At 55.0% G+C, this 63540-nt stretch overlaps 1 protein-coding gene and 2 long non-coding RNA genes across 3 annotated transcripts; 1 reads left to right on the top strand and 2 right to left on the bottom strand.

The window, feature by feature from the left end:
- Positions 1-13848: 13848 nt before the first annotated feature.
- LOC121105772 lies at positions 13849-16237 on the bottom strand. The gene is made up of 2 exons (XR_005838429.1): positions 15138-16237; positions 13849-14359 (listed from the first exon to the last, which is right to left on the bottom strand). It is a non-coding gene; the product is annotated as an uncharacterized LOC121105772 (long non-coding RNA).
- Positions 16238-39892: 23655 nt separating this feature from the next.
- On the bottom strand, positions 39893-44301 carry LOC103660929. Its single transcript, XR_005838428.1, has 3 exons — positions 44218-44301; positions 41321-41437; positions 39893-40100 (listed from the first exon to the last, which is right to left on the bottom strand). It is a non-coding gene; the product is annotated as an uncharacterized LOC103660929 (long non-coding RNA).
- Positions 43322-54512, top strand: INSIG1 (insulin induced gene 1). The gene is made up of 6 exons (XM_040643762.1): positions 43322-43398; positions 43952-44380; positions 46562-46686; positions 47896-48062; positions 48412-48511; positions 52596-54512. The coding sequence occupies exons 2-6, from the start codon at positions 43978-43980 to the stop codon at positions 52623-52625; spliced, it is 825 nt and encodes a 274-aa protein (XP_040499696.1). The 5' UTR covers positions 43322-43398; positions 43952-43977; the 3' UTR covers positions 52626-54512.
- Positions 54513-63540: the final 9028 nt, after the last annotated feature.

Raw genomic sequence — 63540 nt, 5'->3', positions numbered from 1 at the left:
AGGGGGGGGGAGGTCCAGGCCTGAACCCCAGCCCCATGCTTTTTGGCACTCGGGCTGCTGAGTGCCCTGCCCACGGCTAAGGCAGAGGGAGAAGAGGAAGGTGCTGGGGGTCCAGAAGCAGGGGTGCTTTCTCGCTGAACGCGTCATGGGGAGCAGCTCAGACTGTCCTCGAGGATGACAAAGAGAGGCCACATGTGCCGAGTAGGTACTGGTGCGGCTCTGGACAGCCTGGCCGATCTGGCCCAGTGTAGACGCCTGCCACATGCCAGGCACTGCCTGGAACATCGTGGGCGGGGGCGGGGGGCTCTGGCTCTGACGACCCCATCCTGGGCAGCCGCCCTGCAGCAGGTCGCAGCCAAGCTGGAGCGGGTCTGCTCGGAGGGAGTCAGACAAAGACACAGAGGAGAGCAGAGACAGAGAGACCCAGAAAGAGAACACAGAGAAAGACACAGACGGAGACGGCTTCATGGCCTAGGTTTCTAAGGAATTCCCTTCCTTACGCCCGACTGTCTGCTTACACCACCCAGGGAGAGCATCGGTTCTTTTTAAACAAAGGCACCTCGATTAAACCCTAAATTAGAACTGAGGAATCTGACCAGTGACGTGGAGTCAGGGTGGGGGTCACTGGGGCATCCCCGTGTGGTGGGAAGCCTGGGCACTCGGGGCGGCGGGGGGTGGGGGGGCGCTGGGGTTTGTTCCGAAGAGCGAGTATGAGGTTTCACACACCTCCAACTACAGGAGCCTAATCACGGGGCCCCGGGCCGCACTCTGGAGCCATCTCTCCCCCCACCCCCGCCAGGCCAGTCCAGGCGTCCCTCGCTGCTCCCAGCCAGTGACCAAGCACAGAGGGGACACTGAGGGAGGGGGATGGGTGCAGGGGCTCAAAAGGTTAGACGATAAAGCTCCCGGTTTGAAGATAAATGAAAGTCCTGGGGATGCCACGTACAGCACGGAACCGTAGTTAACAATACTGTATTGTACCCTTGAAAGTGGCTGGAAGAGATCTGTGACCATGTATGGTAAAGAATGTTAACTCACTGTGGTGACCATTTTCCAAAAGATACACGTACCACATATTATGCTGTTACACATCAATTACATCTCCATTTAAAGAATTAGAAATAAAGCACTACTATTACTACTAGAGAACAGTGAGGTGCGACCCCCGGCGGTGGACCGCTGACCTCTCGCAGGAGGTGAAGCTGGGCTGAACCACCAGGCCCCAGGCGGCCCTGAGGCTCTGATCCTGTCCTGGTAAGAAATCAAAAAAAGCCTTGAGCTCTGGCCCTTCGCAGAAGTGTGCCCCCCCCACCCCCACCCCAAACCATCCGAACCGCGGCTCTCAGTCCACAGAGCCGCCTCCCCAGGAGTCAGGCTGGCCGGACGCCCCGTCCATTCCCCTCCTCCCCTCAGTAAGTCTTGCGGTGATTGGACATGGGAATGTCGTCCAACCACTAAGCCGTGTGTCTCGCCCACACACTGTCTTACCACCTACTCATGGAGGAATCCTTTGTCAAGACCAGCATCCCTGATCTTCATAAAAACAGTTAAATTCTGGTTATCTCAGCAATACTCCGGTGACCTATGTCATAAACAATGTGAGCCTAGAATGTTTTCCCACGGACGACACAGAAGGTACCACTCGTTAGATAACTCAGCACAGCCTGCTCTGGACCATTGTGTCCACGTGTGGCCACCGAACAGCCTTGCTCACGGAGAATACGTAATTCCACCCAAAGACCCCACGAGAGGGAGGAGCTCAGGTCAAGCATGGCACAGTCATACGACGGTGTACCGCACGGGCGTCATGATTATGTGGAGGACAGGTTTTTATTGACAGGGGAAATGCCCAGGTCACTCTCCCTTAAGTGGGAAGGTTAGGAAAAATCCCGTCTCTTAACAAAAGAACACATGCGGACTCTGTAAGGGTATTGGGGTGAGAGGAGGGACTCCTTGCATCTGGTCAACCCTCTAAGGGCTCCAAAAACAGCTAAGTCCACCCTAAACCCTCAGTATAAACACCGCGTGGAGGGCCCATTGCTTACCACCCAGCAGTGTTTCCCAGCCTGGCTCCTGATAAGCTTCAGCCCGAGGCTCAGAACTGGGAGGCCCACCCTCATACCCCCTCATCCCGGGTCCATGCTGTGGCGGGAGGAGGAGACATGACTGTGTAACTGGAGTCGCCTTTCGAAGGAGTGGGACCAACACGGCTTCCGTGTTTCCCTGGCTGGGCTGGGAAGCTGGGATCTGCCCGTTGACCACGCACCCCCGGGGTTCCGATGCTACTGGCCTAGCACACACCCCACCAGCAGTGTGGGAGAACCCAGATGGCCCCCCGCCACGGCTCGCCGGCTTTAGGACAGGTGACCGAGCAGAGAAGTGTCCCTGAGGGGCGGGGGCGTCCATGGCGGGTTTCTTCTCCTGTAACGCCCCATGTTTGGGTGTTCCCTCTTTATTCCGATTCCTGGCCAACTATTTGTTTCTTGCCAGGTTTGTATCAACTCAGCACAATAAACACCAGTAATCTCACTGATGGCATAAATTAGGAATGTCCTTCCATGCCGCCTCCCCAGAGCAGACAGACAATTCTGGGGGGGAGTGGGCGCCGAGGCAGCATCTGTAAACATTTACGGGGCACCTCTGTGCAGTTCAGTCCTGAGAAGCGTGTGAGCTGACGCCCCCGCCCCTGCAGGTGCGTAAACAGCTCCAGGCAGCCGCGAGAGGCGTCCCGGCATGGCAAACTCCGGCACTGCCCACGGCTCTCAGGCTTTGTCACCTTTAACAATTAACATCTCATTTTGGACACTTAACATTCGCCTTTCAAGGGCTGGAAAACGTGTTATCTGCCAGATGATTTAGGTAGTCGCCTGGCAAACTTGACGTCTTCAAAAGTGATAAAGTCCGCGTCAGATCAAGTGGTGTCTGAATTATCGCAAATTCTGAAACTAGCCCAGCATCAGGAGATTGGCCTGGCAAGAATCATCCCCGATGTGTAACCCAGAAGCCGTGTCTAGGAGATTCTGGTAGGAGGACTTGGCTGCTCCTGGACACATTATGCCCTTCTGGCAACCAAACGTTTTCCTGATGTTTCACCCAACGGAAAGCAAAAGGGCATTCTCCAAGTAGCTTTCAACTTTACACCAGACAGATCCAAGTTCCTTCGCTTCTACGGCCAAAACCAGCTCAGAGGGGCGCCTGGGGCTCAGTCCGTTAAGTGTCTGCCTTCGGCTCAGGTCATGACTCCGGGTCCTGGGATCGAGCCCCGCATCGGGCTCCCTGCTCAGAGGGGAGCCTGCTTCTCCCTCTCCCACTCCCTCTGCTTGAGTTCTCTCTCTGTCAAATAAATAAATAAAATATTTTTTAAAGATAAAAAATAAAACAGGCTCAGGAATGCCGCCGCCATTTACATGCAGAGACTGAACCGCCAATAGCATTTATGCTCGTTCCGTGACCAAGGAATTAGGAGAGGTTAGCAGGGACTTCACTGGGGCAGGCAAGCAGGCAGGTTTCAAGCCAAGGTCACAAAACAACAGGCTTGGGTGGGCCTCTGAGATGTGGGCCCGTGCGTCCAGATTGGCTCCTGCGAAGAGTCTGGGTGGTGTCAGGTCGGGATAATTAGAGGGAATGTCCAACCCAGTCTCCAGGCCAGGAAAGGCAGGTGTCGGCAGACTGGTTTCCCAGCCGCCTCGGCCTTTCGGCCTGTTATTTGGCCCGGAGTCATCGGCCCCCACCTGCACCACGTGCTCAACCTCTTACTCATCACAGAAACGCACAGGAAGCCAAACAGCAGCACCTGGACACACCCGCCGGGACGCCCATGAAAGAGCACTTCACATGGGCGAACACACACCGAAGCGGCAGGCACGGGGGTGAGCCCTCACCGGAGACGGCCCCTACCTGAGCGAGTCCTTTTGCAGTTCACACCCCATCTCATTCCATGGGGGCTCCGAGGAGGAGCGTCTTCAGCTCTGAGGGGCCTGGGCCGCAACGCTCCTGCACTCGAGCCTAGGTCTTTCCGGCAACGCCGCTGCACGGAGAAAACACCAGGATAAGTGGCAGGAAAACGGCCGTTCTCTCCCTGAACCCCTGGACTTCACTTCTCTTTGTAAAATACTTGTGTGATCTCTAGTTGTGTCTGTGCCCCCTCCCCAGACGTGGCCGTCTGGAACACTGCTATTTCGTTAAAATGTAACATCCCAGGGGCGCCTGGGTGTCTCAGTCTGTGAAGCAGCCGGCTCTTGGTCTCGGCTCAGGTCATGGTCTCGGGGTCGTGGGATCAAACTCCCGCCTTGGGTTCTGTGCTCAGCATGAGATGAGATGCAGCACAGAGATGCATGTTTTCAGAGACTCCCAGACACTTCCGAAGCAGGTCATCATCACGCCAGGACAATCTGGGGAGTGAAGGCATGGGATTAAGGGTTAAGCCGGGACACAGCTCACGGAGGGACCAACGTGCCCAAGCTGAGATGTCGGGTCACCCTGTGGCAGATCACACTGCTGGAGACACTCGGGAGAAGCGTCAGAGGACCGGCCTCGGCTGACCCCCAGCATGGTGACTCACACCCATCGTAAACATCGGGAGACAGTTTATGGCAGGCTGAGCATGAAGACGCGAAGACCAGACATCAGAGTACCGTCCTCGCTCCCATGCACGCAGTCATCACCCGGTGCACAAGCCGCCTCCTCCCACAGCCTTATTCTCTGAAGGGTCAGCATCTGTCACCATCCTTTTTATCATAAAACTGTTTCTACAAAGAATCGGAAGCAGCCACAAATGTTAGTCATCTTTCATCCCTGTAAGCTGGCACTCTTCCGGGCCCTCTTGTCGGCCACGTGTCTACTCTCCATTCTGCCTGTCTTCCTCCGTAAGGGGGGGCCTGGTGTGGCCCACCTGGAATAAAGCCCCTCCCAGCCTCTACGTCCAGGTTCAGGTCAATGCGATGAAGGCAGAGCTCCTGTGCTCCTGCCAGGAGATGTTCTTCGAGGCCTAGTTTTCCTCGTGGCTGGAACGTGAACCTCAGAGCCAGCCCTCCAGGAGCCCTCACGGGCGTGAAGTGGCCTTGGGCATGGAAGCCACGCCTGGCCAACAGTGGGCTAAGAAGGAACCGAGTTCCCCGAACCGAGAGGCGCCATTTCTCCGTGGACGTGAGCTTTCCAGGCTTCTTGACTCTGAGGGAGAGAACCGTGCTGCTGAGTTGGAGCTCTTCTCCTGCGGGGAAGGTAGTTCTAACAGACTTGGAAGTTTGCCTTCCCCCCTCCTCTCTCAGCCGACGTTGGGGAGAAATACAGAAGATCAGGGGGTGGTCAGGGGAGGAGATCGGGGAGGGTGACGTGCCTTAGGAAGTCTTCCTGTATTTCCTTTTGGTTGGAGGCATCCGTCATTTATCATTTTTTGGGCATCTTTTATGCAAGAGTGACAACTAGAGACGGAAGCACTTGACAACCGTAAGGCTTTCCCAAATACGCCTCACTCGTTTTTCTTCACGGCTTAGCAAATTCCCTGTGCAGGGCAGTTACCATTAGCATGCAAATGGGGAAGGGAACACAGGCCAGAGACGCAACTCGTCCAACCTCACTGGGGTCGGCATGCATGGCAACCCCCCCGCCATCCGCCCTGGAGCACACGAGACGCCCCTGTTTGAAGGAGACAGTGTCCAGCGTCTCCTTCTCCCCCATCTCCAGCGATGCCCGCCCATGGCCATGTCCCCCAGGGGGTGGCTGGCGTGGTCACACCAAGCGTGTCATCCCCTCAGACGACCCCACCCCTGAAGCTGCAACTCTGACTGCACGTTGTCGGAATGGCCTCTCTGGGCACAGGCTCCCAGCGGGCCCCTCCCCACGCTCACTCAACAGTGTGGCAGTTCCTCAAAATATTGCAGATGGAACCGCCATTCGACCCGCCTCTGGGTGCATAGCCGAGAGCATGGAAAGCGAGGTCCCGAGGAGTGACGTGGCCACCTGTGCTCACATGGCATCACTGACAGCCGCCAAGGGGGGAGCAAGTGAGTGTCCGCTGCTGGACGAGGGGACCTGCACAACGTGGTCAGGCACAACTTCCAAAGAAGGCCGTCCTGCCGCCTCCGACATGAATGAATCTTGAGAGCATTGCACGATGCGAAAGAGTCCAGACACAAAGTGGCAAAGGGTCCAGGAGTCCACTTACAGGAATTTGTCCCATTTAGAGACAGAGGGTACAGGGTGGGCAACGGGGGCCGAGGGACGGAGAAGGGAAGTTAGTGTCTCCTGGGGAAACTTAGGGAGTTTCAGTTTGGGAAGTTGAGAAAGTTCTGGAGAGGGTGCTGGTGATGGCTGCACACGGTGTGAACGTCCTTGCTGTGCTGAATTGCACACTTAAAAGTGGCTAAGTTGGTAAATTTTATATTACATGTATTTTACCACAATAAAAAACAACAACCCTAAACTCATGTCTTCCCCGTCCAGTCTTGCTCCGTGCTGACATTTCTGATGCTGCTGGAGGGCACCGCCGTGCTCCTGGTGGCTCAGGCCAGAGGTCAGCTATCCCAGACTCGCCCTCACTCTCCCGTATCAAGCGGGTCACCAGGCCCCCACGTGGCACCTTGCCACGCCGTGGCCGCCATCACTATCCGTCTCTCCTGGGTCCGGCTTCCGTTGCTCCTCACCCAGACCACACGAGACCCTCCTCTGGTCTCCGGCCCCTGTGTGGCTCCAGCCCATCGGCCACACGCACGTCTGTGAGGAGCTCCCCAACGCTGACCGTATTCTCCCAGCTCACAGTCCCCCGCAGCTGGGGGGTGCCCTGGGGCTCCGGCCCCCGCAGCTCTCCCTCTCAATGCACCGCCCTCGGCCATCTCCACGCCCAGCACCTGCTCTGCCTTCTTCCAGAATGTCATTTCTCTCCCATCGTCTCCCTACCTCCTGAAAGCATCATTGATCCAGAGACCGTCCCGGGGGCTCCGTGTTACCCTCCCTAATGGGAGAGCCCGCTGAGCCATCCTGCCCGCCTCCCTTGGCGTGTGATCTCCACTGCCCTCTGCGGAGCGAGGCTTCCGGGGTGGGGGCCGAGTCTTGCCTCTCGGGTCCCCCCCACCTGGAACATAAGCTGTTGAAGAAGCAGGGGGTGGAGACCGGAGGGCAGCCGACCCTCGTTGCTATTCTCTTGCTTGTAGGTTATAGACCAACTCTGCAAACCTAAGGGCCACAGCGTGGGCCGGAGTTCCCTCACAAGGATGACTCTCTCTTGTGTGACTTTAAAGAAATTTACTAGCTTCAGAGACCTAACATCTTAAAACTTAAAAGCCAATCTTGATAATAGTGTTAAGAAAGCACATTAATTTATAAGCCACGGGTGGTGGTTGGACGACAAGAATCAAACTTAAAAGACCTCTGGGCCGTGCTCGTCTGGAAAAGTTAAAAGTGGATGATGTCGTCGGTATATTTGCGAGCATTTAAGAAGCCTCTGTTGAGCGGCTGGTGAGGGCAGCGGCCCAGGCTGCAGAGCACAGGCTCCTCACTCGTGCGCGGAAGGCCCCAGGGAAGGAAAACGGCCTTTGCTCTTCCTGCAAGTGTCTGCTGGGTCCCCAGCGTCCTTCTAGGAGTCTGGGCGTCACTTGCCGGCGGGGAAGGGGAGGTCCTTGCTCACCAGCAAGGTGTTCATGGAGGCAGTAGGACAGTTAGAATGAGGTTCCTTAAACCTCTGGGGACGAGCACAGGGGGTACTGGTGACGTGAAGGACAACCGAAGCCAGGGGAGCGCGTAGAGGGGCAGGGAGGAGGCCCCGCGGAGGGCAGACGGGGGCTCTGGAAGGAGCAGGGAGGGAGGCTGCGGCAGAATGGCGGGACGGTGTTGGGACACAACCCAGGGCAGGACAGCGTGGGGTCTGACCAGTGCTTCCAAAGCGCCCCCTGCCTGCTTTGTGCAAAATAGAGGGTCAAGGAGAGCTCAGGAGGGCTGACGGTGACCAGGGAGAATCTGGAAGAAAGAGCCGGCCTTGTTGACTGGTTTGACCGGCGTGGTGAGGGAAAGGCGCCACGAAGGCTGGTCTCCAGGCGAGCCACTGCGCACAGGGGTGTGGAAACCTAGGGAAGGTGCGGATCTGGGGAGAACTGCAGCCTGGGAAGAGGTCTGGGCGCTTGAGGTGCAGACGGCCCGGCCTAGTGAGGGGAGGCTGGAGTCCAGGCCGGGTGTGGGCGACACGACCGGGCTGCAGGGGAGAGCAGACCCTGCGCAGGAAGGGAGTGTGGCCGTGCTGGTGGTCCTGCTGGTGAGGCACTCCCCCAGGGACTGGGGCAAAGAGTCACAAAGGCCACAGGGAAGATGAGGCATTCCAGGGGACGGGAGCCGGCCCACACGGTGAGGCGGGAAGACCCTCCGTGGCACGAACAAGAGGAATTCTGGCAGGGCCAGCGGAGGGCAGGGTGGGGAGCAAGGTCGCAGAGACCCAGGCAGCCGGAGCCCCCGCTGCACCCAAGTCCTTGCTGCTTGTTTTTTATGTGACCCTAGAAAATGGTGCATCTGTTTCCTTCTTATTCAAAGATCTCTCCTCCTCTGTTCGACTCCTAAAGGACTCAAGGCGACGGCACACAGACACGCAGACACGCACCCCCAGGAGCTCCGGTGCGTGTGAGGCTGGAGAGCTCCGTGAGGACGCCTGCCCATGCTGGGGGGACGGCCGAGGCCCGGCTCTGCGCTTGGAGCTCCCACTTCTGGTCCCGGCTCCGCCACACGCCGTGGGCCCGTGCTTCAGAGTCCCCTCTGTGGATGGGGGAACGGTGGCCTACACCCCAGACTCCAGATGGAGTGAAAGGGTCCACAGAAGCATGCGACACTGCCGGGAGCACAGCGTGGAACTCATTTCAGCAATTTTCGTGACCCTGAGGAATCACTTCTTTTCTAACCAATAATCTATGTTCTCTCTTTGTGCACTTTCCACCACCTGCACACGTCGGTGGGTGTGACATTAAGATTCTGAAAGGAACCGGAACCGGGTGTCTCCCCGGTTCCGGAAGACAGGCCGTGTCCCTGCGCGCCCCACACCGCCGGGCATGAGTCCAGGGACCCGACGCGGGCAGCCGGTGCGGGATGGTGAAGGCCTGGTCTCCCTCAGCTTCCAGCTGGGGCCTCCCATCCACACACCGCCCCCAAGACGGGCGAGCCCTTGCCTTCCTCCTCCCTAGAGTCTGATCCCCGAGAGCTGCTCCTTTCAGGCAGAGCAAGAACAATGGGATGAAGAGTGAAGGACCCTTCCAGCCACCGCAGCCGGCTTTCGCTCTGCAGAGGGCTCCCATCCCTCCGCCAGCCCGTCATGCTCTGTCGCTGCCGTCCACACAGCGCAGGAAGACTGTGTGGTTCTCGGTCTGGAAGGGTATGCGGCCCCTTGGCGATACTTTGCGGGAACGAGGCCACTGCCGCTGTGAAGGTTGTGAGCTGTTCTCACTCAGGACTCCTCACCATGTGCCAAGTCAACTTATACCAACGGTTTCATCAAGAAGCAGGCAGGAGAGTTCAGGGGCCTCGGGGGCTCTGCAAAGCCCAATGCGGACCCTTTTGCATGTCCAGGCGACCCCTCCACCAGGGACTCAATTACCCCAGAGACAGGTGAGGAAACAGAGGGGTCCTGGAAGCTCTGTCCCACCCTCTGGCTTCTGAGCCCTGGGCTCTCTCTGCCTCTCTCCCTCCTCAACTCAAGATGGAAAATGATGAATTTCCTCCTGAGATGCTGCGTCTGTCCCAGCCACCTGGGACCAGCCTCCCTGGGCAACTGTGCCCCTGTGGCTTGGATCACTTCCTCCCAACCGAGGCCAAGCACGCCCTGTGTCCTCGGGCCTCGTGCTTACCGACCTGAGGGACAAGCCCAGGTGGGTGGTGAGGAGGAAGGCCTGGCTTCCGTCCCTGTGCAGCAAAAGCCATTTCTGTCCTCTAGCCTGTCTCCCCATCTGCAGAGTGTCTCTTCCAAATGTTGTGTTCTGGGCTGTCATGATCTGAACGACAGTAACGCCAGGCCCCAGGAGAGGCTGATGGGGACAGTCCCTGTGGCCCAGCGATGACTCAGCTGGACACTGGTCAACGGCTCAATGCCCATCCTACTCTCACTGCTGTCTTTTCACATTTGGGGACGGACCCCACGTCTAGGGTTGAGTCCCTTCTTTGTCACTCATGATTGGTCAGGGATTCCAGATTAGACCCGTAGGCACGGGTATCGTCTAACAGCGATCCCGGCCGAGTCACTGAACGCATGAGAAGCTTGCAGAGGCCTCTAAGGACAGAAGGTGACGGAGAGACCCTGACAGGTATCCTCCAACGACAGGGATCCAGGCTGCGGGAGATGCCGCACTGGACGGCCAGTGGGGAGCAGACAGACTGGGTTCTGGGTGACAAGATGTGGCTTAGCTGCTTGAGAAGCCAACCCTGGACCCACTTGTGTCTGAACCCCGAGTTCTGCAGGCCCCCAAACTTCTGCCTGTTTAAGCCCGTCAAGCTCCTGTTCTGATGGGGCCTATAGTTTTATCTTCCTTCGAACTTCCCCCAGAGCTCGGCGCAGACGCCGCCGGATGCTCACACGCGAGGACGCTGAGCGTGCTCTTGCCACGTGAGTGGGCCCCCGTCAGCGCCCGTGGCGTGCCCGACGTGAGGCTGAGGCCTTCCGCCGCTGCTTCAGTTTGCCAGCGCGCCGTCCCCAAGCACCGCAGACCAGGGGGCCTTAAACCACAGAAATTCATCCTCTCACGTCTCACAGGAAGGGAGTCCGAGATCCAGGCGTGGGCAGGGCCGGCTCCTCCCGGGGCCGCTCTCCCCGGTGGGTGGACGCCATCTTCTCCCCGTGTCCTCACACGAGCGTCTCCCTGTGTGTCTGTGTCCCAATCTCTTCTTACAAGAACACCCGTCATATTGGAACAGGCCCACCCTCCTGACCTCACTTTACCTGCATTACCTCTCTAAAGGCCCTGTCCCAACACGGTCACAGTCTGAGGTCCTGGGTTAGGACTCAATATGTTCGGTTTGGAGGGACACATTCTGGCCCAGAGCAAGTGCTATGTCGTTTCAACCTGCCCAGAAACCCTGCAGAACCTTCAAGTTGGACTCCACAGGGCTCCAAGGGGATGCCTCTTGCCCAAATTCCCACAGCCAGGAGTGGCCAAGCCAGGATTCCCAGACGCACCTCTTCCCTCCAAGTCCACAGCTGCCAAAGGCCACGTCCCAGAAGAACCCCAAAACCCGCCGAGTAAAGCGCTCTATGAGTTCTGTGTGCTCTGCCCCTTTTAAGGCGCAAAGGAAAACACGGCGAAACCCGGGAGTGGCCCTTCCCCCCGGACGGTCACAGTGCTGTTGGGGTGTTGATCTAATGCTCAGGGAATCACAGAAGCGTTCTTGGTCCTGTCCTGAAGCACATGCCTCTTCGTCGGGGAGATAATCCAACTGCTTCCCTCAAGAGAGCTTACGGACCCCACTCCACCTCTGGTGACAGCTGCTTGGCCAGGGCTGGACCTCTGTCCCAACTGCCACCTGCTGCCCCTCATGCTCTGGGAATAAGTCCCTGGCCTGACACCCGCTGGACACACCAGAGCCCTCCCCCAGCATGAAACTTCATCATAGGGAGAGCCAGTTGTGACTACTCCCTCATGGCAAGGCAGGGACGTGGGAGGGGCAGGGGCAGCCAGTGGCCTCGTTTCCTGCCCCCACTTAAAGCAGGCAGTCTGAGTCAGGCCGAGCATAGGGAGAGGCGTAGTGAAGCCAGAGATGTGGGTGGAGAGAGAGCTCTTGCAATTCTGGACTTTACTCCTGTTGTCCCTGAAGGCACCTGTCCTCTACCTTTCTCGGAGTCGCACTTCCACAAACTCATCAAAAGTGCGGATCCTGACAGTGACGATGTTCTCCAGCAAGGGGACTGCCGTCTGCGGGATGCAGGACCTGGGTACCCAGCCCACGCTCAGAGGGGTTCATTCCAGGCTACCCGCTGGGCCGGGCCGTGGGCTGTCACGGTTAGAGACGGTGGGGCTCCCGGTACCAGGTCTTTCCCCGAGTATGGTCTTTGCTCCTGTTAAGGGGTTAGCTTGTGTCCCCCACAAAAAAAAAAAAATTCATATGTCAAAGTCCAAACTCCCAAAACCTCAGAGTGTGACCTTATTTGGAAATGGGGCCATTGAAGACATGATTAGTCACCATGAGGTCATACCAGAGTGGGGGATTCCTAATGCAAAGTGACTGGTTGCTTACAAAAAGAATGCTGTATGAAGAGAAAGGGTCCACACAGAGGGAAGGCCATGTGAAGACGTAGGGAGAACGCCATCTACGAGCCCAGGAGCGCCGGGAGCCGGGAGCGAAGCCTGCCACCACCTGCTCACGGACTTCCAGCTTCCAGAACTGGGAGGCCGTTTTAGGGTTTAGGGTTGATTTAGGGTGTTTCAGGCACTCTGCCTGTGGCAGTTTCTCAAGGTGGCCCTGGCAGACGTATGGCGCCCGTGCCCGGCCTCCCAGGTCTGGGGCCTGGGGTCTCGTTTAGGCTATGCCCTAAGAGGCCAGGGAGAATCTCTCCCACCGCTGCGGCGGGCGTCGGGGGGGAAGTAGCGCAGGACTGATAGATTTGAAGGAGCAGCAGGGGGGATGCTCCCAGGAAAGGAGGGAGCGTGAGTATCAACACAGGTGGGATGTCACAGACTGAGGCCCGAGGCTCTGGACACCTCAGGGGAAGGACAGCAGAAGTCACAAAAAGTATCAAAGAGGACAAAGTGAGGGAGTCCAGGCGGCTCAGCGAACTCTGCCCGTGTCATTCCCCTGCCTCCCGCGGCCTTGAGGCAGCGCCGGGGCGAAGCCTTCGAGTTCATAGCCAACAGTTGCAAGAAGGTCCCCCCGGCAGCCGACGCCCTCCCCCCACCCCCTGCACTCACTGTCGACTTGCAGGGCGGGGAGAGCAGAGCCGACTGTTTCTTTTCTCAGGGTCAGCCAAGTCTCATGACAAAAGGTGGTGTGACTTAGCAGGCTTTCCAGAGTGGCACAACCTTCCAGAGGGGGTGTTCCTGCTGTGCACCGGGTGACCGCCACGTTTCCAAAAACATTCTGTTTCCACACTTGGCTCACCAGAGGGGGGAGCATTGCACAACGGAAGCAGATAAGAACAAGCCGGTCTCTCTGAACACAGGGGCCACTGTGTGCCCACGAGGACTAACGACAGGGCAGTACCGGGAGATGTGGGCACGGGACACGCATTTTTTTTTTTTAAGATTTTATTTATTTGACAGACAGAGAGACAGCCAGCAGGAGAGGGAACACAAGCAGGGGGAGTGGGACAGGAAGAAGCAGGCTCCCAGCAGAGCAGGGAGCCCAATGCGGGGCTCGATCCCAGGACTCTGGCATCACGCCCTGAGCCGAAGGCAGATGCTTAACGACTGAGCCACCCAGGCGCCCAGGGCACGCTTTTAAATTATCTGTACGTGTCCGGCGTCATGAAGACAGACGCCCACAGCCTGCAAGTCACGAGAAGGGGCACTTGCTGAGGAAGAATGATTCACTGTTAGCTCTGCAAATAGCACTCAGAAAACAAGAAGCCTGGGACTCAGGAATCGCAGAGGGCCAGCACACCGGTGCGCTGGGCTGGCGTTTGTGGGCTTCGCGAGGAGACACTGGGAGACGGAGAAACTGCCACAGTGGGAAGAAAGGGGAATTTTGCAATATGGTCCAAAAAGGGTGCGCTCTCAAATAAATAACGTGCTTTCAACACCAACCCTGAGGAGGAAAGCTGCCTCCGTGCTTCGGTCCCCAACCTTTACCCCGCATGTAATGTGTCAATTTGCAGCAGCCGCGAGGAGTCACTGGCGCTATTAGCAAGGAATGGGCATTAACAAAGCTGTCACAGCAAACCCAGAAGCAGTAGCAGAATTAATTTTTCCTTTATTAATAATATCCTAATTTGCATGATTAATATGTCATGGTCGATAAACACAGGCAGCTACGAATAAAGTCACTGAACACAAATGCCACCTTCTGAGCAAAAAGAAAAAGACAAATAAATGAGTTGACACAGCTAGATGAGCAGGAGACTGTCGTTCCCCCCAAACAATGTTCGAAATGCTTGAAATGTCACCATTATGGGAGAACTGGTTGAGGAACACAGAGACAATCATTCCAGATGCTTCCGTGGAAGGATGAGCTCCAGGGTATTCTTGACTCTGGCAGGTTGCCACAGGACAAGGCTGATCCCTGCCAGCTCACTGGGCTCCTGCCTCACCTTGCCCTGCTTCCTGTGCCAGGCTCAGGCCATGGGGCAGAACATTCCAGGCCAAAGTGGTGCCACCATCAGCCCAGATCCACGTCTTCCTCCAGCTGCAAGCCTCAGCAATTTTTGGCCGGAACTGGGGAGCAGGGCTGTTGCCAAGGGCTGGAGTGGCTGCAGGGAGCAGAAGGGAAAGAGAAACCGAAATGACCCTAAAAGGGCCTCAGATGGGTTAGCCAGACCCTCTGTAGACACTGTCCCAGTGCCGGATGCACTGCGGGGAGCTCGGGAGAAAGTCAGACGTGGGTGCAGACGATGCGCTGAAATCCTGGAGGGCAGAGCAGCCTCAGTGGGGAGCAGCCTGTGCAACAGAACTTTCTGCAACGATGGGAATGTTCTAGATCCGCAGTGTCCAGCCACTGACCACCCCCACATGGACTGAGCACCCGAGCAGTGGCTAGGGCGATTCAGGGTCCATGGGGGCTGCACTGTCCATTTCACTCCATTTCAACGAACGTAAATCCAAAGTCACGTGTGGCCAATTGCCCCCATTCCCAACAGGGTCTGGACGGGCGCTCCTGAGCCAGGAATGAAGGCAGCCAGGGTCCCACAGCCCTTTCCCGGCCGCGACCTTGAGAGCGCGGTTCAGCTCTGGCCTTTGTCTGTGGCACGAGGGGAGGGGCTTAGCTGATCCCCGGCATCCACGTTCTGCACCCTCACTTCAACGGCTGAATGGACTGATCTGTTCGTATTCTGGCATTGCTCAAAATCTTCGAGGGGCCTCCACTACTCACCAGAAACTGCCCCCCGTGGGACTTGGGTCTTCGCAACCTGCCCCCCTTTTCCCCTGCGTCCCCTGCATCCACCACGAGATGCTGGCCACACCGGTGCCTCCTCTCACACCACATCCCCGTTGCCCCTCGTCACCCCCCCGTCCTGCTGGGAGACCCACCTGGAGTTGCAGCCGTGGCCTCCTCTAACCCACAGCGAGCCTGGCTCAGCCCCTGGCAGCGGCCTGTAACCCTGGCTTAGTTGTCCCTCGTTACTATTTATATGCCGTCCTGTTGCCACATCATGGCAGCGGTGAGATGGCATGGCCAGGCTCCGGTGCAGGGGTGACCACAGGCAGCAACGGGAGACAGGGTTCGGGGGACCTGTCCTCCCCTCCGAGCAGACGTGGGGCCTCAGGAAGCTACCGGACCTCTTCGGCTCTGGGCTCCTCATCGGGACGTGAGGGTAGCCATGCCTTCCACTTGGGTTTGACGGGGGCCTCCTGCAAGCGGGGCCGGAGCTCCTTGCGCGGATCAGTGCTCCGCAGATCCTCAGCCCGGGGGGCCTCCGCCTCACCCCCAAAGGATGGTCCCGCTCCTCTGCTCTCTGCCGGCTCACAGCAGAGGATGAAAAACTATTGCTGGTTATGGGGGCGGGGACCCACAAGAAATAATACCACACACGGTTTTTATCTCAGCCGTATTTAGTGAACGGGAACGGGAACGAGCTCTGTGTGGAATGGCCTCTGCCTAACCAACTTCCTTTGCTCTTGTCAGCTTCCTCCTCAAAGAAAGAGGACAAGGAGGAGGAGGAAGAGAAGACGCACGGTGGAGTGAGACGTGCTGGAATCGTTCACATGTGCTCAAACCCACAGGACAGTGATGGGACAAGTGTGGTCCCCGATCCCTTCCCCAGCCCCCAGGCTCAAAACAGGGGTGTAATTTCTGCCACCTGTCGGAGCGAGCCGGCCACGGTCACAGCTCAGACACTGGCTGTCCGTAGCATCAGCCCTGCACCCCACAGGGGTCCCGTCCCTCTTTGAGTTCTCTTGCTTCGTTTCTGTGAGCTGACCTGCAGGTGGCTTCCACTGACTCAGGGAGAGAAGTCCGCTCCTAGAGGGACTGAATCTACCATCACCGCGCGTCTCACTTCAACGGTGTCTGCTGCTGTCTCACGCAGCCCCGCGCGCCCCGCACCTGGGATCTGGGGCACACGATGCTGACTGAGGACCTTCACACGCGTCCTGCAGAAACCGGGGAGAGGCGGGTCCGGGTCGCTCGTTCTCTGCCTACATCGGAAGACATGAAGTCCAGAAACGAAACATAATGAGATGAAATTCTCCTATTTTCCTTATACCTCTCACAGGCTGGGTTTCTTTCTCATCGACGGCAGCTTTTCTTTGCCTTCACGATTCAGCCATGGGCTTGGTGTGCTGGCCATGGAGACGCCCACAGCCTCGCCCCAGCCCCATCTCCCGCTCCCCCGCCTCTCCCTTTTCCCAGCACCATCTTATAGAAACACATCACCAGCCACATATATGAGCTTATATTTGCTCATAGACATGTTTCATGAAGTTTTTTAAAAAAATAAGTGAAATCAATTTTATGTGTTATTTAACCCAGTACTTTCCAAAATAGTATCCTCTCAACATATAATAAGAAATCATATATTTGGATTACTTACAGGGTATTTTACATTATTTTTTTTCATGCTAAGTTTTTGAGATTCAGTGTGCACACTGGTTTGGGCTGGCCACATTTCAAGTGCCCAAAAGCCATATATGGCTCCTGGCTACCATATTAGACACACAGCTCTAGTCCATTCGACTTGTTATGGACTGAATGTGTGTGTCCCCCCAGCACCAAATTCATATGTTGAAGCCCTAACCCCAGTGTGATGCTACTAGAAGGTGGGGCCATTGGGAGGCAGCCACGTTTAGGTGAGGTCATGAGGGTGGGGCCTCATGATGGCATCAGTGTCCTTTTAACAAGAGCCACCAGAGAGCCCCCATGCTCTCCCTCTCTCCCTCCTCCCTCTCTCTTCCACATGAGGACACAGCAAGAAGGCAGCCATCTGCAGGCCAGGAGAGAGCCCTCGCCAGAACCCCAGTGTGCTGGCACTGTAATCTCAGGCCTCCAGTCCCCAGAACTGGGAGGAACAAACACGTGTCCTGTAAGCAGCCCCATCGATGCTGTTCTGCGAGGGAGCCTGAGCTGACTGGGACACAGACACGGGGTCTGCAGGACCAATGCCCCCAGATGATGGGCAAAACAGAGATCTCCGTGGGGGGCCGGGGCAAGAGTTGCAAGAACGAGCACCGTGGGGAGCGTGCTACTCATCATCGGGGCTCACGGCGCTCCTGAGTGAGTTCCCACATGTGTGTGGGCCATCGTGGGCAGAGAATAACATTCCCGGCTTCTATCATGCTCGAGGCTCACTGTTTAGGGGGGAAGACAGGACAATAACTCTACTTCACATCCTGCGTACTGTTTCACCCACTATGATTTGGGTGAAAAGTGACCAGAGGTCAACCAAGCACTACGTGAGTCACAGAGATGGCAATGGGCCCAGGGAAACCCAGTGGAAATGGAATGATCAAGGGACCCGGCAGAAGGAGCCCATTGCTTCTCTCCCCTACTATCGACAACCTAGGAGGCTGGATGTGATGTTGCCCTTGGAAGGATTTACTGAGTCTGTGGTCACAGGTCATTCTGGGATCTGACGCTTCCTCCGACGGACGACCTCTACCACTGTCTCAGGCTGTCCCCGAGCCACATATCAATTCCTTCCCTGTATCTTCTGATGCCATGTGTTCCCCCCAATAAAACATAAAATAATTAAAGAAAAAATAAAGATGCAAGGCCCTGGAACCATCAAAAAATTAATTGCTCGGTTTTGACCTACGTGACAGAAAAGCCCCAAACTTCCTCAAGGTCAGCTTTAAGTGTGAAAAGGAAATCTAGAGAATTTAGAGAACATTTGCCTCAAATTATCATCAACAGCCATCACAGCAGTGGCTCCTACAGACCAGGTTAAGTCACGTCAAGGGACTCCCATGCTTCCAGATTCATAAAAATATAAGAAAATTATTAACCAGAATAATTAGAAATGCCTGGCAGGGTCAAGGGCACCAGGAAACATCCTTGAGTAAAAAAATAGGACCCTGGGATTAATCTGAACACGATCTGAAATATCTGGTATCCAGTGTCTGTGTTTTTATTGTCTCGAGCACATGCACCCCCCCGGGAACAAGAGGAGTGAAATCGAGACACCCGGGCTAACCCTTACCTCCCTGGCAGGACTGGAAACCGTTCCTGACACCACGGAGGAAGCAGGCCTAAGCCCGTTTGAGCACCAACACAAGAGTAAGTTGAGAGGAGGAAAAATATTGTCAATTGTGCAAAAGGTCTCCTGGAGACTCAGCCGACTACGACGGAGAAACGGCACTGAGGGTGTGAAACCAGCCAGGAGTGCCAGCCAAGAGGCTAAGCACAGAGGAATAATCTGGCACAGGACCGGGTGGGGCTGGAAGGACAAGCCAGGGTGTCCAGGGACGGCGCAGTCCCAGAAAACGCCAGCTGTGCTTGTCCGAGCAAAGCCCCCGCTGTCCCCAGCTGACAGCTGGACTGAGCTCCAGGGTCCAGCTCCAGCGCTTGGCCCGCGGCTGTGGGGCGGACCATCTGCCTGCAGGTGGTGGGAAGCGTGTCCTGTGCCCTCATCGCCTGTTTCCGGATGTGAAGTGTCCTCTCCCTGCCCGAACCGCACGGTCTGTGGCTGTCTGTCTCCACAGCCCCTGGAGATTGACGCCCACCACGGGGCTCTGTGTGTGGTGCAGCTGCTCGCAGCTCGCAGCTCACGGAACCTCCCTTCAGCAGCACGGTGACGTGGGGAAGCCGGTGGGAAGGGCTTCGCTGGACCGTTGCTCTGCTCAGACCGCTCCCTGGCTGCATACTCCAGGGTCACTTCCAGGAACACGGGGAAAACCTCTCATTCCTGACTTGACCGAGCGCCTGCACACCAGTGAGTCCGCAGCGCCTCCCGGACGACGGGAGAGTGTCACTGCTATCACGCACATTTGTCCTTCTCTGTTTGGCCACCCAACACGTGAAACCCTCCTCAGCGTCTGGGAAATCCCCGGACTTGTGAGACCATCTCTAAAGGCAGCCACAGGGGTGGGGGTGTCCCACGCTCCCTTCCCAGCCCCCGTGCTGACAGGACGCACAACGCCAGCCAAGATGCATGCCCCCCTACTCGAAAGCCAGCGACTGCCAAGAGTGGGGACAGCTCGGACCCTTGGGGATGGACAGCAACACCCACTCCCTGTGGGCAGAGGGGGCGGCGGTGCTGTTGGTGGCCCCTGCTGCGGTTGGTGGTCCAGGCAGTGGGTGTGGGTCAGCTGCATGGGTGGTGGAGACCTCCTGGGGTCCATCCAAAGGTGCCCTGTCCCCTTGCATCATTCCCTCCAGGAAGCCCCGTGCCACCTGCGTTCTGTGAACTGGACATAGGACTTTAAGAAGTTCCTTCTCTGCTTTGATGAACCAGAGTTGTTTTCTGTTGCTTACAGCGGGGAACCGTAATTGGTAAATCTGTCCTCCGTCGGCTCCAACACACGCTGTTTGCACATGACCATTGTTCTGTGCAGCCTAAAGGATGGGGGCCGTCCCTGCACAAATGAGGGCACACGCTCACTTTACGTCTTACCCATTCGGGGGTGAGAGCAGAGCTGACCATCTGACATGTGATCAGTTACCATGAAGGCAGCATGTCACCGTCACCGTTGTGCTCTCATTCAAGATCCTCTTTTCTCCCAAAGGGGAAAGTGTTAGATACAAACGTCTCCTTGTAACCTCAGATACCCCAATGTCGCCGTCACATCTGTGACCGTTGGACAGACACTGGGAGGCCCCCGAAGCCACCTGCCAGCACCATTTTGTCCATGGCTGTGTCCCTCCTTTCCCTTCCTGTTAACCTTAGCCCAGACCACCTCCAAAACCAGTGACGTCTCGGGGCACCTGGGTGGCTCAGTCATTAAGCGTCTGCCTTTGGCTCAGGACGTGATCCCGGAGTTCTGGGATCGAGCCCCATGTCGGGCTCTTCCGCTGGGAGCCTGTTTCTTCCTCTCCCACTCCCCCTGCTTGTGTTCCCTCTCTCGCTGGCTGTCTGTTTCTATCTCTGTCAAATAAATAAATAAAATCTTAAAAAAAAGTGACTTCTCAAACTTAAACAAATGTCCTTATATTTAAAATATTTTACTCTTGGCCTCCCTTCTCTGCAGACTTCCAGATGAAGGAAATGATAAATCCCATGGTGCCCCGTGTAAGGTGTCCTGGCACCAACCCCGCACTCTGCTGCCTTCCACCGGCTGTGGGCACAGGCGCGAGCAGCCACCCAGCCTCCCTACCCTTTGCAGGCTGCCTCGTCTTTGCCAAGCTCACCTGCCTGTGTGTGGGAGCACACTCTTCGGGGCTCAGGCACCCGTCACCCGCCAACGTCCTCTAGTTTGTCTTGTGCATTGAAGTGAGCTCAGGACAGAGACAGGGGAGGGGGTTGGATGGCCCCATCACCAACCGAGCCCATTCTTGGGATTGAAGCCAAGCTGACAGAGGGAAGAAGATGAACCTTGCAAGGGGACCAAGACCCCATTCAAGTCCAGAAAGCTGACGATGTGGACTGGCTTGCCCGCCGGGGAAGCAGAGCCGGTATCAGCGTCGGAGTGCTCCAGACACACGCACAGAAGTCTCTTTGGCCTCTCCTGGCAAAGGTGGGCTCTCCCACAACCCCTTGCACGTACTGATGTAGCCTTCCTCCCCACTGGACCATGAGCTGTTTGCTGTGAATCAGTCCTCTCGGCTGAAAGTCTGAGTAAGCATTGTAGCTGCTCCTTGTGGACCCTGGAACAGGGGTTTGCAGGTGGGGTGCACCTGGGGTCTTGGAAGAGTCACCCCGTTCCCCCTGCTCAGTGCTGTTCCATCGCAGTCCTCAACCACATGCCGACCAGCCCACATACCCTAAGTAAGACTAGATGCAGCCCCAGGGAGCTTCTCGGGGCGAGAGGAGCCCATGGAACAAGCATTGTGGAAACTTCCCAGATCTTGAAACAATGCCAAAGGTGGTTTAAAAACAGAAGGAAGGTGCTTTTTTCTAAAAATATGATGTTGAGAAAGACACAAAGCTTGTAAAATGATGAAATCTGTAAATAGGGCAGGCCCGGGGCTCCAGGAAACAGAGAACTGGACGATGGGAACCACAGGAGGTCCACCCGCACTCCCAGCCCGTGGACCCTAACGAGTCACCCTGCGTGCCTGTGGGTCACTCCCCAGCTTCTGGAATGGACATCGTGGAGGGCAAGCAAAGTCTCCTGGAGTCCTGCTCGGCATCGTGACCGGCAAAACCAGCAAAGTAATAGAACGAGCCCCAAAGCAGGGTGGGAAAATCTTGATTCAAGTCCTGCTGCGCAGCCTTGGGCAAATCCCTCCGCCTGTATCTTCAGCTCCATGTGCCTGTTTCCCAAGGTCAGTGTGTGGTTTAGCCAAGGAGGCTAAAGGGCTGAGCACCCTGCTGGGGGCGCTCGAGTAAAGCCGGGTGTGAGCCATCGCCCGTGCCTCACGCCAACGTGAGCGGCGCAGCTGATGTGGCCTGAGGACCGGGCCGGGTGGAGTGGCCGGTCGGGTGAGAATGCGGTGTGTGCATGGGTGGGAGGACAGGAAGCGGCGGGCAGTGCGCTGGGGGTGCTGCTTGCTGAGCTCCCGGGACGGAGCGGGTTAGTGTCTGCGTCGTGGGAACATCAGAAGTCAGCCGCCTCAAGTCCCTCTGCGCGCAGGTGAGGTTCTTGCCCAGGCCAGAGAGTCTCGGTCCAGGAACGTGTGCACTCACATGCGTGTTGTGTGTGCGCACACATCAGTGTGTGCCCTCGCACACAAACACTCGCGTGTGCGACGCATTCATACCTGTGCACACATGTTTGCATCTCCATGTGTGGACACGTGTGTACGTGTGCACGTGTGTACGGATACACACTCGTGCGCATGTGTGACATGCATGTATTCCCACGTGCAATGATGCACCTGTGCGGACACACAATACACACGCACATGCATACACACATGTGCACAGACACGTGTCTTAGGACTCGCTGCAGATGGGAGACATCGCTGGTTTGGGGAGTAACACTGTGCATGCAAGTGGGGCAGAGAAAGAGAGTCACGGGCCCCCTGCCTGACCTGGAGTCAGTGGCCGCCGGGAGAAGGTATTTCGAGATCGGTAACGGAGAGTCAGTAATGACTGAGGTGGCGTGATTCACCCAGCACTCAGGCCCGTCGCTCACAAGTCCTCGTCCAAGCGCAAGGCAGCCTGAGCCCGGCTGCCGTCCTGTTGTCCTGGCTACCTGCCCGCCCTGCGCCCTTTGCTCTCCGCTGACCCCGCAGGAGGCTGCAGGCACAGCTCCTCTTCCGGGGCCTGACCCCAGCTCCACCCCGCCGAGCACGTGCTGGTTTCCTGCTGCTCCTCACACTTGGTCGTGGAGGCTAGCTCAGCTGTTGGTGTGAACAGGTTGTGAGCTCCCTGCAGGCCAAGGCAACAGCTTGTCTCGTGAGCCTCTCCCCCAGGGCACGGGGCCCAAGGAGCATAGGGCAAACCCATGCTAACTCAATTAACAAAGAAAAGCAAAAGGTCGCACACAGGTTTCGCTCCAAGTCCTTCTGTATTAGAGTAAAACCTTTGTTTCGTGCCACTTCAAGTGTTGCTTTTTAAAATATTGTCCTTTTGATAGATGTGAATGCAAGTAGTGTCCCCCGCAGATGATCCAGGATAAGGATAGGATGATACAGTACAACTTCCTCTTTGTAAAATCCAGTTTAGATTGTCAGTTTCGGATCATAAACTGTTTTCCATTTTGCAAATCTTCGCAGTGTCGGATAGAGTAACCGTAAGCACAAACACGATTTCTTGAGTTTACTCATTGACTTATAGTTCCCTAACTACCCACTTCCTTCAGGCACGCTTGATGGGTTTTCCAATACTTAGAGCCCCGATGCTCGGCCTCACACTGGGGGCTGCTCTGGGGGTTGATGGGCTCCCACACTTTTGCCTTCAGAGGAAAACTATGGACCCATTTCTGGCCTGTGAGCTGTGACTGGAAGACGGAAGGGAGTTTCCAGAAGATCTTCTGCTCTCCTGGTATAAAGGGCCCAACGCAGTTCACACGGCCTTTGTCTCCTTGCTTTATCACCTGAACACACGCGTGATGCGCAGAGTTCTGCAGCCCCGCCGAAACCAGCATCCGGTGGACGGCGCGCTGTAATGACAGCAGAGGGCCGGATGCCCTCCACTGCCCCCGAGAGCCACCGTCCACTTACCTGCACTCCACTCATGCCCAAGACGCTGGCCCTTACAGACTGAGTCGGGGGCTTCCTTACCCTCTGGCTTCCAGTTAGGCCCCCCAAAGAGGAAAGTGGGAGGCCCCAGCGGGAGAGTGGAGGGAGGGAGGGAGGGAAATGAGGTCAGTCTCCCGTGCTTCCTCTTCTGAAAGCCGCAGCCCCTTTCCAGTGCCCCCCCCCCCAACAGCTGCTGCTACAGCCCTCTTCCAATTCTGCTAACTGCCTCCACCTCGCCCCCCAGGCCGGGGTGGGACAGCTCCAAGAGGTTCCTCCCCTCGGGATGGTTTCCCTTCATTCAACTCTCCTCCACCACCCACTCCAGGGAGCCACCCTTCCCCTCCTGGGTCCGAAAGCAGCTTGGGAAGAAAGAGCTGCAGCCCCGGTGGGGTGCGGAGTGTCTGGACCGACCCCGGACCACCTCCGTGTGGACCTCCTGTCTGGTGATCAGTAAATTTGCTGCACGGATTCCACCTCTGGAGTGTGGTTTGCTCGCACCTCTCACTGAACTCAGTCCCCTCGGAGCCACCCCCACCCACACATTAATAAAATGGAATTCGCGTCCTCAAAGGGACAGCCTATCGGGGCGTGGAGCTATTGACAAGAAATGCGCTACTAGAGAGTCAACGAGGGAGCTGAGGACAGAAATGCCATAAAGAGACGCCAGCTCAGGGGCGGGTTCCGCGAGGGGCATTCTGGGCAGGCCGGAGGGGGCGCAGGAAGACCCGGGTAGGCATACCTGAGCACCTGCAGGGAGAAGCGGTGGGCAGGCGGGATTCCCGTGAACCGCCAGTACAAATGTCCTTGGTTGCTGGTGTTGGGGGGCACCGGGGAGGGTGGGTGTCACAGCAGCAGAGGGTGTGGCTAGCACCAGAGCCTCTCTCGAGGACACATCCCGCCGGCAGGGGTCCCAGCGCAGGTGTGTCCTCTCGGCGGTGGGGCCCGAGGAAAGGCTGCACCTGCTGCCTTCTGGAGACATCTGGCATAGGTCATCTGACAGCTGAACACAGTGGTACCAGCTGGGAGACGCTGGATATTTGGTGACTCAGGTAACAGGCTTGGGTGTGGTATTTCACTGAAGAAAGGCTGCCTACATTTACTTTAAAAAGCGTAACTCCTCGGCTAAGGTATTTCTTAAGGGTAAATAATGGATCGGAACCTATGAAAGAGCACGAGGAAGTCTGAGGGATATTGTTGTCTTTCCCTCCCAAACAGACCGCTTCAAGTTCAAAGGTGTTTTCCACCGGTTTCCCCTCCTCTCCTCAAAGCGAGACCGGACTTTAAATCTGTGAACGTCAGTGAGGGCGGGGACGCCACCGTCGGTCCGGTGCCAAGACACAGGTTCCCAAGCAGAGCTTTCGGGAATCAATCAGTATTTTGTTTTCCTCAGTTAGGAAGAGAGTGTGCCTCTTTAAAACATGGGTGTTGCAACTCAGACCCTGGCCTCTGGCGACACCCCAGCGGTCCCCACCCATCGGCCCAAGTCTGCGCCCCCTCCAGCCAGGCGGCATTGAAGGTAAAGACGTCTACTCGCTAATACATCCCTGGGCTTGAGCCCTGGGCCTGCAGACCATGGGGAAACAGGAGGAGGGAAACTCTCTCCCCGTTTGTGGTCGAGCCGGTCCCACCTGACGCGTTGGGGGCGACACACCTCCAGGCTCCAGGGCCTAGTGGCCGTGTGCAGCCGGACGCATTGAGCACCTGCTTGTGCCAAGCACTGTGGGGAAGCCAGCGATGGTTACGACACACACTCCGCTTTCAAAGGGTTTCCAGTTTGTGGTGCCCATTAATGAGCGCACGAGAATGAGGATGTGCGGCGGGACATCAGGAGAGGACCAGGCCATCTCCTTCCGAGCATCGCAGGAGGACCGCAGAGCTGAGCCTGGGCTCTCGCCTCAATTCTAGAAACATACCTCGCATCCACACAAACTAAATCTGAAATGTTTGCTGACAGCACTTGGTAACCTGGCCATACTTAATACCTCATGATGATTTTTTGATTCTTCACATGATTCCATGAAGGGCTCATTAGGAGTGGGACCTGAGATGTTTCTGCACCCCTAAACACCTAACACAGTCTAGCCTGAAGGGGGCGCCCCAAACATTGGACGACCTCCATTACATAGGCATGGGCGCTCCTGAGATCCAGGAAAAGGGAAGGCTGGGAGCAGGCAGCAAAATATATATTTTTGGATGAACATTTATATTTTCTTTAAAGATTTATTTGTTTGAGAGAGAGAGTGCAAGCACATGGTGGGGAGCAGAGACAGAATGTCAAGCAGACCCCCCACTCAGCGTGGATCCAGAGGCGGGGCTCGACCTGCCCACCCTGAGATCATGACCTGGGTGGAAACCAGGAGTCAGATGCCCAAGTGACTGAGCCCCCAGGCGCGCCAACGAACATTTTCACCCAAGGGTCTATGCTTCCCAAAACAGCGCTCAAGTTCACATGGCCCAAGACAACTGAAAAGGCAAAGGATGGGGAGTTCTTCCTAAAGGCCTACTACTCCGCATGTGCCCCCAGACCCGCAGCGCCAGCTCCGCCTGGGAATGGGCTGCAGGGCCGACTCTGGGCCTCCCAGGCCTGCGGGTTGGGCGTCTGCAGGTGGACGAGATCCCCGGGGGGCCAGAAGGGACGCTGAGGTTTGAACAGCCCCACTTTAAAGGACTTCAACTTACAGACCAGCCACCTTATCTTTAGGAAAAGAGGGGTGAGCACCTCCCCCGCATGTAGTGCCACTCCCCCCCCCCAAAGTGCGATGGTGCAGAGCCCTCTCAGCAGTGCCCTGGAGTCACCGATAAGAGGGCTCTGGGCCCAGGTTCCTGGAAGCTGTCCTCTCTTTACCTTGATGTGTCAAAGGTCTCTCAGGTTGGACAAGGCCCCCGGGATCAATCAATAACACCGAGCCAAACACACGGGCTGACGCAGCAGCCGCAGGTCATGACCAGGGTGTGCAGGAAAGGTGACACCTGTGGGACACACACACACCCGGCCTCCAGCCGCGAGCTGAACCACGGAGAGCCTACGGAGCAGTCACCCCGGAGTAAAGCAGCTTCATGGTGCTCGCAGAGCCACGGTTTGCGCAGCAAACAGCTCTTCAGAGAGAGGGCAGCATGGTGGGGGGGGCTGCAGGGGCAGGCAGGGAGGCACTTGGGGTTTGGGGAGCAGTGAGCTTGCACCTGGGCTCCCCGCGCTGTCCGCACATTCTGCACCCCCCTCCCTGAGGCAGAGACGGGTTCTCACGAGGGCTCGGAAGCCTGCCAGACGGGCTCGCCCGCCCAAAGGTGCACAGCGGTGGGAGCAGGGGCCCCGTCTGCCCCAAACAGTCCCGCCAAGAGAGGGCAGAGGGGAAGTCAGCCCGCGAACCCCTGCCACGGACATCAGCCTCAGGACGTGCGGACTTACAGTGCGGTTCTTGCTCCAGCAGAAGCTCAACAAATATTTCTCACCTTCTTTACAATTTCTCAATATTTTGGTTTTATAGAGCGTCATACATATCTTTTTTCATTACATGTCTCTACCTTCTTTTTTCCAGGGGTTTATGCAAAAATGCTTGAAACAGCCCGAGCCAAGAACGGGAGGAGGAAGGGAATCCTGGAGCTGGGAGTGATCTTCAACTGCACCCGAGGATGACTTGATCACCTCCTGGTGTTTGAGGAAACTCAAGTACAAAGAAGCAGTTGATGACTTACTCCCGCTCACATGAGTGGCTGAGTCAGAACCGGGTCTCAGAAGCTCTGACTCGGAGGCTGACCCGTCCCGACACCGCACCGCCTTCACATTTTACCGTGTGCACACACACGCACGCAGCTCCTTAGCTGTGCTTGCATAGAATGTTCTAGTAAGAAGAGTAACACGGTAGAGATGACTCTTGGACATATTCAAGGGAGCAGCTGAGTAGATCAGTCTTGCTCTTGGGTGTCTTGCTCCGTTAAAAGGGCAAAGTGAGGAGTGTTTTGAGTCAAACACATTATCCCATTTCCTCTGCAAGAACCTCACATCTGAAACCCACTAATAAAAATGCAGGCTCTGCCTCGCCTCCCGCACCCAGAGCAATGGCATGGAAATAGTATTTTAAATAAAGTAGCAAGCTGTGTAAGCTGTCGTACACTTTTCACTCTCCAAAACAGCGCCCAGAGCGTACGAGCAGGGGGTTACAGGAGAGTTCCAGGCGGCCCCGTAACAACCCTGAGGAATGGTCTAAGACAGGGGCTCTCCGGGTGTGGTCCCGAGCAGGCCTGGCAGCGTCTTCGGGGACTTTTCCGGAGTGCAGATCCAGGGTCCCAGCACAAACCCCGGCTGGACAGGCTGGGTGCGGGGGGCGAGGCAGAGCCTGCATTGCCCCCCTTCTCTCCAGGGGGCTGCAGCACAGACCCGCCCACTAGAAATGAGGTTTCTGGCTTTCCGTCCGTGTCAGGTCTAGGATAAACATTGCTCCTGTCAAACCTCTTTTCATGCGCCCGTGGCTTATGCCCTGCATTTCACTGGCTTTTATGATCAACCGTGTTCACCCCCATTAAAACCACGGCTCCTCTGTTAGGGTCTTTGTGTGGATCGGTGACAGAACCGTTAGCGACAAAGTCAAGCTAAAATAGTGTTCTTTGAACATGATTATTATCATCGGTGCTATGTATCGTAAAACCAAGTAAGCGTATGACAAATACAATGACAACATGTGCTTCACTCCATACAAAGAGTTGAAAATTAAGGCTCGAATAATAAAAAGCACTTGGAAGATTCTCAGTGTTCTGCATGGGGGGAGGGGGTTCGTTGGATGTGCCAGTAACTGGACACCGGCTCCCAGGTCATGCAAGGTAGGCCCGGGGCTGTGGTCAACATCCCCCGGGAGCATGCAAGGAATGCAGAGTCCTGGGCCCCGCCCCAGACCCAGGCATCAGGATCGGCACTTGATCAGGATCCCGTGGGACTCTGGATTCACGTTAAAGTTTGAGAATAATGCATTGGATGGGATTTGATAAATATTTGGTGAAAATGCTCTCCTTCCTACTCTTTTCCCCTTTTCACACAACAAAAAACCAACTGCTGGCCAAAGAGGTCTATTATCCACAAGAGCACTATTAAGCAATTATTAAACGCCTTCTGTAAGTACGGCCTTGAAGCAGGCTTTTTTTTTTTAAGAGGACCTCGTTTTATCCTTTGTAAGTAGACATTTAAATTAAGTAACAATGAGGCCCCTTGTTCACATGGGAAAGAAATGTTGAAGTTTCTTGAAGAAGCCTTCACCAAATTTCTTTATATTGAAGGGAATTTGAAATTTAGGAACCAGCAGAAAGGAAGATTTTGAAGGTACGAGGAAAGGGGGTCTTGGAGAAACAGAGCATCTCAGGAGAGGTGGGACGGTCACCACAGCCGCTCCCCCGACACCGACCCCCAGACTCTCGAGTGTGAAGAAAGGCTGAGTGGGGAAGTAGGAAAATGGAGATGGTATTGTGTGGCCGATGACAGCCAGGGGACAGCAGAACCCTTGCCTGCTTGGGACTGGGAAGCCAACCACTGTGGTTAATTCAGCAGACGCTGGGAGTTGGGGGGGGGGGGCGGTGAGGCGGGGCGGAGGGCCGGCTGGCCCTGGGGGCTGAGCTGCCCCCGGAAGCAGGAGTCGGGAGAAAACCCTTGATGTGGCTGTGCTTCCCGAAGATGCAAATCCATGTTCAACCCAGTTGTGCTGCGCGGCCCTGCGTTCTCGGCTGGGAGGGGTCGTACCTACCCAGAGGAAGCACATCCATGATGCCATCTTCACCGTCTGCTGCATTATTAATCGCTTTCCTAGGGGTTGGCCTGTTATTCCGACGCCTCTAATACTTTCATCTTTTCATTGGCTTGTAGCTGCTGGTTTTCGTTTTTGGCGTAAGTCCTACAGCATGAGCCGTATCCTTAGCACCCCGCTGGTGGATCAGAGACGTGCGTACCCCTGGTTTAAGAATAAAATTTATCACCTATATTTATTTACAAACTTGTATTTCCACAGTTGGAAACAGAAATTATCAAGGTCAAAACCGATTCTCAAAAGTGCAATCACTGCCCTCGAGTTTCGTTTGTCCAAATACCTTCAGCAGCAAAGCATCAACCGTCTCACACACTTGAGTGTTTGTTTAAAAAAAAAAACAGTAAAAACCTCTTTTCCGTTATTTTAAAAACCTCTTTTCATTATTATAATATCAAAATTAATATATTTCCCTGGTTTCTTTGTTAGTAGTAACAAACCCACCATTGGGGAGTATGAATTGTTGCCCAAAGGATACAAAAGCACGAATTCGAAGGGATACACGCACCCCGATGTTCACTGCAGTGTTAGCTGCAAAAGCCAAGTGACGGAACCACCCAAATGTCCATCTGCTGGTCAGTGGATGAAGAAGATGTGGGAGGGAGGTTATATACATAATGAAATACTACTCAGCCATGAAAAAGAATGAAATCTTTCCATTTGCAATGATGTGGATGGAGCTCAAATGTATCATGCCAAGTGACATAAGTCAGTCAGAGAAAGACAAACACCATATGATTTCACTCATATGTGGAATTTAAGAAACACAACAAATGAGCAAAGGGAAAAAGAGACAGACAAAAAACCAGAGTCTGAACTACAGAGAACACACTGATGGTCACCAGAGCGGGGGGAGGGGGGGAACAGGTGATGGGGATGAAGGATGAGGTGATGTACAGAAATGTTGAATCACGCTATTGCACACTGTACATTAACTAACTGGAATTAAAATAAAAGAATAAGATCTACTGACTACAAGAATATAAAATCATTCTCCATCTTTACAAGTAAAACGTCCTGTTTCAATGCTCTTCCTGCAGCACGTATATTTCAGAACGAGCTTGGGTCGAGCACATCTCTCTCGGACACAAGCTTCCCAGACGCTGTGTGATGGGGAAGCAGAGCCCCTGTTTGCAGGCGCTGCTGACCACGCCCTGACCTTGCGGCCATCACGGTCACCGTCAGGGATCGGACCCACCAGCCGTGATGACAGCCTTCAGGGCACCAGTGAGAAAGCACTGTAGCCGACTCCAGGTGACCAGCTGACAGGGGCTGAGAGGCCACAGGGCGAGGCAGCCTGGGAAAGACCTCTGTGCAGCTCATGGGTTGCTGTGCCTGCTTTTCTCTATAACATGACAGCTGCTTACATTTAAAAACTGTAACATTATAGGGTTCATATCGATGGACGACAGTGTGGCATAAATAGGGTTGTGAAATGATATGTATAAGTTTAAAGAGACCGTGAAGGATGTATGTTGCAATCCCTATAGCAACCACCAAAAAAATGCAAAAAAAAAAAAAAAGAAAGAAAGAAAGAAAGAAAGATATACCTTCAAGAGATAATAGATACACTAACATGGAATTCCAAAAATCAAGCAAGTCTGAAGAAAAGGAAGGAAGAAGACAGGAACAGTACCGCCAAAAAGGAGGAGGAGGAGGAGGAAGAGAAGGGGAAGAGGAAGAGGAAGGAGAAAAGAAGAAAAACAAACAGTAGATAAACAGCAAAATGACAGACTTCAAGTCATATCGATAATTACAATAAATTACAATAAATATAGAGGATTAAATTCGCCAAAGAAAAGGCAGAGACACATAAAGTGGATTTTAAAAAGGGAGACCCAACCATAGGCTGTGTACGAAAGATACGCTTTAAATGCAAACACACAGGCTGAAAACAAAAAGGTGGAGAAGGCCCAGCCACAACGGGTGGGGTGAGGCCACAGTCGCTGTACTGACAGTAGACGTGGAGGGAGCAGAGGATCACCAGAGATAGGAGAACATTTCACGATAATAGAAGGGTCCATGTATCACCAAGGCCTAACAATCATAAATGTGTATGCACCTAATAACAGAGCTTCAAAATACATGTGGCAGGGCTCAGGACCTTTGCAATTCTCGCCACGTGCCTGCAGTTGGCGTGCAAATACACAGCCCCTGCAGCAGCCCTAGCACACATTCTCTATTGAATCATGAACAGATCAGGAGAAAAACCGGAGATCCCGAGTAGACCTGGCCAACTCAGGAAATCAGACAAAGTTTTCCATCCCACTCTGTTCTTGCCAGCAGTAAGACCTTGCAGGGAGCTTAGTCATCTATGTTTGGTTGCAAAAGGCTTTATTGTTTTCAGCTGAGTAGGCCTGGAAGGTAAGCCGACACCAACCCCAGGCATAGTACAGGTTGCTCTGAAGGCAGTCCAGTCTCCCTTAGAGGTAGGGGTCATTTGTGGTAACGTCACAGGTCACCCAAACACCTAGTGGCTCTGTCCTCATTGGGTGTGACCCTGAGTGAGGGGAAGGAGGAGGCTAATCTCTTTTCTCAACTCTTAAATACACAGAAATTGTATATCCCAGCATCCCCCCCTTGAGAAGGAAATTAGTCCAATACTTAATTATAATTAATAAATTACAATTCAAAAAATTTTCCTTATTGCAAAAAGGAGAAAGGATTCCATTAGTGAGATTCAATTGTTTGTTATTCAGCAAAATTACATACAGAACAACAGAAACTAAATCTTACAGCAATGAAGCATAGCTATCTTGCTCATTAATGAGCTCTATACAGTTTTCATACTGCCGCTGAATATTTAAGATTACAAGCAATTTAAGGGTTTCTTGTTCAACCACAGATTTAAACGCAGCTCTGATTTCTTTAAAAAAATAGGGAACAAGAAATGGTTATGAATGGAAAGCAGGAGAGCCACGTGTCCCGGGAGAGTCTGACAGGTGCACTTCAGTGGTGAAATGATCACTGTGACACCCTGCGCACGGCTGCGCCCGAGACACAGACTGATAAGGAATATTAATTCCAGAGCTGGAAACCAGACTGAATACTTACAATCAAGAATTGCACATATATTTAGCTGAGTGTGCAAAAGATAGCACTAGGGGCGCCTGGGTGGCTCAGTCGGTTAAGCATCCGACTCTTGGTTTCAGCTCAGGTCATGATCTCATGGATCTTGAGATCGAGCCCCGTGTCGGGCTCCGTGCTCAGCAGGGCGTCTGCTTGAAATTCTCTCCCTCTAACCCCTTCCCTACTCTCTCTCACACACATGCTCCTCTCTCTCAAATAAATGGATCAGTCTTTAAAAAAAAAAGTGCCGAAATGTATCCTAAGGAAAAAGAATAAGGATATGCATAAGTATGTAGCTATGAGGTTCTTTGTTGAAGCTTCATTTATGATCATGAAAAATAGGAGGCTGTCTGTGAATGTCCAGTGATTGGACAGGCTGAGAAACTTGTCACACACACCCACACCCCATGTGGCCAGTAAACATGAATGTGACCGGTAAATATTGATGTGACCGGGATGAGGTTGACCCTGAGTTATCAGATTGTCAGTGGCAGGAGTAAACAGAAACAAGGTAACAAAATACTATGTACAGGATAATCCTAAGTAAAAACTCACCCGTAAGTTTACAAGTGTAATCACACAGGTGAAAGATCTGGTCATACTCATACCAGAGGACTCACCATGACCGTCTCTGAGTCTGGGGATTATAAGTCATTTTTATTTTCTTGTTTTTACTTCTTCTGACTTCCCTATGTGAACAGGAGTTATTTATGTATTTAAAGACATACATGCAGATTTTTTTTAGGGGGGACAGAGGGAGAGAGAGAGAGAGAGAGACTCTTAAGCAGGCTCTGTGCCCAGCACAGAGCCCAATGAGGGGCTCGATCTCATGACCCTGAGATCATGACCTGAGCTGAAACCAAGAGTCCGACGCTTAACCGACTGAGCCCCCCAGGAGCCCTGACATACACGCAAAATTTTAAGCAACACACCAGGGCATGTCCTACTTCTAAAGTCCTTAAATTCTTTATTCCAATGAAATTTCCATAGTGTTTTTAAGACTATTAGTAAATATTTTCTCTAAATTGGGTAAAGTCAAGCCCAATCACTTGCCATGTCCTCAGAGCATGACCGAGACTTCTTGCTCTGGACAAACCCACCATCTGGCTTCAGCAGAGCTGCCCCGCAGATGGCAGCCGGCGTCAGTGCCCGTCCTCTGGCCTTTGAGCTGCAGCGGGGCCGACCTGAGGTCCCCGCTTTCAAGGGAGTAGGTGCTGTCATGAGTTCACTTGTGTCTCCCAGTGCTAACCCCCGGAACCTGTGAAGGCGACCTTACCTGGAAATAGGGTTGTTTGCAGATGAAGTTATTAAAGATGAGTTCCTGCTGCAGTAGGAAGAGGGGAGAAACATGGAGAGAACACACCCAGACAGGACACAGCCACGCGGCGACAGGGGCGGGCAGAGATGGGAGAGATGTGGCTGCCGGCGCAGGGGGCCAGCCATCTTTAGAAGCGGGAGACGCAAGGAAGGATTCTCCACTAAAATCTTCGGAGGTCGCGTGCCCTGCTGACACCTCGATTCTATTAACCCTGCTTTCCGTAATCCCCTCCTACCTACTAATACAGGCCCGGTACCAAGACGAATGCAGCTCTTATCGGACCTCGAGCGTTCCCACTATTCTGGGTGGCTCGGCTCGTGCGCACCCTTACCCCGGACTCACGGTAACGGCCCACTAGCAACACTGAACGCAGCAGCCACTTTGCATGCTTCTCCTGGAAAGCCTGCTTGCCCACTGCAGCTGCTACTAGGCCTTGGGGCATTTTCAGAAGCTTCAATGTCTCCCCACTAACCTGCACTGATGGCAACCAGGCTTGCTGTCCTCAGAAGTTTCTGGAAGCCTGTTGCTGGGAGAAGGACAAGAAGAAGAGGAGGGGGTGGTGATTCCACCAGGCCCAAGCAGGAAACAGAGGAGCCTGGGAATTGGGGGCTCTACCTGGTGGCCCGGAGGCCAGCCAAAAATCAGCCATCCTGTTAGCAATTTCTCTTCCTTGTGTATCTTAACACGTCTCTAAGATATTAGTACAGTGATGCCCATATACTTTCTAAATACACCGTATACTTTGGGGTGCACGCTGAGCTTGTTGTAACCAATAGGAACACACGGCTAAAAAAGATTTGGAGACATGAACCCACAGGATCAAGGCTAAACTTCTGAGCAAATCCTTCTTCAGGATCTGGCCCAACTTGCTCCCACTTCTCCAGACAGCGTCCCGACACATCCAGCCACGCTCGGAATGCTCTGAGCACCCCGCGCTGCTGTGCCTTGCTCGCTCAGCCTCCCTCCACGTTCCCCCTTCTCCCCACCCCAGGCTGGCCCTTCAAGCCCCAGGGGAGCCGTGCCACCGTCCAAGGAGCATTTTCTCATTGTTGGACTTGAGCATTCCACGAGCCCCTGGAGGAAACCAGCCCCGGGGCGTGGAAACAATGTCCTCGCCTCTCTTGCAGGAAGAACGGACTCGACCCTTACGTGCCCATGCCAATCCCTGGGACCCGTGGACGTGTCACCCTCCGTGGCAGTGGGCCTTTGCACATGGGACTGAGGATCCTGAGACGGGACCACTGTCCGGTGGGTCCTGTGTGAGCACCAGGGTCCTGAGAAGAGTCGGAGAAAGAGGTGTTGGGGCACAGGTGGAGGCTGGGCTGACACTTGGAAGGGGCCACGAGCCAAGGAGTGGGGGTGGTCTCCAGAAGTGGGGAAGGCAGAGAAGTGGATTTCCCATGGAGCCTCCAGCAGGAGCGAAGCCTGCCGACACCGTGATTTCTGCTCACTGAAACCCAAGCTCGAAGACAATGAAGGTCTGCTGTTCTAAGCCACTGCTTGTGTGACAGCCTGCCTCCAGCAGCCCTAGGAGGCTCACACAAGCCCTCGTCCACAAGCCTGGGGCTCCTCCCGTCACGGCTGGAAGCCTGAGCCGCCTGTGTGTCCAGCGCCGTGCATACGGCAGATGCTCAGTGAGGGTTTGGGAGGGGGAGAGGGTAGCAGCCTCAGACTCCAACAGCCCTGGACTGGAATCCCTGCTCGGCCTCTCCTTGTGCACAACAGCTCTGAGTAGACTTCTTAGTTCGGGACTCGGTGCCCTCCCTCGACAGAACAGCTAAGGCATTTCAGGAGTTTGCAAGGATTAAACAGGAGGTGGTACCTGGCCTTTGCGTTTTGGATGATAACGAAGGGAAACAGGGCCCTGGGGCACAAGTGCTCACCTGGGGAAATGCACCACCCACTCCGCCTACTCCCCACCCCCACCCCTGCTCCTAGTGTCCCAGCTATGTATCCTCAGGCAGAGGACTCCCCTCCCAAAAGTCCACCCATGCACGCCCGCCTTCAACCTCCCCTGGAGCCCGGACCGTGGTGACCAGCCCCCTGGGGACCCTTGCCCTGTGGCCGCCCGCCGTGGGGGTGCCTCACATCCGCGTCAGGGGGCTTAACACAGCATTTTAGCCTCTCCCGGCCCCATAGCCCAGGGGCAGGGGCCGGATGGCAGAATCTTCCCTGCGCTGAAGGAGAGCTGGAAAGCAGGCGGGGACGAGGGCCCCGCCCGCGAGGAAACCACCCCTAGGCAGATTTTACTGCACCCCAGAAGGAGGCCTCCACCCTTTCCCAAGTGATAGGCAGGTGACAAAAATCTGATTGGATGACAGGTACAGGGAAGGTTAATCAGATTAAAGCAGCTGCCCACAAGCCCGTAAAAATCCCTAGACTCAGACCCTCCCGTGGCAACCCTCTCGGGTCCCCTCCTCCCTTGGGAGCTTTGGACTATCACTTTGCTATCGCTCAGTGAAGCTTGCCTTGCTGCCCACCACTCTGTCTGGTCTGCCTCCTCATTCTTCGAAGCCGCGTGACCAAGAGCCTCGGACACCGACGGAGAAAAGTCCTGCAAGACTAGCCCCTTCCGGGGCGCCTGGGTGGCACAGCGGTTAAGCGTCTGCCTTCGGCTCAGGGCGTGATCCCGGCATTATGGGATCGAGCCCCGCATCAGGCTCCTCCGCTATGAGCCTGCTTCTTCCTCTCCCACTCCCCCTGCTTGTGTTCCCTCTCTCGCTGGCTGTCTCTATCTCTGTCAAATAAATAAATAAAATCTTAAAAAAAAAAAAAAAAAGATAAAAAAAAAAAAAAAAAAAAAGACTAGCCCCTTCCTCTCCTGGCAGCGCCTGGCTGTCCTGGGCCTCCGGGCTGGCAGCTGATTCGCTGTGACCTCTGCCCCTGTGCCGCCTTCTCCCGTCTCCTCTGCATCTCCTCTCTTCTTATAAGGACATCAGGCATGTTGGATTGGAGCCAAACCTATGACCTTATCTTGACCCATCACATCCACAAGAACCAAATTTCCAAATAAGGTTGTATTCTGAGGTCCCAGAAAGGACATGATCCAGGGGGACACTAGCCAACGCAGTCAGTACACCCATTGTGCCACGGCCATCTCCCACCCTCCTAGGCGCTACCTTCACCCCCCAGGAACTCAGGCACCGGCCCACCCTCACATCCCAAATGTGTCATTTTGTCCTCCACGGGCATGACCCATTCCAGCCCTGGCCTCTGTGCCCTGACCTCCCCGGGACCGGTGACTCACTCCACACCACTTCCACCGCCCAATCCTAGGGCCACTCCGTGGACCTTGTCATCACCTACAGCTGCTGTCTCCTGAAATCATGCATTCATGAAAGTTCCTGTGACCTCTTCTCCAGATGCCAAATCCAGTAACAAATGTGTTGGTGCTTGGTTTCTTTTCTGTCAATGACAAAGCAAAACCCCTCATGGCAGAACGACATCCAGAGCTCACTCACACGGTGCTCCCAGCACACCGGTCCTTCCTCCCTGGGGGGCCAACAGGAGAGGCTGGCTCCCCCTCCCAGTCCATCCCCCCCCATACTTCCTTCCACCCTCCTTGGGCTCCATGACCCCCTTACCACTAGTCAAATTCCTGGACTTCCTTGCCCTGTTGTCCCAGAAAAACTCGGTTCTGGATGCCCCAGAGGGCAGGCCTTCTCGACCCAGCCTGTCCCGGGCGGGGCCCAAGGAATAATCACACCACCCTGAGGCCCCTGTGAGATCCCTCCGGAAGCCTCAGCCCGAGGCGGGCACTTGGAATCAGTCCCTCCCCCTCATCTCCTCCTCCACCGCAAAAACTGGAAGTACCTGAGGGCTCCGCTCTACAGTCCACGCCCCACGCCCATCCCGACTCCAGGCCTTTTCTCACAAAGGTGGCTTCCGGGCTATGCTAGGACTCCTCAGGGAATTACTCACACGTCCTTCCCCTTTATCAGTCTCTCTACTGGAATCTGTCATCAGCATTTAAATTGGCTCACATCTTCCTCATTTGTAAAACAGAAGAAAACTCCTCTGCCCTACTGTCTACGGCTAGCTGCCTCACTTCCCGTCTCCACCTCGCCCCAGGGGCCCCACAGACACCACCTCACTGCACACTTGCAGAGGGAGTCAGGAGTGGGTGTTTGTCTTTGCCACTTCCCACCCTCCTTCCCCAGCACAAGCACGCTTCCCGGCACTTTTTGTGCTCTTATCTTCTTCCTATCCTCTGGGCTTTGCAGCCTCTTCTCCTCCTCTTTATTCACAGGTCTGTGGGAGGCTCACAGGTTTCTCATCCCTGCCTTGGCCCACCCTCCAGTGGCTTCGGCCGCCATTTGCAATGGTCACTGACGGAGGCACCAACAACCTTCCACATCTGTGGGTTGGCCTGGAAGGGAAGGACAAATTCTTCTCTATCTTTCAAGGTCTCCCTGCTGGACTAAGAATTAAATTTATGGGAGACAATTGACAGGAGAGAAAACCAAAGTTTTATTATGTGCTCACAGTGGCCCAATAATGAAATTGAGACCTAAAGATATGACCAACTGAGGCAGTTTTTATACTTTTTTAGACAAAGAGACAATACATCTGTGAGGAATTGACAGGAGAAAGAAGACTTTACTCTGGGAGCTTCAATTCGTAAGGAATTCTAAACAGAACTGGGGCTATGGCAGTAAATGAGTAAGAAGTAACAAGGCTTGCTTCAACAGCCTTCTTGTCCCTAAATCTCCCATCTCTGGTCATCAGGATGTCTCCTTACCTCCTGGTCCCGGGAGGGAACTTTCACGTGGCAGATCTGTTTCCTGCTTTTAGGGGACAGAGGAGGGTCTGAGTGTCCTTCTGCCCACGTTGCCTCTTCAGTAACTTTTATTTTAAATAATCACTATGCCAAAGTGGCACCCTTGGGGACAGCCCTTGGCCCTGCGGTCTCTTGGCTAATCATGTCTCTTGTTTTCCCTTTCGAGTGATGGAAGGAAAATCTGACCTAACCAGACCGACAGACGCAGTCTGGGCTCTTCCGGCCACGCCGGCTATGGAATCTGCTGTCTTCAGCGGCATGGAGGGGCGAATATCAGAACAAGGAGAGCAGAGGGGTTAACAACCACAGGGCAAACCTGGACCCACTGGAGACAGGAGCAGAGAGCTGACCAATACACGTCTTTCCCCCAAAGGACTGTTGCATCTGCAAAGTGGACGATGTCTGTGCGACCAGGCGCTGGACGTGTCTCGCCCGCCGCGGCAGCCGGCTCAGTACGGCACTACCTTGTATCTGCTCGTCCTCCTTTGCTGCCTACTCGCCTCTTCCCTCACTCTCGTTGGGATGACACTGGCCAATAAAGTCTCAGCAAGGAAGTCAAGAGGCTCCTCGGCCTACAGAACGCCGTCTCGCTACCTGACCGCCTCGTGGCCATGAGGACGGTGCAGATCGTCAAGTGCAGGAGGAACAGGTGTGGACAAGGATGTGCGGAAGTCAGAATCCTCACCCCCTCTGGCGGGGATGTGCAGCGGGCAGCGGCTTCAGAGAAGCACCAGTCGCAGCACCGCGCGCCGGCAGCCCGGCCGGGAGAAGTGAAACACGCTCCCACAGAGACGCGCACCGATGTGCACAGAAGCATCGATCCTCCGAGCCCCATTATCCGTCAGTTGGTGAATGGGTAATACAATGTGCATTTCCGTATAATGGGGTATTTATTCAGCCATAAAAAGTAAGCAGTGCACATGATACAACACAGGTGAACCTTAAATATTGTGCTAAGTGAAGCAACCAGTGAGCCTGGGTGGCCCAGTCGGTGAAGCGTCTGCCTTCGGCTCAGGTCAGGATCCTGGAGTTCCAGGATGGGGCCCCGCATCGGGCTCCCTGCTCACTGGGGAGTCTGCGTCTCCCTCTGCCCCTCACCTCACTCACGCTCTCTCACGCTCTCTCTCTCAAATAAATAAATAAAATCTTAAAAGAGGAAAGAAAGAAACCAAAGAACACATATTATATAATACCATTCATATAAACCTCCAGAACAGGAAAACCTAGAGACAGAAAGTAGATTGCAGGCTGCCCCCTGGGATTATGGGTTTTTTAAAACATATTTCTGGGGTGCTGGGTGGCTGAGTCAGTTGTGCCTCTGACTCTTGGTTTCAGCTCAGGTCCTGATCTCAGGGTCATGTTGGGCTCCACGTCGGGCTCCCTGCTCAGTGGGGAGTCTGCCTGTCCCTCTCCCTCTGTTCCTCCTCTCTCTCTCTCTAAAATAAATAAATAAAATCTTTAAATAAAAAAATAATAAAAATATATTCTTTCATATTTTCTGAATGTTTAACAGTGAGGATGTGATATTTTTCTTTTAAAAATAACATACTTAGCCATCTACCCTATTCTAAAAGCAATATTTATTATAAGTAATTATTAATGTTTAAAAAAAAAAGCTGGAATACAGAGTGCGGGAAGTAGATTGCTCACTGCATGACCTCGCAAAGATCTTTGACACCCCGCCCTTCCCTTCACGCCCTGAGTCTTCTGTGTCCAGAGGACTGACAGAGGTCTTGTGTCCCGAGTTAGTGATTTGAGGAGACAGTATGGTGCTGCGTCTAGTCCATAAGCAATAGTAAGTTTTCCCTGCATGATGGCACACCTACAATGATTAACATAGAGTGATGTAATTAAGAACGGAATGGTGCTCTCGCGAACACATTTCCCTAAATACTTAACTCAGAGTCAGTGACTGGGGCTGGGGAGAACAGATCGCACCATGCTCAACAGAGAGCCCTCACGTGTTAGAGAAACTACCGCAAGAAAAACAAAATATTTGATTATGATTTCTGGAGCCAAGCCCGTGGTTTGCAAGACCGTACATCACGTCCACCATTGCCGTTCCCCTGCACTAACTGCATGCGTGGGACCAGACTCTACCGGCGCTGGGGCAAACCACAGACCCTGGGGGTGCAGGGACAAACCCTACCAACACTGAGGCCACACCGATGGCCCTCAGCAGGAACCCAACAGGACACAGCCCCCCGGCAGCCCTGCCAAATTCCCACAGGTCTCCCGGGCCTCGGGGTGGCTCCAGGAGGCTTCTGATTCACAACGTCCCCGTACGGATGTGGCGGAGTGCAGAGTCAGGGGCTGGGCTGTGTGGACAGCAGCTCGGTGGGGACAAAAAGTAGCCACCTGAACAGACCTTAACACACTAATAAGCTCATGCAATGGGGAGTCCCTTTCCACACAGGAGACAGACAACAGAGGAACCCATAAAACATTTTCATAAGGGGCGCCAGGGGGGCCCAGTTGGTTAAGCCTCTGACTCTCGGTTTCAGTTCAGGTCATGATCTCAGGGTCGTGAGATCGAGCGCCACATGGGGCTCTGTGCTGAGTGTGGAGTCTGCTGAGATTCTCTCTCTCCCTCACCCCCCAATTGCACACTCTTTCCCTCTCTCTCTGAAATAAATAAGTAAATCTTTAAAAAAAAATGTCTTCATAAGGTTTGTACTGGTACATAAGGGGGTTGCAACTGAGTGGGACACTGGGATAGTCTGCGTGGCCAGACAGAATGGCAAGAGAAAAAACAGAAAGAGAACCCAGGACCTCTGAGATCCCAGGAGACAGACTGATTTCAGGGCTGTAAGAAATCCACAGGCAAGTGAACAGCTGTGGCCTCCGCTTACTGGGCGTTATATACTTGAATGAACTGGGTTTTGAAAGCTGGTGAGAAGCTCCCTGCGTCTACGGGGGTTTCCTAATTGAGTCCATGATATGCCTGCATTTCAGGGCCAAGACTGTGATGTAGATTCGCGTCCACGAGGTTCACATCTTCACTGATGGCAGTGCTTCCCAGGGCGTGCGTACGACACTTACTTGAAGCTGACGGCAGGGCAGGGGAGAGGCGGCACGGGCTCCTGACGGCTGATCAAGCAACCCCTCCCTCTACAGCATCCCTTGGATAGGTGGGCCGCCATCGATCCAAGCGATTTCCTGTTGGTGAACAGGGGGTCAGCCTTTAATTTTTTTGCTTTTACAAAGTTCCGGTGTTACTGCAACAGTCTGCACTTGCACAAGGTGCGCGGAGAAAATGGCCAAGACCCAGAAGACAACATGCCATGAAGTCAAGAGTGCTTTGAACCTCTAGGAACAAAGTTGATAGTGGTGACTGGGGCTTAGAGCGGAATATACAGAGAGAGCGTGAAAGCCTGCTTCTGCCCTTCCCGCAGAGAGAGGTGAAGATGGAACCCCTCTATTCCACCCGCCCCCACTTTGGGTCATGTTCAAGAAATGAAAACAAGTCACATTATGAGCAAATGCTATGTCTTGATTATGCATGAGGGTTTGAAAACAATTTTGTCCTAACCCATTATGATGACACTTTTTAAAAACACATGCTGTCATAGAAGTAGAAAAGATGAGGTTAAACTCACACCAGGTTTGGCACGACGGACTGGATATAGGGTATCTACACCGTAACCAGGCCGTGTCTGGCCTTTAAGTTAGCAGAGGCAGAAAACCCATTACTGACGCTGGGGCAATAGTAACAAGCTAACGAATGACAAGCATCTTCACGCAGCGCTTCTCAAAACTTTCCTAATGAAACACCCCTTAAATCCTGAAGTGTGAACATAGCCACTGTAAGCATTACTTTTCCCTGAAGTTTCCCGTTTTATCTTTATAAATCATGTGAATCCTCCCTCTGCCACCCCCCCACCAAAAAAAGGAACTTTGAGAAATAATGACTATCTCAAGAGGATGTTTCTGTTTTTTTAAAGCTTCTGGCATAGAGCGCAGACCCTGATATTGAAGATGCCTCACAGAATGGAATTTCACGCTCCCTCAGCCCCAGGGTCTCTTGGCCACCAGGGGATTGGCTCTTAAGGCACAGCTTCCTCCAGTCTCTGTTCACCCGCAGACCCTACAGAAGACCAGACTCTTCCTGCTGCCATTGAGGAACCTCTAAACTAGAACGCGCTTGCTCAACAGGACATGGAGTTTTGACTAGAGTGGGGCATATGGTGTGACACATGTGGCAACCAGGATATAAGCACATTACCATCAACGAGATAGGGATCAACTTTTTGAGAGTAAAGTTTAATGAGTTTACATTTTGTGTTTTTCTTGAGTAGTTGTGATGGTTTGCTTTCCGTACGTAAGGGAAGACAGGGTCAAAGTGTTAGAAATTATTGTATGAATGAAATTTGCATCATCTGCATTTTCATAAAAGACTTCCTGTCCAAGAAAGGTTTTTGGACCCCTCTGCACCGCCGGGAAACACACACACACACACACACACACACCCCAAACAGCTCCGATCTCCACGCCCTCGCTACGTGCCAGGCATCAATCAACACGCGGTAAATAAGCAGGTGTGGTGACCATCAGGCGCCTCAGAAGCGGGCCATAGACTAGAGGTCGGGGCACCGTCAGGTGACGCGGCAGGTGCAGCGCGATCACCTGTTGACCGCCCGGTGGAGGGGGCCAGGTTGGCAGAGGAGGCTCATCCGTGCGTCACGTTCGGGCGAGGACCTGGGGCCCAGGTCGTCCGACCGAGAGACGCCACCCACCCGCTCCCGCCAGCCCCACTCTCCCCCCCCAGGCCCAGCCGGCCGGTCCCCGAAGCCCCTCCGGCCGTCCGCCCGGCGGCCGTCCGCGCTCCCGAGCCAGCGCCGGGCGCGAGGCAGCGGTGGCGTGTGCTGACGTCATATGGGCCGCCCGTCCCGGATTGGCCACGGCCGCCTCACCAGACCGCGAGCGGACGGGCGCGCGGGCGGGGCGGGGCGCGCAGAGGCCACGCCCCAAGCGCGGACCGGGGAGGGTCACGTGACCCGGGCCCCCGCCGCCCGCCTTAAAAGCTGCAACGCGCGCCCCGCGCCACGGGCCCAACTCCAGGCGGTCCGGGCCTTGACCTCCTTTTTCGGTGAGCCCGCGCGCGGGCGCCCCTCGGACAGGTACGCGGGGCGCGTTGGCGGCTCCGAGGTGGGCGCGGGCCGGGGCCGAGCTCGAGTCGAGAGACTGGGCGAGGGCGTGGGTGGGGAGGTCCGGGCGCCCCCCCCACCCCCCGGGAGCGGGACGGACCCCAGCCCGTCCCCGGGGCGGGGCTGCATCCCTGACTCCGGTGGGCCGGCTCAGCGCCCCTTCCGTGCGGGGCCCCTGGTAACTTGCGCTGCGCGCGGACGAGGTGTGGGAAACTTTGGGACTGGACGGGCCAGCACTAGAGGTGCGTGCGGAGGGCACTCGCGGGCCCGCTCCCGTGCGGGGCAGCGAGCCGGCGCGCCGTACACCCGGCCGCAGCCGCCCCCAGCCCATGCGCCGCCCAGGTGGGCCCTCCCCGTGGGACCTGCGGCGCGGGCCGCGCAGTCTGCGGGCGCCCCAGGGGCCCGGGCTTTCCCGGACGAGCCGCGGTGAGTGGGCATCGCCGTCGGTCCGACGGCCGCCCCGGACCCGCACGCCCCCAGCCAGCGAACTTGACCGGGCCCCGCCCCTCGCGCCCTCTCCCTGCAGGAGCGCGGGCCCGCCTCCGGTGACCGATGCCCAGGCTGGACGACCACTGCTGGAGCTGTTCCTGTGCCCAGGGCGCCAGGCACCGAGGCCTCCCGGGAGCCGGGGCTGGAGGGCTGGCGGCCAAAGTGGGAGACATGCTGAGCCCCGCCGCCCTGGCGGCCCGCCGCGGCCCGGACCCCGACCCCGCGCCCGCCCGCGGGTCTCACAGCCCCGGGGCGGGGGGTCGCGGCGCCGGCGGCGGCCCCCCCGGCAGTTGGCACCACCACCTGGTGCAGCGGAGCCTGGTGCTGTTCTCGGTGGGGGTCGTGCTGGCCCTGGTGCTCAACCTGCTGCAGGTGCAGCGGAACGTCACCCTGTTCCCCGAGGAGGTCATCGCCACCATCTTCTCGTCGGCCTGGTGGGTGCCGCCGTGCTGCGGGACTGCGGCCGGTGAGTGCAGCGGGGGCCCGCGCGGTGGGGGGGAGGGCCGCGGGGCTGCCGGGCGGGCCTCCCGCCGACCTGGCCCTGGGGCCGCTCGCAGAGCTCGCCGCGCCGCGGTACCCTGGCCGAGCCGGCCCAGGATTGGCGGCCGGCGAACTGGTGAGCGGCGTGGCCTCGCTGCCATTGGCCGGGCACTCGAACACGCTACCCGCCGGCCACCGAAAACAAACCGTCACGTGGGCCGGCCGGGCGGGGGCGGCGCACCGAGGGGACGCCCAGCTCGGTGCCGGGGTGCCGTGGCACTTGGCCGGAGCCCCTGTGGACTGGCTGTGGACGGGTGCGCTGACCTCTTGTGGACTTGCTCTGTTACCTGGCTGCTTTTATGACAATGTGTGGTTGATCTCAGCCCAGAAGACCACTTAGCGCCTGTAGTGGACCAGCGTTCGTTGATCAGCACGCTGTGTCAGGTGTTTCCTGCAGCCCCCACTGTACCAGCTGTGGGAGTACAGAGAGGGCAGTCTGGCCTCTGCCCTCAGCGTGCCACGGTCCGCTGGGCAGAGCACAGGGCTCTCTAAGTGGGACCTGGTCGGGGCAGGTGTGCCCTGCTCTTGGCTGCATAGCCAGCGTTTATGGACTGCTTGCTTTGTGTTTGATGTGCTTTGCTTTGTTCACTCCTTACAGAAGCGCTCTGTGATGACTCCATTTCACAGGCGTGGAAACTGAGCCGCAGACACCCTAAGTATCCCTGTCTAAGGGGACACAGTAAATGGCAGGGCCACTGAGCATCACCCTGCAAACTGCCTCCCTAGAGCCTGGGTGTGTCCCCTGCGCTGTGGAGATACATCCCGTTGGCAGCAGACTCTCTGAGCACAGCTGGATGGCACAGGGCTCGGAGTGGAGCACTGTGTTCCAGCCAGTGGGGCGATACTGTCCTTACTCAGTGGGGAGACTGCTTCCATCTCTGTTCTTAGGAAGATAGGATCCTGCTTGGCCTTTCTAAACCCTTTAAGCATATGGCTATGCTCTTAAAAATGCTTTTTGAGATTTTTACCTAGATGCAGATCCCATTTTTCATGCACGTATGATCCAGTAGTTCTTTCTTGGAATCAAAAATCTGATCTTAAAAATGAAATGTTTTAGGTTAGGCTTTATTTGTAATTGAAGCTTCAAGGGATTCTAGGACTATCTGAAACAGTTTCTCACACCTCCCTTTTAAAACGAATTATCAGATAAGCATATGGCAAAATCCCATAGTACATTTGTACCTCTTTAGCCTTTAACCGTAGAAGGTAAGATTAAGTTAGAGCAAAATAAGTTACAGAATTGTTTGGGTTCCAGGTTTCAAAAACTCTAAAATTAGAACTTGATAAAATGTAATACAAAATTGAAACTGAAACTCTCCCATTGAATGTTTTGCCGGCACTGTGTCTCTTGTTTCTCTGTTCAGGAACCTGAAATCGTTCCCTCGTTCATAGGACACCAGGTGGAACTGCCCCGTGGCTTTCAAGCCTCTGCACTTGGATGGCTTAAGTGCTGAGCCTTGTGTCCCACAGTCGGTCCCAGGCGCCTGGATCCCCACCAGCCACTGTGGGCCCTGCTCCTGTCTTCACTTAGACCATTTTACTTCTGTCCTGGAATGCCACATTTCCCCCTGTCTAAATTCTCTTTGTCCTCATGCTTTAAAATTCTGTGCCTGTGAAAATTCCCTAACTCTTCCAGACCACAGTAAGCTCTTCCTACTCCGCCTTCTAGTTACATAACCCTCGTCATTTTACACATGAGGGAACAAACATGAGGATCCAGGTCCCATTAGAGCCCGTGGGGAGCAGGGGCCTGGTTTTCTGAGTCTGCTCCCAGGCTGTTCCCGCAGGTCAGGACCTGGGCTCAGGGGAGGCTCCGCACGGCTGACTTGTCATAGCATATTATATGGCTAATTAACCCCCTGCCTGATGTAAGTCTGAGCTTAATTAAACTGAAGAAGAACAATTTTATTTTAAATTTCTCAAAACAGTGTGATCCTTTTGTTTGTACTCAAGGAAAACGAAAATACAAAATTAGTCTTAAAATGCTGTATTCTAGCAGGAACATTTTCTAGGAAAAGAACTGATTTGAATAATATGTTAACAATTGCCCCACAGAAGTCCTGTCCTTGTAAGCCGGCGTATTCTAATACTGCGTTGTTTTTCACAGCTGTTGTGGGCTTGCTGTACCCCTGCATCGACAGCCGCCTCGGGGAGCCGCACAAGTTTAAGCGGGAGTGGGCCAGCGTGATGCGCTGTGTGGCCGTGTTCGTCGGCATCAACCACGCCAGCGCCGTATCCTCCGGGGGACGCGCCGGGCCCAGAGCATTTCCTTAGCTTGTGTGGAAACAGTTTGGTCTTTTTAATGAGTATATGTTATTTCCTAGGTTAGTCGAATGGTCTCCTTCTACCTCTTTTGTTTTAAAGCATATTGCTTGGTTTCTACTTAGCAAGAGTTTCCGAAATAGTTCGGGAAACTGTTAAAATAATCACAGAAGCAGAGAGACTTTCTCTGTTGTGTGATAGTATCTTCCGGTTCCTTGGCGTGGGTGTTGTAAACTCCCTTTCACGCTTCCACCTTATATTCGTCCATCGTGAAGACCTGGTTTCTGTGGCCCAGGGAGAAGTGACTGCGGAGCCCTGTTCCTGGGGCCGCTGCTTCTAGAGGTTAAGAAACCGGTCTCCGCTTCTCTGCCCTGTCCCTGGCTGTGACCGCCGAGTTTCGGGGCCAGGCACAGGCGGTGTCCTCTGGAGTAGGCTTTGTCCCTCGCCCTCCCAAGCCCTCGGGCGGAATGCATCGCACAGGCTCTGTTACGTGTCTGTACGTTAGTGCCTCTGTCGGGAAGACCGGCCACAGTGTCCCAGGTCTCAAGAGACTTAGGGTTTCTTCAGCACAGCTGGATTCTCTTTCAGAATCTTAGGGGAAGGTATCATTAGTTACTGTTTTTTAAGTCTGCGCTACCTGTATTGTAACGATAAGAGTGTCAAGACGGGATGTTACAAGCTACTTTAGCTCTGACAACATCGGTGTTTTCCCCAGCGGGTCGGTCATGTTGGGAGGAAAGGCTGTTGTGTGTCTTCACGGACTGGGAGTGTGTCATGTCGAATGACTGCTTGTGAGGTGTCTGGGGAGACACGGGGAGAGGAGCGTGTTTGCCCAGTTCACGTTACTAATAAAAACTAGAACTGGGACTGTAGGTGACTTACCAGCAGAATACGTTGTTTGCGGTCAAAATGCCAGCAGCTGCAGCTTTCAGAGCGTTTCCGTGGAGGGTCTGAGTGACCCAGGGGAGTCCTCCTGGTCGTGGCAGCCTCGTACCAGCGGATCCGTTCTGCAGCGGCCTGGGCGGGTGTTTTGGGGGGAGAATTAGGTGGTGCCTAGTAGGGGGACACACGTGTAGGATCTGGGATGTTCTGTTTGCTTGTTTGGTGGGTTTTTTTCCCTTTGGCTTGTTTTGCTTGTCTTAAAAAATCACCGAATTTTCCTTAACCTTGCATCACCAGAAATTGGATTTTGCCAATAATGTCCAGCTCTCCTTGACGTTAGCAGCCCTGTCTTTGGGCCTCTGGTGGACCTTTGACCGTTCGAGAAGTGGCCTCGGGCTTGGGATCACCGTCGCCTTCCTGGCCACCGTGATCACTCAGCTGCTGGTGTACAATGGTGTCTACCAGTAAGTGCGCCTCAGACGTCGGCTCCGTCCCGAGCGGCTACTGCGCTGCTGTTAGAAACACCCACTCAGCCGAGATGTCGCATTTGACTTACACATGCACGAGGTCGATGAGGCATGAGATTCTCAGAAATGCTGATGGTTGACTCACACGTTAACAGCGTCCCGTCCGTAGCTTCCTGTCGGGCCGCGCAGCCGTGGCAGTGGCAGCATTCAGACACGACCGGCCCGCAGCCCGGGGCGGTCGCCGTGTGTCCCGTGTCGCCCCGCCGAAGGGGATCTCCCCCGAGGCTGGCCGAACTCGGGGAAGCTGGCGGCGCGGGCACCCTCTCCTCTTGCGCTCTCTCTGCAGGTACACATCCCCGGACTTCCTCTACATCCGCTCCTGGCTGCCGTGCATCTTCTTCTCAGGAGGCGTCACCGTGGGCAACATAGGACGGCAGCTGGCGATGGTACGTGGGGCCGCGGGCTGCTCCCGGCGCTGGCCTCCTAGGAGGGCTTCATGCAGTCACGGTCATGGGCGTCGGTCAGTGTCTACTGGAGACTAAAGAACAATTAGAAAAGCGTACATTAAAAAAAATACGTCACGATACCAGGGCAACTCTGCTGAATTATAAAGATTAGGGGGTTTGTAAGCGCACGATGAGCTAGGAGGCGGACTTGTTACTCGTGTAACAGGTGCGTTCAGTGGCTCTCCTGAGCTCTTGACTACCCTAGGGACTGGCCGAGTTCAGTCACCGGGATGGCTAACAGTTGATAACGAGGCCCCCGCCCTCCACACGGGGCGGGTGATGCCAGGGCAGCAGATGGCACGGAGACCCTGCGCCCAGGTCCGGGCCTGGGGAGGCAAGCCCTGCCCTTCCTGGGACAGGTGTACCCGGCCGTCACGGGGTAGACGGACTCCCGCGGCTCAGAGCCGTTTCCTGAGAGCCGGGAAGGCAGAGGAAGTCAGGGATCGTTTTGGCAGTTCTGTTGTAGTAAACATTCACGTTCGAACACTTCAGTAAGAAAATTCAGTGTGGACATTTAACTGTTCTTTCGAGTCGACTTTAGGGCTTCAGTAAAATGACCTGAAGAGAATTGGAGTCAGGCAGGCCATTGATCAACTGTGGGGCTTTCTCAGAAGACTTATCTTGGTCTCTCAGGCTGTTTACAGAACAGGACATTGACTTGTGCCGGCTGATACTCAGCTTGTGGGAGCCGAATCTGAAGGCTGCTTGGCTGGTTCACAGAAATAGAAATATTTCAGAAAGAATGTGTAGCATGTCCACTGGTTCCGGAGTTCCTCTTCCGTCCCTCCCCCCACCCGTTACCGTTCTGTGGAGCCAGCGCCCAGACAGGAACTGGATGAAAATACGGTTTCTCGCAGCCCCGATGAGGGTCAGAGGACTTGGCTTGCTTGTATCCACTTGCAGCCTCACATGGGAGACCCGTGCACTGGCTCCCTCCTGCCCAGCCCCCTGACCGGTGTTCCAGGTAGAACCGGGCAGGTCGACCGTCCGTCCACCAGTGCTTGTTGCTGTCGGGCTTCTATTTCCGTAGAGAACTCCTAGTACGGTTTTCGGGGTACAATTGTCGTCAGCCAGGGTAACTCTTTGTAAAGTGAGCGTTTGAGTGACGTTCAGCGCGTTGAATGAAGGTGGCGGTTCCGGCTGCAGGGCTGATGCTGTTCATTCACAGAGGTTTGACGCAGGTTCAGGAAGGAAGCGTCTCTTCGGTAGAGACAGCTGCTGCCCACGGGCACGAGCAGTAAGCGTCTAGAAACGGAGTCATGCGAATCGTGCCTTCGAAAATACCGCGATGGTTGTGTCAGTGAATGATCTTTGCTGTGCCCCTTAGGTCGTTAGAGTGGAAATTCTAAAATTAAGTGAAAATTTAACCGATAGGTGTAAGTTTTCAGGATAAAACTAGCTGCAGAGCTTAATTCTTCCTGAAGCCTGCTCTCCCCTTTTAGTCTTTAAAAGTGGGGGGACTTAAGTAAGGATGTTCTTGTCATATCGTGAAACAAGAGCTGTGATAATCGCCTTCCCTCTCGTGTCATGAGAATGAGCGGACTTCTCAAGTCTCTGCACCCCGCCCCCCACGTGCCACTGTCTCCATCCACGGGAGTGCGGTCCTTCCCCCTGGGTCCCAGCTGCAGGCACGGTTAGCAGAGTCAGAGTGGGGGCTTCCTTCCTCTGGGCCAGTGGCCCTGCCCGCCGCTCCTGGCGGCTCCAGGGGGGGAGCAGCAAGGGTGGAGAACACAGGATGGTGAGCGTGAGTGGGTTGGTTGTGCTCCCTGCCGTGGCCGTGTTGGTGTTCCTGCGGGAGGAAGCTCCAGGGTGGAGCGCGGGGGAGCGTGGCTTCTGGCTTCGTTGCTTCGGGGAGTTAGGGCGCCCGGGTTCAAGCCCGCTCTGCCACACGGGTCCGTCTGACTTGGCGGCAGCACTTGCCCCTGCAGACAACACCGGCCTCACGTTGGGGGGGGCTGGGAGACGGGATCTGGAACGGGGTAGAAGCGGCCACTTCTGGAAAGTAGAACTATGCGTGGGTTTTAGAGTTCGTTAGATTTTTCTAGGGACACGGAGGTCCCTGCGGACGGCCTTGACCCTGTCACACCCGAGAGCCCCACTTCGCTTCTGAGCGATGCCACCTGCCTGGGCACGACCCTGGTGTTAGGTTGTCGTCCTCCTGTCCTCCCCCCACGGCCCGAGAGTCTGTCCGGCTGGTCTCTGCCTTTTTGATTCTCTTGGCTTCCATCCCTGGACACGGATCTCGTGAGAGCGGCAGTCTTTCCTCCGTCCCCGCACGTCCATGCAGTTTGCAGTTGAAGCGAGCCGGCTGTCGCGCGTGTGCCCTGCCCGCGGTGGACAGTGCCTGCGGCCGCGCCACCCAACAGTGCGGGAAGCTGCAGTGGTGTCCCGCCTGCCGCTGGAATTGGGAGTGCAGGAAGTTGGTGTCAGACTCGTCAGGACCCGGGAATGAAGCACACGTTCCTGAGAAAGGTGTCCTGCCAGACTAGGTTTCTGCGGGGCCTGTTGTTTGGGGGGCTTCTTCCCCGGGGCAGCAGCCGCAGGGGCCCACAAGGGGTGGAGTGCCGCAGGGTGGGTGAGGGAGCCGGGCAGCACCGAGGCCGCACACCCTGACCGACCGGGAGAGTGCACCCTGTCGTGCTGTGTGTGACTTGGGGTCCCTGAGTTGTCAGCCTGAGCAGTGCTTTTGTGGTGGCTTGAAAGTTGACGCTGTGACATAAAGTCAGCTCTTCTGGAAACTTCTTCAGCAAGGAGACAACTGCCTTTAGAAAGGACAAGTTAAAGAGGTTTTCTAGGGAGAGAGTACGAGTACATAAGTTCTCCTCCTCAATTGTTTTTTTTCTTCAAAGAAAGGAAAAAAAAAAACCTCACAGGTGTCTTATTTGTAAAAACAGGTTTATTCCGCTCAAAATTCAAAAACTCATTTGGTCAGCAGCTCACCTGAGCGGGTGCAGAGGGAATGCGAGGGCAGCTTGTCTGGGCTGTGACACCCACCCGGCTGGCATACGGCCCCCGGCGGCCGCAGCCCTCCCTGGGACTGTGCCGGTGTCTGTGCGGGTGCCCTGGCGTCGCCGTGGGATCCCTCTGGCCCCAGGACATACTGCTCTCAGGCAGTGCACCCGGTGTCCTGTTCAACCCAGGCTGTGCATTAGCTCTTGTCAGTGGTCACTTGTGTCCCACGCAAACAGCAGACCTGACGTAGTCTACACCCGTGTTCTCTGAGTTTCCGCGTGTGCCTGAGCCACCCGCTCCTCCCCCGTGCTTCCAGACGTCTGTTTCCCTGGGCTAGGAATTAGCGCCCAGACCTCCCGGCGGCCCCCTCACCCCCACTGTGCCTCCCCCACATCTGCTGCACGGGACGGTCTCGTGCTTCTGTCGCTGACTGGCGGCGTTCGCCCAATGTCCAGCAGGGCGGGTGGCGGGCCCGGGGCGTTCCGGGAGGAAAGTGTTCATCGGAGGTCCTCCTGTGACCTCAGCAGAGGCCCTCGGTCTTTGGAGCTGCGGCTCCTCCAGTGAGACCTCCGCCCCGTGCTGGGAATCGCGGGGCAGCACCTGGAGAGCGGGGAGCACACTGGCTCCCGCAGGCTCTGCCGCAGTTGCCCTGAGGCTCAGATGACGGAGCTCCCTAGAGCCAGGCCCGTGTCAGCAGACTGCCCGGCGTCTGTAGAGGTCGGGGGCAGAAGCCCTCTTCCTTGGGAGCAGACCGATGGTGCCCCGAAGAGTGTGCTTGCCCGTCCACGGTGCACGAGCCTCCCTGTGCCACTGCCCGCACCCCTGCGCCCTCCCCACGGGAGCCAGGTTAGCCCTGTCTACACTCGCGCAGCGGCTTCGTGCCAGGGATCTCCATGCTGTGCTGGGCAGGACAGGTGGCTCCCAGCCCAGGGCAGTGAGGAGGTCACGGGGGGTGGCCTGTCTTCTGCCCCCGTGGCTCCCACACTTCCTGTCCCCACCGTCCCCTCCGTCATAGGAATTTGTCCTGCGCGTGCACGTGTGGTGCTAACGCTCTCACTCTCTTTCCACGTAGGGGGTTCCTGAAAAGCCACATAGCGACTGAGTCTTCCAACCCACTGGAGAAGAGCAAGATTTGGGAAGAAAGTCTGCGACATTGGGTTGTGACGAAGATTATCTTTTTTCCTCAGTGATCCATTTAGATTGGGCTGACTGTACCAGTGACTCCCGGAAAAATAACTCACCTGTCTTAAAATAGCAAGTGGAGAAGAACGGCTTTTCTCGAAATGGTACCTTGCTTGATGTGTCCATGCCTGTGTCTGCTCTGGAGACGCGACCCCAGGCGGGCGTAGGCGTGCAGGCGGGCACGGCTTCCCGAGTATTCGATCTCATTTATGTTATTAAAAGCAAGTTGCCATATTTACAGCCTTGAACTAAAGCCTAATTACCAGCTGTTGGGTTTGTATCAGTGCCCACAGGGATAGCTCGATGGTGCTTAACAAAGGCGAAGTGTGGAAAAATAGGAATGATGTTTATCCAAAAGATTTTGTAAAAATAGGGTTGTGTAAAAAGAGAAGTGGCGGTGAGCACAGGGAGGCCGCGCCTGTGCGGCCGCAGTGCTGAGACGCTTCATGCTCACGGGCCACACGCGCGTGTATCGCGGTGCGCGGCCGTGCTCTCCTCCCTTCCGCGGAGTTTCACGCAGACAATCTACCGAGCGCAGTGAAGGCCGTAGTCCCACGCTGAGATTCTGGAACTCTCACCTCGGTACTTGAGAGGTTCGTCCAAATCCACGGTCCTCTGAGAGGGAGTCCCCGTGTCTTAGCCCGAGCCGTGTGCGGTTCTCCCGTCCTCCAGAACAGACCTGGCGATTCGGCCACAGCCCTATGGAATTTGCAATCTGTGATTGCCTTGTAAGCGAAGCGTGCACATGCCGCCACCTGGAACATTTGGTGTCTCTAAATACTCAAAGATACTGGTGAGCACAATGTATTCACTTAATGGCATAGACCATCCCAGACCCACTTTGCAAGGATTGGGTCTCAAACGTCAAGTGCAATGTATATGGAAACCAATCTGAGCCTTGTATTCTCTTAAATATTTATTTTTTTTTAACGTGCGAGAGGTTGAAGAGGGTTCTCCATCCATTTCAGTGCTGCATGGAGGCAGAATTCAGCAATAATTTCTTTCAGTTACGAAGTTACTGTCGTGCCCTCCGCTGAGCCCTGGTCTTTGAAATACTCCAGCTGTGGGTTTAGGAGACTTGTCAGTTTTACTTACAAATTCACCTTTTTGTACTTTGCAATTTACATGTTTTTGTTGGAAATTCTGTGCGAGTGACTTGTATGCGACTCCTTTTTGGCTAGAAACGGCGCGGGCCGGCCGGGGGTCGGAGGCCCTGGTGCCCGCGGCCGCAGACGTGCGCCCTCGGTCCGGTTCGCGCGATGACCTTGTTGCGGTGGTTTGGTTCTGTTCTGAGACAAGCGCGTTGGGTAAACTGTAGGTGACTGTAGCTGATCTGGTTAGCGGGGTCTCGCGTAAAAGACAACGGGGTCATTCCGAGCTTCGCACCGAGCCGCACACGCTTTCCGAAAGTGGAGGTGGGTGATCGGCTGTGTGAAGAGGTTTTTCAAGGAAGAGGTCAGCATTTGATGAAAAACCGGAAGTTATTAGGTGAAAGCAGTCATTGACTCTTTAAAATATACTTGATCATGTACAAACAGTAAGTATTTTTTTCTCTGAAACTGGAAGTAAATCTGTATCTGTTAGAAATAATGTAGCCAAATGTGCGAATCGGAAGAATTTTCTGCCAATACCTTATAGCAAGTATATGAACCAAAGTGATTTGCGTTTGTAAAAATGTAAGATATTACGAACAAACTTTGCACTATGCCGGATACAAACATCTAGTGAGATCCACATTCATACTAAGTTTCCAGCACTGTGTTCTTTTTGCATTCGTTTTTTACTTTTATTAAAGGTTCAAAACCAACTGTTGTGTTTATGAGATTTCCTTTAAAGGGGTGGAGGGGACGGCGTCTGCCTGGGCCCGGCTCCGGCCTCTCCCAGGGGTGCTGTGCTCGGTCCTGGGGTGAGGGCCCCTCCTCCCCATCCTAGATAGCTGTCTCCATGCAGATAGAGCCCAGGAAAAGGGTGACCGCCGGCAGCCCTCTCCCTCACCACAGAGACTCGAAGTCCTGCTGGAGGGGAATCCAGGGTGTCTCCGGCACAGCCAAGCCCATCCAAGTCCGGATTTGAGAGGAAGTCTGGGAACACGGCGCCTCGCGGACCCTCGGTGGGTGGGGGCCGAGGAATCCTGTCATCCCGTTCCCTTACCGGCGAGGTTTGCTGGTGTCCCTCCGTCGGCCGCACGCAAGGTTGAGTGCAGGCACTCGGCTGGTTTGGGGTCACCTCCAACCTCAGCTGAAGAGTGTTTCTGGAGATGCAGGCTGGCGCTGGACGCGCGTCACTCAGTGCTTGCATGACAGGCGTTCCCTTCACGCTGGTGAAAAGACGAGGGAAGGGAACCAGCTGGAATCTCGACCTGCCTTTCCTGGGGCGCTTGGGTGGCTCAGGGCAGGATCTCAGGGTCATGGGATAGAGCCTCATGTCAGGCTCTGCATTGAGCATGGGGCCCGCTTAAGGTTCTCTTCCCCCCCACACCCGGTCTAAAATACGAGAATAATTTTAAAAACTGAACCTTTCTGTTCACGTGCTGAAATCGACCTTTTGCTCACAACGCCCCCTTTCTGAGTTGCAGCTGTCTCTGGGGGAGTAGCCTGCCGATGAGACTTAGAGTTGGGACCTACCCTGAAAAGCATTATGTTGTAAAAGCTTAATAAAGATATTAAAATTCTGCTTCGGTACGTACTGTGCGGTGAGATTCTGGCCCACTCCCCCCTCAGCTACCAGCAGGCCTGCTCTCGAACAGGAGGAGGGCTGAGAAGCAGTCCATTAGCCACAGGAGGGATTTCCTAGTGATCCCTGCACGCGGCCGAAACAGGCAGAGGCAGATGCGTGAAATCTGTGCAGTCCTGACACCCAAGCCCGCTGCTCTTCATCGGTTCACACCTGGGGAGTCTCTCACCTGGGCATTTACAGGAACACTGCCGTGCCGGGCGCCAGGTGGGCTGGGGAGCCCGCGGAGCCCGCGGAGCCCGCGGAGCCCGGGCAGGGCTGGCCCAGACGTGATTCTGAAGACAGACCGTGGCACACACAACACGGGGCTCTCCTGACTTTCCGTTTCTTGGACACTGGGTGTTGGCACCTGTCTGACTAGTTCTCTGCAGTTTTGTTGTTCCTCGGGGTGACACGCTCAAGTTCAGGAAGACAAGACAGCTCCGTGCTCCGAGGTCACGTCCCGGTCACCGCTCTGCTGCTCAGTCTTCCCGTCCTTCGGGCCTCAGCCAGCGTCCCTCTCACTTTCCACAGCACATCCATTTCCCCAGAGATCCCCAGGCCGCAGGGCCCTGTCCCCACGGCCACCGCAGCCATGACGGCGGCCCTCCCCTCTCCCAGCTGTGAGCCAGCCTGCTCAGCGCCTCACGTCGGGGTCTCCCTGTCCCCACGGCCACCGCAGCCATGACGGCGGCCCTCCCCTCTCCCAGCTGTGAGCCAGCCTGCTCAGCGCCTCACGTCGGGGTCTGGCTCGTCCCCCCCCGAACACTTGTCGGAAGAGGGTTGAATAGGTGAATTCAGTGGCTCAGGCGGCCCTGCTCCCCCTACCCCTGACCAACGGCCGCCAACCTGCGGCCCAGGCTGGGCCCTTCCCCGTGGGAGCGCCAGTCTGAGAACGAGAACCTAAATAGGGTTGTTAGGGTCTCTCACAAGCGGGGCTTCCAAGTGAAGCAGTCACGTTTTCGTGCAGGCTTTTTACCAACGTGACACTGGGGCTGTTCTCACAACGAGGTTCTGGCTGCCCTGGGTGGCCCTGTCGCTCCGGGCAGTGTCAACAAGTATCGTGGCTCCGTGGACGATTTTTCCCAGGGGTGGGGCTGGGCCGCCCTGACCACCCACATCTCCTGCCTCCAGTGCCAGCCTCCACCAGCCGAGGCCGGCTGGGCTGTCGGGACCCAACCCGGGGTGACACCGGCTGCTGACTCAATGTCACGAGAGCCTGGAGCCACCGCCCCACACTGACACCCTTAGAGCTGCCTGCTCTGGGCACAGTGCTGTGTGCTTTGCACCCGGGAGACCTGTGGCCCCCTTCACATTGTGCCTTGGCCTCCCGCCCGCTCTCATACCCGTCCTCGTTCTCTCCCCCTCGGGGCCTACTGTCCCCCCCACCCCTAGCCCGAGCAGCTGGCAGCACCCTGTCCCCGAGGTTCCTGTCAATCACCCTAGTTGCAAAGACCCGAGGAGAGCAGGGCAGGTGCATGGCTAAGCTCTGAGCAGGACCGCAGGCTGAGGAGAGGGGCCCCGCCCTTCACGAGCCACCTCCTGACTCCCCGTTCCCGTGGCCGCCGCGGGGAGGGTGGGGTGCGAGCCAGGACTCGCACACGCTGCTGGAATCAGTAGGCCTCCACAGCCTGAGCAGCCTGCCCAGCCAGGGCTGGGTCCGCTTCTCCCGCCCCACCACACATCACTCTCCACGTCTTCCTCGGACGCCCTGCCAGCTGGCCAAGCCGTCCGGAAAAAGGTCAACATGCCAACAAGTCACTGGAAAGATCAAAGTTTCACATATCCAAAAGGAGGAAGAGTCTGCACTTTATTTCACATTATAAGATTAGTAACGAGCTTCGAGTCCTTTCAGAAATCTGGGCACACAGAAAAGCCCTGTTTGAAGGTTTCTTATAAATGAAATTGTTGTGTTTCCTAAGATCCACGTACAGGAATTTGCAATCGTAAATTGGTCATTTAAAACCACGAGGAGCAATAATTGGAGTAGGAGCTCAACAGAAATGAAAGAAGGGGGGGCTGTCAAACCTGCAGGTTCCCGGGGTTAGGAACCCGTGTTTAACTTACAACAGCCTCTAGTTGTCAACCCAGAGCGTGAACTTGGTACCTGGCTGCATGCTGCCTGACCGCTCTGGTTCTCCACGAGGTCAGAGCGAAGACAAGTCCGGGACAGCGTCCTTTCCCAGTCCTTCCGTGCAGAACCGTTTCTCCGGGGAACTCCCTCGGCTTTACCCTGTGCCTCACGGGCTAAACTGTGTTCCCCACCCCAAGATAAGTGGAAGCCTGACCCCAACACCTTCAGAATGGGACATTGTTTGGAACGAGGGTCACGGCAGTCCTAACCAGGGGAAGACTCGGTCACTAGGGTGGCCCTGACCCAGCAGGGCTGGTATCCTTGTCAAGAGGGGAAACGTGGTTGCAGGGCAACCAAGAGGAGACGACAGGAAGACACAGGGGAGGCCCCACGCGAGGCCAGGGACTGCAGCACCCCGTCTGCACACCAAGGAGCGCCCCAGGCTGCAGCCCGCTCCGCCCTCCTGCCTTAGGAGGGACTGTGGTCCTGTGACCTTGGCCTACGCTCTGGTCTCCAGATCTGGCAGAAAGGACACCTCTGTCGGCTTTTTGTTTCCTACAACGATGCTTACTTTTCCAGAAGCACAAGAGAACACTTACTCTTCTGCTGACTTGGCTGCTTATCCAGACTCCCGGGGGTTTCTAGAGCGCTGTCCAAACTCCTTTTTCCCCCAGTACAAGTATATTGAAATGACAGGGAATACTTGCTGTAGAAATCATTTTTCCAGATTTCTGTCATTTGGAAACCCCTCTTAGGGTGAACCACTTCATTTCCCAGGCAGTGGGAGGGAGAAATGGATACAGAAACATGGAGCAGGAAGCTAAGAGCCAGGACCTGGAAGTCAAACCCTGAAATCCATTAGTCAACAAGGAAGTTTTCCGGGCTGTGCAAACATAACTGGCTCAGATTAAGGTTGGCCCCTACCAGCTAGAATTTCTGCTCCCCGGGTCAAAGTCTCCTGCTGCAATCAGTCTCCCTTCTGCAGCTAGCCCCTAGGACAACCGTCTCCAGAAAACAAACAAAATCGGGAAAGCCCAGGCACAGCACCCTCCCCTGGGGGCCCTCACCCCAGGCTCAAACCAGGGTTGGCAGCCAGACCCTCTGTCCTACAGCTGCAGCCCCCACTCCTGCTCCCCAGGGAGCCTGAAGACACCGGGCTGTGGAAATAAGTACCTGGCTGGAATTCTCTTCTATTATTGGGAATGCAACCACATTAGAGCTGGGAAATGTCTTAGGAATCACACATGTCTACCTCTTCCTCACCTCCACTTCACAGGTGAGGAGCTAAACGCCCAGGAGGACACTGAACAAGCCCGTGGCCACGGCAGCCACATGTCCTCCCCTCTGGCCACTCCCAGCTCCTCTGTCCAGCCCAAGCAGCTCTAGGTTCCCAAGCTGTTCCTCCCACTGGTGAGCCCCAGTGCTGACCTCTGGGCCGGGCATGGCCCCTGGTGACCCCCCAGCCACCAATGTGACCAAACATGCAGGGGCCGCACTGTTCCTGGGACTCCCTATTGCTCTCCTTCCCCTGCCCTGGGGCACCCCGTTGTAATAAAAAAGATGAGGTGCGGGCTATGCTTGTGCTCCGTTGTGAACACTGCATGCCCCCATTCACATCACCGGTCCTCCCCACAAGCAGCCCGTGCCCCTCTCCTAGCCAGGTCCCCCACCCCGGGAGCTGAAGCTCTGCCATCACTGATGGCAGAAACCTGTGATTACAGGGAGGATCTTACCCTTCCCACCACCCTCCTGGTTCTGAGGATTTCCCCTGGAGCTTCCTGGTGCTATGAACCAGAGCCCATCCCTTGGTACAGACACATGAGGTCTGCTCCCTCTTCCTGAAGGCAACCCTGTCCCATAGGCTCTGCTCTGCTGTGCCCAGCTGACTTCTGCTGTCTCCTGCAGTGGAGATGAGGAAAGGCCGACCAGGACATTGATTCTCAAACCAGGCTCAAATCCAGGGCTCCACACCTTCCTAGCTATACGTGCTTGGCTGATGACATTTTGGTGGCCTGTTCTCCTTATTTGTAAAATGGGCACAATGACAGTACCTATCTCATGGGGTTGTGATAGTCTGGCAAACATATGAGCTCAATAAATGTTACCTATCATCACCATCACCGTCATCATCACCATCACGACCATCATTACTACCATCACCATCACTACCATTATCATCATCATCATCACCATCACCACCATCCTCTCCACCATCACCACCATTATCATCACCATCATCATCATCATCATCATTGCCATCACCACCATCACCACCATCACCACCATCACCACCATTATCATCACCATCATCATCATCATCACCATCATCATTGACATCACCACCATCACCACCATCACCATCACCACCATCACCACCATCACCACCATCATCATCACCACCATCATCATCAACATCATCACCATCATCATCACCATCACCACCATCACCATCATCATTGTCACCATCATTATGATGTCTTTACTCCTTTTATTTGCTCTACTCTGCTTTTGGAATGCTACTATGGCAATCTACAGAGGAGGCTACCAGGAGAATTTTACAGCCTACTTTACAGGAGCTTACTTCTGATTTCCAGGATTACAGTCCTGAAGCAAAAGTGCACAAAACTAAAAATAACAAATTTTACCTGGAGAAGTAAAAATAATAATTGTTCTTAAGATAGAGAAGTGGACTGAGTTGCAGCATTCATAAGCAAGCGTTTAACTAGTTAGCTAACCAACTTATCATCTCTCTCCCTAACTACCCATCTAAACTATATAAATATTAAACCTTGTTTTTCTGGTTTAAAAAACTGTACTAGTAATATCCTTTCCTTCTGAAAGTGCCAAATAGTATAGAAATGGAGAAGTAAAAGTTAGAATTCTCTCCTTCAACTTTGACTTCCAGGAGTAAATACAGTGTGATGTGTATACTTCCAGATCTTTTCTAATACCCACAAATAGTAAGAATAATATATAATGTGACAGAAAAATGCACAATTACCACTGTCCATCTCCAGAACTTTTCCCGTCTTCCCAATGTAACTCTGTCCCCATTAAACACTAACTCTCATCCCCCTCACCCAGACCCTGTCACCCACCATCCTACTTTGTTTCTTAAATCTGACTCCTCTAGGGTCCTCATCTAAGGGAAATCACACAGCATTTGTCCTTTTGTGACTGGCTTGTTTCACTCAGTGTAATACCCTCAAGGTTCATCCAGGTCGTAGCAGATGTCAGGATCTCCTTCCTTTTTAAGGCTGAATAGCATTCTGTTGTTTATACAGAGCACGTTTTGTGTATCTGTTCATCCATCAATGGACATTTGGGTTGCTTCTGAGTCTTGGCTCTCCAGAACAATGCTGCTGTGGGCGTGGTATGTGAATATCTCACTGAGACCACACTTTCATTTCTCGTGGGTATATACCCAGGCGTGGGATTGCTGGATCATAGGGTGGTTCTAATTTTGATTTTTTTGAGACACCTCCACACTGTTTTCCATCACAGCCGCACCATGTTACCATCCTACCAGCACCGCCCAACTTCTCAAACCCTTGCCGACACTTGTGAATTTCTGTTAGTGTTTTGATGGAAGCCATCCTAAACAGATGCACAGTGGTATCTACCAGTGTGGTTTTGATTTGCATTTCACTGATTTGGGTGATGTTAAACATCTCTCATATGCTTGTTGGCCGTTTGTATGCGCTCTTTGGAGAAATGTGCACTCGATTCCTTTGCCCATTCTTTAATTGGGTGAATGAAAAATAATAATAAATAATAATAAAAATAAATCTTTTAAATAAATAAATAAATAAATAAATAAATAAAATCTTCAAAGAAGAAGAACAGGCTTTTCAGCTATGTAAGTTCTGCCCAGGTGTCCCTACAGCTGGTCCTGCAACCCCAAAGGTCCCGGTGAGCAGCCCAGCAGCCCTTCATGGGGGCTTCGTGTGTGAGGCCGTGCGTGTCTGGACTATCTCACCTAACCCTTGTATCACCCAACCCTAATGACTGATGAGGTAGGGATGATTCCCATTGCAAGATGAGGAAACCAGACACAGACGCCCCTCCCCACTAAACACCAGGAGCATCTCCTCTCCCCCTTCCAAAACTGTCCTCAGACATCGAAGTTGTGGGGCCTGGAGTGCGGGGTGCCGGCTTCACGTGTGCATCCCTGCCTGGCCCAGCTGACTCCTAAGCCTAAGCCTGAGCCTCACCTGCTTGCCCCCACCCACACACCTAGGGAGGGGGAGAGGAGCCTGCTTGACCAAAGACTCCTCAGACCCAGTGTTCCGGAAAGATCCACCCCATGGGAGCCGCTCCTGTTCCATCTCTGACGATTTGGGACCCACCCCGGGAATCCCAGTCGGCCTTCTGGAAACCACCTCTCACTCCTGTGGGGACCCCCAGGGAAGCACCCCCCTTGGTTCTAACGCATTCCCACGGTTGCCAGAGGTTTCCCCCAGATGTGGGCTTGTGGCCAGTGTGCCCCGTGCCTGAAGCTTTCCCGGAACGCGACCGCCGCGGCTGCCCTTGAGGACAGGGCTGCTGCTGTCCACGAGCTCTGCGTCTCTCCCGTCCTCCGGCCTTCTAGAACCAGCCGCTGTGACCCGGGCCCACGCCTGCCACAGGCATGGGCTCCCCGAGTCCTTCGTGTGCTGGCGTCCTTCCCCTCGGCGCTTTGTCACCTTCTCCAAGCGGCGCCGCGCCCCCTGGTGGCCGGCGCGGCACCTGCGTCTCCGCAGCCCACAACCCCCCCCCCCCCCCACCAGCGGGAATTTGGTTGTAGATAATCTATTCTCTTTCCTAAGCAGACAAACCACACAGGCTTGTAGGTAGTTTACTCACTGAGATTACAGGGGGCTCGGGGCTTGTTCTCCAGAGAGCTGAAAATAACAGTTTGGGAAAGGGAGAAGGTCAAATTCATGACTCAGGAGATGCAGACTCTGGGTCCACCCAGACCGCTCCCCAGCCACCTTACTGTCTGGTGGTTGTTCAGCTCGCCCCTCACACCTGTTTCCTCAACTGCCTCTCTTGCAGCGGATTTCCAGGGACCCCTGCAAAGAGAGCCCTCAGCGCCACCCCCCTGCAGTGCTCCAGGAGGAAAATGGATTCTTGCGTATGCCCTGCATGGAGGGGTCGACCCAGAGCGCTCCATGCAGCAGGCACTGTCAGGGCTCAGGCGCGAGGGGAAGGGGCGGCCAGGTGCACATGCCTGCCTTCGGGGCTCTGGCGGCCAAATCCGTCTGTGTGACCTGGTGGGGAAACGGGGCCCCGCTCATTCCCAGCTGCCCCAGCCTGCTGTCAACACCGGGAAGGGAGCGAGGATGCTCGTGCAGGACCATCTGAAGCCGGCAAGGTGAGCACCTGTGCCCTCAGGGCCTAGGCAACACAGTAACAGATGCTGCGGCCTGTGCCAAAACGAATTTTCAAATGAGTGGCTTTGGTAGCAGGCACGTTAATGAAGAAAAATGCACTTTTTCCCTCATTCATGGGGACAAACAGCTGGAAGTCCTATTAGTAAGGGGAAAATCACAGAGAAAAGGCTGGGAATTCTTTCCACGCTAAAACCCCCTGGGGGAGGGGGACCATCAGCACCTGAGGGACGTGAGGACACCGCTCAGCCCCTCCAGGCAAGAGGCCGGTGTGCACCTCACAGCTCTGTCCTTCGTAGGCAAGGACAGACCCGTGGGCTGCAGAGCCTGACCCAGCCCAGCCCAGCCCCACTCAGAAGGGTGGCTCTGAGCTGTCTGGGGGCCATAGAAGCTGCTAGGAATAGAAAGACCTCTCTGATGGAAGGAACAGGGGTCCCCGAATGCTGCCCAGAGGCCCCCAGGCCCCAGAGGGCAGCCCGAGGTCTCTGCAAGCCACATGACCTCAGGCAGGCCCTGCTGTCCCCTTCGTCCCTTGCTGCAGGCATCTCCGGGTACCAGAGAGACCAGTGCGCCAGACGTTCATCTTGAAGGGTCCGGAGTGGGTCCCTGGCCAGAGGCACGGCTGTGTGGGCAGCCCCTCGAGGCCCAGAGCCCCAGCGGTGTGTGGTCGGATCAAC

The sequence above is a fragment of the Ursus maritimus genome, unplaced genomic scaffold (assembly GCF_017311325.1).
Source record: "Ursus maritimus isolate PB19 unplaced genomic scaffold, ASM1731132v1 scaffold_3, whole genome shotgun sequence".
NCBI classification, from domain to species: domain Eukaryota; kingdom Metazoa; phylum Chordata; class Mammalia; order Carnivora; family Ursidae; genus Ursus; species Ursus maritimus.
This window is presented reverse-complemented; position numbering and strand designations above follow the sequence as displayed.

Excerpts from the sequence above, each read along its gene's own strand:
- INSIG1 (XM_040643762.1), top strand. The coding sequence starts at position 43,978 with ATGCCCAGGCTGGACGACCACTGCTGGAGCTGTTCCTGTGCCCAGGGC. Across the intron at positions 44,381-46,561 it reads GTGCTGCGGGACTGCGGCCG|CTGTTGTGGGCTTGCTGTAC; the intron begins GTGAGTGCAGCG and ends TGTTTTTCACAG. Across the intron at positions 48,512-52,595 it reads TAGGACGGCAGCTGGCGATG|GGGGTTCCTGAAAAGCCACA; the intron begins GTACGTGGGGCC and ends CTTTCCACGTAG.